The 70,196-nt window shown below is 36.7% G+C and overlaps 8 protein-coding genes across 10 annotated transcripts; 3 read left to right on the forward strand and 5 right to left on the reverse strand.

Annotated features, from left to right (window-relative positions):
* The first annotated feature begins 24,839 nt into the window (after nt 1-24,839).
* Nucleotides 24,840-25,476, forward strand: LOC149685272 (uncharacterized). The gene is made up of 4 exons (XM_089870989.1): nt 24,840-24,982; nt 25,047-25,138; nt 25,193-25,220; nt 25,320-25,476. The coding sequence occupies exons 1-4, from the start codon at nt 24,840-24,842 to the stop codon at nt 25,474-25,476; spliced, it is 420 nt and encodes a 139-aa protein (XP_089727115.1).
* Nucleotides 25,477-26,195: 719 nt separating this feature from the next.
* LOC149685273 (uncharacterized) lies at nt 26,196-27,775 on the reverse strand. Its single transcript, XM_089870990.1, has 5 exons — nt 27,599-27,775; nt 27,354-27,540; nt 27,149-27,287; nt 26,431-26,579; nt 26,196-26,377 (listed from the first exon to the last, which is right to left on the reverse strand). The coding sequence occupies exons 1-5, from the start codon at nt 27,773-27,775 to the stop codon at nt 26,196-26,198; spliced, it is 834 nt and encodes a 277-aa protein (XP_089727116.1).
* Nucleotides 27,776-48,735: 20,960 nt separating this feature from the next.
* LOC149685274 (uncharacterized protein F54H12.2-like) lies at nt 48,736-50,071 on the forward strand. Its single transcript, XM_089870991.1, has 3 exons — nt 48,736-48,939; nt 49,020-49,862; nt 49,937-50,071. Exons 1-3 carry the CDS (start codon nt 48,736-48,738, stop codon nt 50,069-50,071), a joined length of 1,182 nt encoding a protein of 393 aa, XP_089727117.1.
* A 489-nt stretch (nt 50,072-50,560) lies between these two features.
* LOC149685275 (uncharacterized) lies at nt 50,561-53,232 on the reverse strand. 2 transcript variants are annotated; one of them, XM_089870912.1, is made up of 8 exons: nt 53,110-53,232; nt 52,638-53,047; nt 52,371-52,574; nt 52,183-52,314; nt 51,610-52,105; nt 51,262-51,551; nt 51,025-51,192; nt 50,561-50,963 (listed from the first exon to the last, which is right to left on the reverse strand). In XM_089870912.1, exons 1-8 carry the CDS (start codon nt 53,154-53,156, stop codon nt 50,626-50,628), a joined length of 2,085 nt encoding a protein of 694 aa, XP_089727038.1. In that variant the 5' UTR covers nt 53,157-53,232; the 3' UTR covers nt 50,561-50,625. The 2 variants fall into 2 exon arrangements, with proteins under 2 accessions (XP_089727038.1, XP_089727037.1); XM_089870911.1 differs by having other exon boundaries at nt 50,561-50,972.
* A 318-nt stretch (nt 53,233-53,550) lies between these two features.
* Nucleotides 53,551-55,142, reverse strand: LOC149685276 (uncharacterized). The gene is made up of 2 exons (XM_089870913.1): nt 53,728-55,142; nt 53,551-53,671 (listed from the first exon to the last, which is right to left on the reverse strand). The coding sequence occupies exons 1-2, from the start codon at nt 55,066-55,068 to the stop codon at nt 53,618-53,620; spliced, it is 1,395 nt and encodes a 464-aa protein (XP_089727039.1). The 5' UTR covers nt 55,069-55,142; the 3' UTR covers nt 53,551-53,617.
* A 331-nt stretch (nt 55,143-55,473) lies between these two features.
* LOC149685277 (uncharacterized) lies at nt 55,474-57,121 on the reverse strand. The gene is made up of 3 exons (XM_089871113.1): nt 56,822-57,121; nt 56,002-56,750; nt 55,474-55,931 (listed from the first exon to the last, which is right to left on the reverse strand). Exons 2-3 carry the CDS (start codon nt 56,242-56,244, stop codon nt 55,542-55,544), a joined length of 633 nt encoding a protein of 210 aa, XP_089727239.1. The 5' UTR covers nt 56,245-56,750; nt 56,822-57,121; the 3' UTR covers nt 55,474-55,541.
* A 1,480-nt stretch (nt 57,122-58,601) lies between these two features.
* LOC149685278 (uncharacterized) lies at nt 58,602-59,739 on the reverse strand. The gene is made up of 4 exons (XM_089871114.1): nt 59,536-59,739; nt 59,342-59,471; nt 58,920-59,277; nt 58,602-58,839 (listed from the first exon to the last, which is right to left on the reverse strand). The coding sequence occupies exons 1-4, from the start codon at nt 59,722-59,724 to the stop codon at nt 58,737-58,739; spliced, it is 780 nt and encodes a 259-aa protein (XP_089727240.1). The 5' UTR covers nt 59,725-59,739; the 3' UTR covers nt 58,602-58,736.
* Nucleotides 59,740-65,741: 6,002 nt separating this feature from the next.
* On the forward strand, nt 65,742-67,570 carry LOC149685279 (uncharacterized). 2 transcript variants are annotated; one of them, XM_089871115.1, is made up of 3 exons: nt 65,742-66,296; nt 67,063-67,161; nt 67,237-67,570. In XM_089871115.1, the coding sequence occupies exons 1-3, from the start codon at nt 66,043-66,045 to the stop codon at nt 67,328-67,330; spliced, it is 447 nt and encodes a 148-aa protein (XP_089727241.1). In that variant the 5' UTR covers nt 65,742-66,042; the 3' UTR covers nt 67,331-67,570. The 2 variants fall into 2 exon arrangements, with proteins under 2 accessions (XP_089727241.1, XP_089727242.1); XM_089871116.1 differs by having other exon boundaries at nt 67,063-67,157; nt 67,237-67,312.
* The last annotated feature ends 2,626 nt before the right edge of the window (nt 67,571-70,196 follow it).

A 70,196-nucleotide genomic window follows, 5' to 3' on the forward strand; every position in this document is an offset into this window, starting at 1 on the left:
CCAAACCACCGGCGTTACCTTTCTCTGGACGCCAGGACTCCCTCCTCATGGAGCGTTAACCACGACCGTACCTCCTGAACTGCAAAACAGTATCTTACCCAATGTTTAATTACTATTAGTTAATTATTTATATTTTATCAAGTGTATTATTCTTTACATGCTTGTTCGTGAATTGCATGCCTTTAACGGTTTATACCCGTATAGTTCAACTAACTAATGTTTAGTTGCCTTCCATGGAAGTTTATTGTTTCAAGTAGGTTAAGAGTGTATTATTAATTAGTGTCATGAATAATAGTCTAAAAGTAAAATCACATTATTTGACAACCTCAATACCTGCGTCAAAGTTAATATACCCCTAGACATATTATTTACGTACCAATCGCTCGCCCCAATAGTGAAAGTGATGCGAGATACCCGGATTACTACTAATTACTACTGAAAAGCGTGACAATAGCTAATATTTTAGACGTTTTGTCAAACTATACTATTAAATGAAGTGGGAAGAGGCAAATGCTAACTTCCTCATCGTAAAAATACACTAACTAGAAAACCTGCTAAATGTATTGACTAATCGAGAAATGTCGAAGTAAATTTAATTTCAATCAAGGTTTCGATTTATTTTTGGTAATTCACGGATATTGGAGCAAAACCGCCCTATAATGGGACAATATCGCCACGATGGTGGGCCAAATCTCCCCATATCAGATTAGCGAAACAAAAATCTGCAGAACCAAATGATTAAACAAGTGTCAGTTATCAAAGGTTTTGTATAGAGATCACAATTTCTTTCGATACATTTGGCCAACACATTTTCTGCGTGATATCATTTTATTCTTTTATCTTATACATTAAATGCTATTTAGCGGTAACATCTTTGGAAAAACGTGGAATGAAGAGATTTTTGCGTTCAGTTTGGATTTTTGGAGCGTTGGTTCTGACCTGGGCGTGGTCGGGCAATTTGACTGGCACTCTTTTGACTGGTCATTCATCAAAAATTGATACCATTGAAGATTTGATTTCAACGTCTAACGTTCTCGCTATGATGAAACCGGATTGTAAAATCTACCTGTTAATGAGCGTAAGTTAAGTCTATTGGCTGATTAGCTTTGTCTTTCATAAAACAAAGACATGACCTAGGCACGAAGCTGATAATTTTTAAATTTTTAGTCTCTAATTTATATTAGAGTTTAAATAAGTTTCAAATCCGTTTGAAAGTTGGAAAAAAGATTGATCTCAATCAAACGCTTAAAATTAAGAAAAGATTTGAGCGAGCCAAATAATTTTTCTAAAGCAACAGATTATGAAATGTTTATTTGATGCAAGGCGGGGCAGTTCAAAATAGTTCAACCAGGGAGTAAGGAACGTTTGAGGGAGTGTTGATCTAATGCTAAAAAAACCGTCATACAGGGGCAAATGGGAAAGAAAGTGGGAGGTAGGAATTTTTATCTCCGTTCCTCAATTTTTGCTAACGCGCAGGCGCGAGTGACGTCGTTTACTACCTACAGCAGAGAGAATTTAAAAATTCTCTCTGCCGCCAGCTTCCGCTTCTATCGACTGTTGCCCCACTCACTCTGTTCAACCAACAATCAACGTCTGTTGGGAAGAAACCGAGGCTTAATAAAAAAGCCAAAATGTTTTAGTAACGGTTGTAGGAAGGATTCAAGGTATGCGCTTAAAAATATATGAAAGAAATATCCTTCCACGCGTTTCCAAAGCCAAAATCCCAGATAGAAAAATGTAAAAGATGGATATTAGCTTGTGGAAGACCGATTTCCACTAGCTTCTATTCACTTTCAATAAATTTCAAGCTTTGTTTTTGGTTTGGGAAATGGTTTGAAAACGATATTTACCATGTCGGGTCTTTTTAAATACTTAGGGTTACTTGAACAATTAAAAAACAACACTTCATATAGTTAACCATGGCAGAAATTCAAACACGACCTTCCCCTTCTAGTTCAAAGCCGGTTTTTAAATTTGACGCATGCGCGCGGACACCGCGATGAGTCCCCGAGTCAGCGCCAGAGAGAGACGAGTTTAGCCAGGATAGCGAACGAACGCGCCTATTCACTTTAACACTCCCTCTCAAGTCACTCCTCCCTGGTTCAACTGAAAATTTGTGAGGTGGTGGGTAACGAGGTTCAAAAGAAACCAGAATCCCAAGATATTTTAAAAATATTGAAATTCAAAACATTCATTACACTTAATCAGGGATAATCCAAAGGATCTTCGTTAAGCCTTGGTTATTTCCAACAATTTCTTTCAAAGCACGCCCAAAGTTAGAACTCTTAAATAAGGAAAATGCTCCAGTTCGCGCTTTATTTTTATCCAGTAAAGTGATTAATTCTGGTATAACTAGAAATCGATGGCATGAAAAGAAATCGATTATAGACATCATTATCTCTGCCGAAGTTATTAATGGTCTGCATTTTAAATTTTAGAAAAATGATTCTGCGTATTCAGCTTTGTCGAAAAAAGGAGGGGAAACATTTCAATTCCTTAATGATCCCAATGTTATAAAACGATTGGCGTATGGCAGAGCTGCTATTATTGAACAAACACAAATGTTTTGGGACTCTGGTCCAGGACATTTGTTTCAATTAAAGAAAGAACTGGATCATCAACAAAGACGGATTTATGTGGGAAAGAAAACCTACGAGCCTGCATTCGCCCACATGTTTTTCAACAAAAATATTCCTCGAAAAATCTTGGAAAATATCGACTACACGTAAATACTTATAGAAATAATGAGATTTCGATCAGATTTTACTTCATAGTCTTTCATTTAAGTTCATAGTTATTTAACATGGATAAACTCCTTGTTCCGAATATTACTTAAGAGAATATGCAGCCAGTATGGAGTAATTCAAGATGGCGGCCAATTAACATGGATAAACTCCTTGTTCCGAATATTACTTGAGAGAATATGCAGCCAGTATGGAGTAATTCAAGATGGCGGCCACTCAAGGGGGAGGAGTCGGGTTTTCCCGATCTCCACTCTTTACCTGTCAATATTTGATTGATTGATTGTATATGCTTATAACAAGGGATGGTTTTGTAGGAATAAAAAAATAATGGCAATTTTTATTTTAATTACTAATCACAATTAATAATAAAAAAGTCTGCAGACAAAATCCCAAATTAATTAAAATACAAAAATTATATATACAAATTAATTTTACAAATTTACTTAAGATACCCGTAAGGGGTCGTGGTGTAATCGGGGAAAACTCTGACTTTGTCGACGACTACCTGATATGTTTTAGTTTGATCAATAGTAATTAAAGTGTGATTAGGTAATCGTCGAATTTGGGGGCCAATTGGTACTTGTACAGACTGTTAAAGAAGTCTTTGCGCGTTGCGTTTTTCGCACATATTTTACTATATTTCAAAAACTATTAGAGCTAGCGCTCTGGAATAAAGTGCGTTATAAAAGTTTTGCATTCCTCTTTCATATTTTACCCGTTCCACAGTTTTCCTTTGCATATTTATACCGGAAACCGGAAATGTCAAAATTATCAACTTTGAAAATATTGGATTCTCGAGGATATAAATGCGATTTTCGGATTCCTTGGGGTCGATTCATATTTTAAAAGTTTTCACCAAATTCAATTCGGATGAATAGGTCACGAGTAATCAGCCTTTATTCAAAATCTGGCAAACTTGGTTATAGTGGCGATAATTCATAATCGAGTATCCAATCTTTGTCGTAATAATGCTTGTTAGATGTTATGGCACCTTATGCGTATATATATGATTGGTCTTGTGGCGTAATTCTTTGAAACAAATCAGACGTTCATTAAAGGGATGGTGAAGTGAAAAATAAAGTAATTTTTTATTGCTTTTTCCATAAGACAGTGAAACATCCAGGAAATAACACTTAAAGATTTTTAAACTACGATTAGTTTGAAATTTCATGAATGATTTTAAATAAGGACCTCCGACCAATCGCGTAGCGCCCTGCCTTTTTATCAACAATTTTCTCTTGGCACGCTTTGTGTTGAATAAATTTATCGCGAGACTTGAAAAAATTTGAGCGATGTGACAATTGTGGTGCGAGACATGGAGCGTGCTACGAGAATTTTGTTAACAAAAACGCACGGTGTTACGCGATTGGTCGGAGTTCTTTTTTTGAAATTATTCTTAAAATCTTAACCTAATTTGAATATTAAAATCAATGGGAGGTATTTTCTGAATTTTTCACTATGCATACTGGTCTCATGATAAGTAGAAGAATCAATAAAAAATCACTTTAATTTCCACTTCCCCCTCCCTTTAAGAGAAAACTCGCGTCTTTTGAAGATGATAAGCGGTTTGAAAATATTGTTATTTGGGCCATGATATCATAATATTTAGAACTCACATTAATTACGTTTCGGTCTTCAGCCCGATTAATTGCAGCCCAGTGAAAATCTCATTCATGATGGCATATGCGCTGCACGAGATCCCTTCAAATAGACAAATTCGCCTATTCTATACATGAAACAACTTCAGAGGAGATGGCTTCTATGCTAGGAATGTTCGCTACGCGATTGAGCTTCTCTAAACGGAGCCTGACGTTGGGCTATAGCCTCCCGCGTTTAGCGCAAATGTGAGGCCAGGGATAGATTTATTTTAGAAGTGGGAATAGAGAATAGAGTAATCTAGGAACGCGTCAAATTCCCGGACCCTCTTCCACGGAAAGGAGGGGTTTGAAAGTAGAGGCGTGTCAAAGCGACAAAGGTAAAAAGTAATAACGTATTTTTGTCGATCCCGTCAGCAACGTCAGCAAAACGTAGTTTAAGTGAGCAATACGAAAACTTAAACTTTTCATCACACGTTAGAGGGAGGGCTCTATACGGACTGAATTAAACACTAACCGTTCTCCAATCCTACTTCTAAATTTAAATCTATCTCTATTGAGGCTTAATAATAGAGCCGACCGCAACCAAAAATGGGCAAAGGCGTATTTCACAACTGACGTTCAAAGCTACAGATGTAAAAGCCTAACAATTAAATGAAAAAAAAATTAAAGCCGGTAACAATGATCACAACGGAAAATAACAGCTTACAGCTAAAACGAACCCGAACGGTAAACACTTGAAGTTGGTCTCTCTGCGCTGCTGTTCTGCTACTCCTTTCGTTTATTTTCTATGGCAAAAATACTAACTTTGGGAGGTATTGGGATATAAGGCCATTTTGTGTTTTAAGACTTATTGTGTAGGAAAGAAAACTAGCCTTTATAAAGAAGTTTTGGATGACTATTAATATAATTATTGATAACTAGTTAAAAGTTGAAAAATATTTATAAAATTTGGACGATAAGTTTCAAAAAACAAGACTTCCTTCGAGTTTCAAATTGAAGAATGCTGGTGTGCTTTATTGAACTATTTTTTACAATCAAGACAGTCACCTTCAGTTTTAGTTGTTGCTTGATATTTTATTGGACATCCCCTAGCCCTTAAAGGGAGGATGAAGAGGACAATAAAGTGATTTTTTTATCGATTCTTCTTCTAATTATAAGACCATTTTGCATAGTGAAACTTCCTGGAAATAAAGTCTCCGAATGATTTTAAAATTCAAATTAGGCTCAGATTTTATAGATAATTTGAAGTAAGCAAGTCTGACCAATAGCTTAACGCCCTGCCTTCCTTCTAACAAAATTACCGTTGCCCGCTCTATATCACGCACCACGATTGTCACATCGTGAGAAACTTTTATTAAATCTCGCGATAAATTCCATTGGGCATGGAGAATTTTGTCAATAGGAAGGCAGGGCGTTACGCGATCGGTCGGAGGTTATTACTTTAAATTTTCCATAAAACCTAAACCGAATTTGAATTTTAAAATCATTCTGAGATATTTCCTGGATGTTTCACTATGCAGAATAGTCTCATAATTAGTAGAAGAATCGATAAAAACACATTTTTTCACTTCACCCTCCCTTCAAAAACATTCTTAGTCTTATTCTTAAAGACAGACATAAAGTCTAGTTAATAAAGCAAACGAACTATCTTTAATTTAAAACTCGAAGGAAGTATTGTTATTTGAAAATTTTCCTCCAAATTTTATTAATATTTGTCAGCTTTTAACTAATTATTAACAAAGATAATAAAAGTTTTCGAAAAATTCTTCAAAAAAGGCATGTCTTCTTTCCCTCATAATAAAAAACTTAAAACACAAAATTCCCTAATATCCCCATTACTCCCTAACTGCATTTTTCACGCCCGAAGTAATATATTTATATAAATGATCGAGCAAGTAACTGCATTGATGTTTTTTTTTCACTACCCTTCGATGCCCAAAAATAGTGTTTTTGCCATAGAAAATAAACAAAAGGAGTAGCAGACCAGCAGCGCAGAGACTAACTTCAAGTTTTTACCGTTCGGGTTCATTTTAGCTGTTAGCTGTTATTTTCAGTTGTGATCATTCTTACTGGCATTCATTTTTTTTCATTTAATTTTTAGGCTTTTCCATCGGTAGCTTTGAACGTCAGTTGTGAAATACGCCTTTGCCCATGCTTTGGTTGTGGTCGGCTTTATTATTAAGCCTCACCAGAGATATATTTAATTTTAGAAGTAGGAATAGAGAACGGTTAGTGTTTAATTCAGTCCAACTCATAGCCCAGTATAGAGCCCCTCCTTCCAACACGTAATAAAAAGTTTAAAAATTCAGATTGGCTCACTTAAACTAGGTTTTTATGACGTTACTGACTGGGGCGGCAAAAAATACGTAATTATTTTTTACCTCTGTCGCTATGAGCCGCCTCTTCTTTCATATCCCACCGTCCCGAGGAAGGGCTCCGGGACTTTGACGCGCGCCTAGATTACTCTGTTCCCTATTCCTACCTCTAAAATAAAATCTTTCAATGGCCTGGCATTTGCTCTATACGCATGAGGCTATAGGCAACCCCAGGCTCCGTTTAGCGAAGCTCAATCGCATAGCGAACCTTCCTAGCATAGAAGCCATCTCCTCTAAAGTTGGAATAGTCGAATATGTCTATTTGAAGGGATCTCGTGAAGCGCATATGCTATCATGAGTGAGATTTTCACTAGGCTGCAATGAGTCGGGCTGAAGACCTAGACGTAATTAATATGAGTTCTAAATATTATGATATCATGGCCCAAATAACAATATTTTCAAACCGCTTATCCTCTTCAAAAGACGCGAGTTTTCTCTTAAAGGGAGGGGGAAGTGGAAATTAAAGTGATTTTTTATCGGTTCTTATAAGACCATTCAGCATAATGAAAAATTTAGGAAATACCTCCCATTGATTTTAATATTCAAATTAGTCTAAGATTTTAAGAATAATTTTAAATAAGGACCTCCGACCAATCGCGTAACGCCGTGCCTTTTTGTTAACAAAATTCTCGTGGCACGCTTCATGTCTCGCGCCACAATTGTCACATCGCGCAAATTTTTTCAAATCTTGCGATAAATTGATTCAACACGGAACGTGCCACGTTAAAATTGTTTATATAAGGACAGGGCTCTACGCGATTGGTCGGAGATCCTTATTTAAAATCATCCATGAAATTTCAAACTAAATGACGTATAAAAATCGTTCGGTGTTATTTCCTGGATAATTCACTATGCACTGTATACAGATTGGTCTTATAGAAGAATCAATAAAAAATTACTTAATTTTCCACTTCACCATCCCTTTAATGAGCGTCTGAATTGTTTCAAAGTATCGCGCCACAAGACCAATCATTTATATATGCATAAAGTGCCATAACATCTAACAAGCATTATTACGACAAAGATTCGATACTCGATTATGAATTATCGCCATTTAAATCGAAGTTGCCAGATTTTGAATAAAGGCTGATTACTCGTGACCTATTCATCCGAATTGAATTTGGTTAACACTTTTCAAATATGAATCGACCCCAAGGAATCCGAAAATCGCTTTTATATCCTCGAGAATGCAATATTTTCAAAGTTGATAATTTTGACATTTCTGGTTTCCGGTGTAAGTATGCAAAGGACAACTGTGAAACGGGTAAAATATGAAAGAGAAATGCAAAACTTTTATAACGCACTTTATTCCAGAGCGCTAGCTTGAATAGTTTTTGAAATATAGTAAAATATGTGCGAAAACTACAACGCGCAAAGACTTTTTTAACAGTCTGTACGGAGTTCATTTCTGGTTTACCATCGTTGTTTACACCTAATAGTTTCTTCATAATATCAAAATTTACGTGGTTTTCCGTTGATGAATTTAAATAGAAACCTTTACCTTTAATTATGATAGTGGTTTTTTTTGTTGCGGGATCATAAATGTTCATGGAGTAATTTTTTGCCCCCGCGCTTCCAAACTCACAAATGTAAGCGTCTTTGCCGTATGGCTCTAGCTCATTCTTTAGCTCACCAAGATAATCTCCTGTGGGTAGTATAGGGACTCCATCTGGCGAGAGGTAGATAAGGCTGTCCGTATCCATATATAACCATACGTCTCCCACCATCTCGAGATGTTTTAAGAGGTGAAGGCGTGCCATAGTTGTAGTATATCATGCTATAACTACATTTGTATGCTTGTGAGCTATCTCGTTTTCCAAAATATCTTCTGATTTGACTAGAATAGTGTTGTCATTTAATGTCAATAGAGTTTTGACCTCTTTGTCTGGGTTAAGTAGTAACTCGTATAGAGTCTTGGCGTCTTTTATTATATCTGTTGAGACGTGCCTTGTGCTTTGTCCAAACTTCCCCCAAAAAGAGTTAAGCATGAGCTTACTAAGGCATCGCAACCCTTCATTTTTTTCTATTTTATCGATGTCTAAGTCGATCCCCTCGACTTTTTTGTAATTTTTGACGTAGTTTTCTTTGTCTTCCTCAACTCATCGGTTACCCAAGTACCCCGCAGCTCTCTTTGATCAGGTGTGTGGGTGCAGTCCCCCTGGAATTGAGTTTTGCAACAGGTGTAACACAAGGGGAATGTGAGCTTACCGTTTATACGAGCTGGCAAAACAGGATGTATTAGATTTTGAGCCGGGAGTACATCGCATTTGAGGAGTCCATCAAAAGAGAAGATGTCGGGGAAATTATCTAGAATAATTTGAGTATGGCCAATAGGAATTTTTCCCGTTTTGTTGACGAATGGGTATAGGCTAGTGAAGTCAACGTAGTGCATTTTTTCTGTACCCGTTGTTTTATGGTAGAGCTTGTTAGCGCAACACCTGCCTCCAAAAAAGGCGTCGCGAGGGTTTAACCTTTTGGATGTTTTAACGCGGATGTAGTTCCGATTCAAAAAGTCGTTTATTTCGGTGTTATTTATTTTGTCTTGTTGCCACTCACATTCCCATTTGACATTGACTTTATATTTCAGTGACTCTAGTTTGCTAATTTTTTTCTCAGTTTATGTGTATCTTGTCTTTAACGTTTCAGTAGGGTCACCATGTAACATCTTGTTTCTATTGTGGGGGAAGTGAATTTTACATCCCTGATAATAGCAGCCCATGTATTCAAACACTTCTTTGTTGACTGGACAATAACCGTCTACCTTTAGGGTCTGGATTTTAACTTCCTTACCCCTAAAAGAGGATTGAATGGGGATATTTCTGTCATGCGAAGTCCATTCAAGCCATTCAATGGCGCCTAAAGATTGGTTCTCACCAAGTCTGTAATAGTTTGATGGGATGATGCCAATGGTGTTCGATTTGAGATAATTTTTCCGATACACATAGGAACAGACCCCTGGGAGGGTAACAGAGCCGCAATTAAAAGGATCTACGTTAGTAACTTTAAGTAGAAGGGACCGAAAGGTTAAACAACCTAAAAATAGGAGTAGAGTGTCGTTTTCGCAATAATAATAAAGCTCATTTAAAAAATTAAAGCCTTTACCCTTACAGACTTCTGAAGTGTGCCATTTCATGAAGGTGTCCAAGTTTTTCCTAGTGAAATACTGGCACCCGTAAGCCTCTGTGGGGGGTAAAGTATTTTCTAACACGTAGTTTGTCTCTTCCTGTCTATCAATATCGAACTCATGTTCGACTACGTTGAAAAGGAAATGTGGAAAGTACCCTTTAGCAGCATTAGGGAGGCCAAAAGTGGCGGGGAACTTAGATAAAGCTACGGGGATAAAATTGCACGAATCGAGGAATAATAGATTAGAGACTTTCATTTCTAAAATGCGCGTACCGTTAATTTTCAGAGTTTCGGGGACAAATTTCTCGTCCCGATTGATAATTTCCCTAATTAATAATTGATTGTCATAGTTGCTGCCAAAATGAGATAATACAATAACCTTCTTTACGTCGAATAAGTTGACTAAGTAGTCTAGGAACGCAGCTATGGGTTTTCCACCAGTGAAACGTTGTTTGCGAGGTCCAAATTGGTTGCATTTGATACAATTAAAATCTGGGGATTTTTCGTCTATACAATCTTCGCAAACTGAGATACTGACGCATAAGATGGCTTGATGTTCGTAAGCGCCCAACTTTTCCTGACATATTTTTGTCCGTATGCATTCTACATCAAAGAAAACATACATTACTTCCGGTATATTACGACGAGGTTTTTTCGAGGGGATAACGCTGAGGTTTTTAAACTTTTTATCCTTAATCACTTGAATGCAACATAAATGATCGCTGGGTTGATGTTTTCCACATACTTGACAAAACATCTCCCCACAAGTGTGGTTAGTCTTGCGGTTTCCGAAATCAATTGTTCTAAAACAATTTTTATAAAGATAGAGCCTCTCACAAAGAGGTTTTTTGTTACCAGTTGGAACCAAGTGACTGTTATAACAGTCTTCGCCCCAGAATTTTCGCAAACATGACCCGCATGTTTTTCGCTACCGTGACAAACTGTTGGACGCATACATTTGAAACAAAAGTCGTTGCATTTATGAGATTGAATACGCCAGTAGGGAGTAAGACACTTCTCGCAAAAGTACTCGTGACTAAAAAGAGGCTTTAAATTGGTAATAACGTTGTAGTGATTATTTTCGTTAAGTAGAAAGAGTCGGAGTCTGGTATCACTAGGGTCGTTTTCGCCTAATATTAAAATGGGTACCCTATTTTCGAATTTATAGACAAAGATGGAGTAAGCCGATAAATATAGTTTAAATTTCTGGAACGAATCGGGGGGTCCCGCATTCGTCTAGGGCGACTCCTGCCTTACGACTAGCTCTAAAGCGGCTGTTTTTTGCATTTTGTTGTGCGGGCCTATTCTGGATATGCTCTTGTAATGAGCTTTTAATTCTTCGTTGTTTTTGTTGTTCATGTAGTCACGATGAGAAATAGCTACACAGAGACCTCGAGTTAGGCACAGATTATCGGTACTCGTAATCCGACGTATTCCACGCCTATCTTTAGAGAAAATATTGAAGGGTTTAAGCTGACGACGATTAGATCGACCGTATCCTTCGGGAATTCTAACTATATGGAAAATAATTTTTACGGGACCTTGAAAAAAATGCTCAACTTCATTGTCATAAAGTAGATCGGCTAGTTGGTCAAAGAGAATAGAGAGATCTACTTGGTCTAGTCTTTTAAATGACAACTCTAATTCTGGCCTGCAATTTATACCTAGACTTCTCAATGTTATTTGGACATAATCAGAGGGTCGATATTCACTTAATACGTGATCCGTAATAGTACTTATACTATCTACGGGGTCGTCAGTAATGTTTAGAACTAATTCTCTACCGTACATATTAAATTGTTTATAGAATTTTTCGCTCTGTTCCAAGATTTCGCAATAAGGGACATCCTGAATAGGTGAAGGTGGGCACCCGCCACCCCATTTATCGTACGCATCGGCCGCGGCTTCTTCTGAGTCCACAAGAGATTCTTGTTCACTGGGTAGGTAGTCGGAGAAGTTTAGAGATAGATACTCAAAAGGATCGTTTTGTTGACATTCCTGATTCAAAAATGCCGCCATCTCTATATCGTTGTTGAATTCGGCGATTAATGTTTTTTCATGGTTAGTGGGTAGTAATTCATACCGACGTCTTTCTATGCGATCGGCGTATGAAATATTTAGAGGTCTAGGAATTAAATTACTTAGGTGGTTTAGTTCGTCTGTTGTATGGCAGTCTTCCTGTGTTCTAGGGATGGATCTCATGTACGTGATAATATCCAGGAAAGTTTCGATTATATTTAAACCTCCATTCATAATAAAAGTGGGTAAAGTTGATGGTACATTAGCAGGGTTGATGTGTAAATAGGCACATAGGAAAAAATAAAACTTGTATAGTGAAGTTAGGGGCCAAGGCCTTTTTACAGCAAATTCCATCGAAGTGATTCAGGATCCATCTTGATGTTACGAGGTCTAAAATTCGAATGTGATATTCTGTTGTTCTCTCTCGTTATTTTATACTAAATTTCTCTAGGCTTATTAGCAGGGGAGGAGGGGGGAGGAGGGTTACCTAAGCTTCTATTGACCAAAGGTACGTTGACCTTTCGAACGTGTTTAAACACGTCTACTATTGTTTTTCAATCAACAATAGGTGACATAAGATTGACATCCGATTGATTTTAAAAGGTGTCAAATGGTAACAAAAGGATGAGTCATCAATAGATTTTATAATTCAACATAAGGATTTTAACAAAAGAGATGATGCGTCATTCCATTAGCGGGGTTTTTACGACATTACATGAAGATCTATTGTTAAGAAAGTGTTTCTTCAATCAATCAAATATTGACAGGTTAGAGATGTCTCTATTAATAGATATATAGGTCAAGCAGTCAAACCATTCAGCAGTGAGAAAAAATAGGCATTTCAACGTTTCTTATTGTATTGTGTATTTTATTACAATTGTGTATACTAGATTTAGCCAAGGTTTCTAAAACTGACATAAAAATACGCCTACAATCAAACCATACAATTCAACAAAAGGATTAATTATAACGAAGGAGCTGATGCGTCATTCCATTAGTGGGTTTTACGACAGTAAACTTTGGTCTCTGAAGATGCATTGTTAAGAAAAAATTTCTTCAATCAATCAAATATTGACAGGTCTATTGAAGGAATATTAGGAGTAATAGATAATTCCTCAATCAAATATTGACTATTTTTCAAAAAAGCGGTGTAAGCCGGGGGCTGGTATGTATTGGATAAAAAAGATAATTATATAGTTGTTCAATCTAGCTATCCATAGGTCACTGGGTAGAGGTAAAGCTTCCTAAAATGAGGGACTAAAGGGTGAAGAAGCCTGGGGAGATATAATCAGCGTGGGGAGGAGGGAGGGGGATATTTAGGATAAAGAAGTTAATTACAGTTGTTAAATGTATCTAACCATAGATCAATCGGTAGTACGGTAGAATGACAACACAAAATATTTTTAGGTGTCGAAGACACTTCTTTACATTTTATCTATAAGATAGCAACACTGTGTTTAATGCATGTGGTAAAAGACAGAATAGAGTAATTGTCTTGATATTCAGTTTATTGACTCATAAACCGAAATAAATGCAAGAGATGTTAGAATAGGGCTTGCCCCCATCCCACAAATACTATGTAATATAATAAGGAACATATAGTCATTTATAAAATGAATTTCAGTTATAATAAAATACTAAAATATTTTTAAGCTTTTTTTAAAAAATTTTAATTTAAATTTTTAGTATTTTAACATTTTTTTTCTTAACTTAATTTAAACTTTTTTTTTAAATTTTTTTTAACAAAATACTTTGAGAACATTTCTGAGGAAATTTTTGAAATTTTTGAAGTATTTTCGTGAGGAAAAAATAGTGCGCAAGGTCCGATGTGGCTAAAAACGTGTATCAGCTGAGGTTAAAATGGTACCAATTCACCGTGTATTTGCCCGTTATTGGCTTGCGCATTCCATTGAAGAGTTACTAAATTATGGATCTCTATGATGTTACTTTTAAGACGCAATAGTGAGCTTGTAGCACAGAAATATAATGTAACGAGAATTTTAGATTTTAAGTTTTTAATTTGAGGTAAATGCTTCCAATTTTTTGGAGTATCCTATATACTATTACACGTTACGCTTTAAAGCAGTGACGGTTAGCTTAGCTAGTATTTCTTACATAGTAATATGGCGTATCCCCATTCCCTTAATCAAGCGTCGATATTTTCATTATTTAATCTTTGTTTTGCCCACAGTGTCGAAAGAATCTTTGAAACTAGTCTACTTTCCACACATTTCTTTAACGCTAAATTTAAAGCTCAGAATTACCTGCTCGAGTCTGACAGTTTGATATTGGACGAACCCATGGACTTGATCTTTCTCTGTTCCGTGTTTCGAGTCTTTGTTGTTGGAAACACTTTGGCTGCGTTGGTGTTCATCTTTGAAGTGGTACTGTATGTAGTAAAATTTTGCACAACCGTTCCAAAATAGGTACATAGCTATTTAAGTCTTATTTAAATTTAGAATGGGAATAAATACAGCCATTTCTTTTTCAACTACAGGGTTATAAGAAATTTTACGTAAAATCGTCCTTATCAATCTTTGAAAGATTTTTATTTAAATGATATTCAGCTTGGATAGAATTAAAGAAATTGCGTTCAGCTATCGAAAATTATGCTCTTGTATTAATGGTAACCAAAGCACATTAATTTTCGACAACATAATGCTGCTCCTAAATTTCGGGCTGCAACTAGTGCAACCAAGGATTTTTTTTCCAATTAATTAAACCGTAAATGTTAGTTTACTAATTTATTCATTATAAACCACTATAAATATAATTTGCCCATAATGTAATATTGTATAACTGCTTGACCACTTTTTTTACTGCCACCGCGAAAAGGAGTTTTATACTCGTTAATGACGAACGAATACGTGAGCCTGGTGTAATATTGTTTTTTTAATTCCCTTGAATAACACACGAAGTTGTTTCCAATAAGAATGTAAATTTTCTACTGAGTAAAACCAAATTACAATGTCTTTTCAGAATTTTTTTCTATCAACGATTGAAAAATTGTCTTACCTAAATTAGCGTATGAAGATACTAAGTTTTCGGCCATCACCCTTACTACACAGTCTAGTTTCTAAATTTTGTGATGTATTTGTAATAGATGAATGTAAGATATATTTCGAAAAATCTAAACATTTCTACTAGTAAAATTTTAACATTAAATTGTCACGTTAGAAAAAATTTTGCAGCGGATTTTTCCTTACAAAGTATGATATAGGTCATAATGACGGTCGAAATCCAAATTCCTATACTCTAAGTAACGCGAATGAATTCATGATAAAATTAGATGAGGTTGTGTTAATTATTTTTGCATATCTATCTAGATGTGTTCACCTACATTGGCATAATGCTCACTCATTTTGACGAATTTTTATTCAATTTTCTTCATCAGTTAAATCACTTCTAAATTAGCTAAGATATTAAACCGTTGCAATTGGTATTATTTCTTATTAGTCGGTAAAGTTGAAGAATACAATACTTATAAATAGACGGAATGGAATATCGAATTTAAAATAACTTATTATATATGTATCTTTAAATATAATCTCACGTATAACTTCATTTTGCACCCAAGAAAACGTCCATATTTTAACAAGAAACTTTTTTTCAAGATGATTTTTGGGGCAGATAGTTCTTTAATCGTAATAGTTATCTGGTTACAAATTGTGCCCATTTCTACTTAATAATATAATAAAGAACATGTAGCTATTTATAAAATAAATTTCAGTTTTAAAAGTGTACAAGAATATTTTTTGAACATTATTAATGGGAATATACCTATTTAAACAAATCTAGCCGACCTGTTGGAAATGTTGTTCTATTATGAAAGCCTAGAAAGCTTATTTATTCTTCATGTCGAACCATCACTATAAACGTATATTTTGCTCAAGAGTCAAGGAAATCCTTTTCGCAATATAAAATGAAAGCCATTGTGGCTTACATTATGAATATAGCCACAAGGTGTTAGATTATTCACCTTGTGGTAAAATATACCTTCACTTTTTAATTGTTTTTCAAAAATATTATAACTCTTCATAAAATAAAGATTTAAAAAATTTAAGCTATATACCAACGTAATAAAAACATGTAACATTAAATAACACCTGCTACGCGTTGATGTTTAGCTTATGTTAAGATTATTCTGCGTTTACCTCTTAAACGAGATAAAATAAGAAGTGTTCCTATTTGGAACACATTTTAAGGATCCTTAGAGAAACAGAGATGTAATTAGACATCAACATTGAAGCAATAAACATTACCTCATACCATAAGTTAATAATATGTTAGCTCCCTAGGGAGCTAACATATTATTAACTCATGCTCACACCAATGTTTAACTTCAAAACATATTTAGATGTTGAAAACATAAACACCCTTTTTTCTGTGTTGCATAATAAAAGCGGGCCTTTTTTAAGATTCTGGAAAATAAACGCTACATTTATTAAGGTTCTTGAACAATAAATATATACCTGTTCCAAAATATTGATTGTTTTGATAAAGGGGAATCAGGGAAACTGTTTTGGGGGAAATGGGGGAGAATCATAATTCAATGCTGGAAAAATGTTCAACATCATTCAACGTTTGCAAATTAAGCTTGCTTTGGAGTGGGAATCGATTGGCTTGCGGAGATAATGAAAGTTTAGCCCGAGAGGGAGTTACAAAATACCATCAGGAAAGAAGAGAATTTCACTTTCGACAAGACGAAGCTCTGAACAATAACAAGCTCTTGCACCCAAACGCTTTTGAACTTCTCTCCAGAGAATTCCGAATTCTTGCATTCTCAATTTCTGATGTTTAACTCTACAATGAATCAGATTATTTGAAGTAATTACTGTATGGGAAAATTTATGCGAACATCATTGGTTGGGAATCACATAAAAGCAACATTGATGAACTCTTCTTGAACCATTTTATTTGCCTCGCCGTTCAGAGATTAAATATAAATCAAACTTATCGATTACAAAGGTCATCGGACAAGAAATTCGTGGCAAGGCAAAATACATATCTGTACCGATTAAAAATTCCAAATGCTACAAGATTGCAAGTACATTTTTGGCAGCGCTGAAGTATATTTGCCACCCTGGGTTTTAAAGAGACATAGACTGCAGGATATAATTGGCTATTTTGGTCCATTTGGTTGTATCAATGTCATTTGTACGTTAAAAAACCTACCATATCCTGGAGTCACATCAACAATTTCAGAAGTGGAGATAATTATGCATTGCAATTTAAGGAGGAAATTAAAAAATATTGAAGGCAAAGCCTTATGTGAAGGACGTCATGATCCGCAAGAAGCCACCCTAAATTTTACATGAAGGTTTTTTCATCTTAAAATGTATTGTGCCAAATGCGTTTAGGTGTCAAAATTACATGACTAAAGTTTCAAACCCATCCGGCGAAGGTAGTTAAAAGGTATTAGCATCATCGTAGCATTTGCATGATACTATGTGGCTAAGAACTGGTCACATTGTCTATGTGTCTCACTTATACCAAACAGTATTCGTAAACTTTGTTAAATTTAAAATTAGTAAAATACGATTAAAAGATAAAACCAATAACGAATATTAAAATGAAAATATAAAATATAATAAAGCCACGAAATTCCACTGAAAATAGCTTGAAAAGATAGAAATCTAAAGGTAAAAACGCATGAACTGGTAAACATAAAAATAAATCAAAATAGACAGTTGTTAAACCCCAAAAATATGAAAAGCTGGGTTTTTCTGTAGTATTGGAAGAGTAAGGAGACAATTTTAAGAGATTCTCTCTCACCTTTAAAATCAAGTTCACTCCTAAAATCGGACGGTATCGGAGAGGAGTCAAAAAGTAGGCACCCTAACGGAGCGTAAGAAAAAAATATAAGTAGACTCTCTAAAAGAGTATTAGTTCGGCTCAATAATGGAGCATTATATTAAAAATAGTTCGGCTCACTAATGGAGCATTATAACAAAACAATAACAATTTGTAGATAGATTTCGTAAAATTTCATTAAAGTTTGTTCATTCGTTACATCCGGAATTGTCTCATAAACAAAAGGATAATCCTAAAATTATCAAACTTATGGTTAAAAGTGTTTAACAGTTTCTGAAAATATTTATACATGTTGTACGACTTGAAATTGTTTCTTTTAATGATGCGAATAAATATTGAAACACTCATTTAAAATATGAAAACACAAGTAGGATGTCAAAATAAAACAAACCAAGTAATGAAGAATGGTTATAGTTTCTAAAATATTTATACAGCTTTTACGACTTGAAATTGTTTCTCATAATGATAGGAATAAATATTAAAAAAACTCATTTAAAATATGAAAATACAAGTAAGATGTCAGAACAAAACAAACCAAGTAATGAAGCTTGGCAATAGTTTCTAAAAGTCCATTATCTTTTGTTTGATGTTTTTGTTTTAATAATTCCTTCTGCTAAGCTAAGCTATATTTGTTTCGAAATATATTTTAGGATTGGATAAAGTGATATCCACACGCATGAATATGGTTAAACATGCTTGAACCTGATATCCATGTTCACCAGAACATGGACATAATCCATCTCGCTCCATAACTATTGTAAAATTTTCAATTTGATTAATCTGAAGGAATAAACGACAAACGTTATCGTTACCCATTTATTTATTTCTAGCAGTTCTTCGCGACTTAAAGTAACTTGTTAAATTAGTCTACTATGTATTCAGCGAATAAAACGTTTGTGAATTCTGAGTACTTCCAGTATTTGCATCTTGCGAGATGTATATTATGTCGACCTGCCTTGAACGTACCCCACAGATAGTTTACTACCCCGTTCCTTTCTATCGAAATGGTCACGAAAGGAGAGATATAACAATATTTAAAGGCAAGGACGAAACTAGTGGCGTCCCTTGATGATTGCTTTTCTTCTGCCAATCTCTGTATAAAGATCCGTTTTACCTCCCCCCTTCTCCAACAATTTATTTGGTTCCTGCTGTTGGCAGGGTCAAATGTGTGAGTGGGAGATTGGCCGGAATGCTGAGGACTCCAATCAGCCGCCTCTTGTTCTAGCAACTACTTTTGTCTCTGCAGAGAAATTTTATATATCATCTTCTTTTGTTTATCGTTTCATTGGCATAAAGTATAAACCATGAAATGACTTTCCATATTATAGAAATGTTATTCCTTGTAGTAATAGTTGCGAAGAGTAGCCTGATTAGAAGCTACAAGTCGATTTTAGTTCTGAAGCGGCGAAATTCTTGAGACCCAACTTGAGTTTATCCCATAGGAGGGACGCGAAAATTTTAAACTTTACGATTTTCGTTGATTTTTGGTCCCTTGAGGAAAAACTTCTAAAGAAAAAAATTAAATTTTCCCTAAAAAATCGAATGGAAGAAATATTTAACTCAACCAATCGCTACAATTTAACTTTGGCATTTTCGGATGAGGTAAAATTTAAGCACTTTACCTAAAAATTAAGCGTAGCATTTATTACGAAATTACACATTTAAATTTTTTCACTACGTTTAATTTACCCAGAATATTTTCACCAATATTTTCGAGATTTTAGTTTAATATCACTATTTCTTATAATTAAGTAACCAAGATTAAACTTTTATTCGTCGCACATCAATTTGGAAAATCATTCTAACTGACTTATTAAAGGGAGAAGAAAGAACAAGAAAGTTTTAAATATCGTAAATTTTTTTTATAAAAGCTTCGTGTCAGGAAAAATTTCAAAGATATAAAATTAGTATATTTATTTTAAGTATATTTACTGTGAAGGATAGATTTACAGCAATGATAAAATCTTACGAGTGAATGTTGACGCCGTAAAACATATGACGCTCCACTTAACTATTTTTTTGGGTCATCGGAAAACATATCAGGGCCGATAATTTAAAGTGAATAAATACATTAAATAGGTGCTGGATAGTTGGGACAAGGACTACAAATTTTCTTTCTTTTTTTAACATTTTTAAAAATATGCATTAAATTTCATGAACATGAGAGAAGTAGTACCTGATACAAAACATCTTGTATGCTTTTACGAAAAATTCACTTGTTTGTAATAGCCGCTTTCAAAAACAATGGCCGAATATTTTTTTAATAAAATCAATTAAATTTTCTTTAAGATTCTAGACACCGTTATACAACAATATATGGCATTTGAGAGTGATGCGTTGGCAGTTCATGTAGCTCCAATTACTTACTTCGATTCCTACTCAATATTTTCAAGCGAGCCCATTAGAAATGGGCGTTCGCAAAAGATGCTCTCCATCAAGGGACTCGAGAACACAGTATGGATCTGCAACCTTTTGTCACTGATAGTAGTTTCGCTTGTGTCCCTTGTGGCTGCAAGAAAAAGAATGAAATTCAGGGAGTCCAATTCGGGAATCTTCAGGAAATTCATCTGGATTTATATTTCGGATTTTCTGCGGAATCGTACGTATCAAATACCGATTTAATTAAGGCACAAGTCCAATTTAAAAGGGAAGTAAAAAGTTTGATGTACAAAACGTGGTCTAAATAGCTAATCTTTTAGACTTGTCTCTTAAAATATACCTTTAAATGAAGTGGGAAATGGCAAATGCTAACTTACTTCATCGAATAAACACATAAACTAGAAAACCAGCTAAATGTGTTGACTAATCGATGCGAGGTTCTCTGCGAGTATGGCGAGTAAAATCGCTTTTAATTTTAATTTCAATCAAGGTTTCGACTTATTGCCGGTAAATGACGGATATTATAGCTTTTTACTTATTAATAAAAACTGTCTTTGCAGGCATAGGCGAGAAAAAGTAAGAGATAAGATTATAAATTAATTGCCTGAAGTACCAGATATTCAAATTTTGACTTTTGAAGACATGATTATAAAACATTAAATATTTGAAAAAAAATCTTATCTTAGTTTTTTTCATCAAAATACCTTTAGTAAAAATATTTTATTATGAAATATCTGCTATGTTTTAAAAACAATACGCATGTGCATTTTACTTTCTATTAAAAATATACAGGTTTGAGTATTCGACTCTATAAGGAGAAGAAAATATACTGAAAATCGTTGATAGCTGATAAATAAAATTAGTATTGACACCTAACAAGACATGTTAGATAATTTTAAGTTTTCGAAGTTTCAGTATTGCGACCTCACAAAACGTGTTAGATAATTTTAAGTTTTCGAAGTTTCAAACATGAACGTGTTTTATAGCTCTCAAAAGATCACGATCAAAGTACAGATCTTTTCGACTCTAATAACTATATCACAGTCAAACGGCCTATGTAATTTTCCGCTTCGCATTATTTTCAATATTAAAATATCAAAATTTAAATTCATCAAGTTCAATTTTTCAGATATCGCAATATTTGAACTTCTTAAATGCACTTGTTAGTTTAAAAAACACTGGTTCAAGTTAGTATCCCATAAAATATTCTTGGAAATGCCATTTTTTCTAGAATTATTATTAAAAGCAAAATACTTGTTTAAATAATGCTGAAAAATATTTTCGGCAAATTAAATTTTGGTGAAAAAAACTAAGATAAGAATTTTTTTAAAATATTTAATGTTTCTTAATCATGTCTTCAAAAGTTAAAATTTGAATATCTGTACTTCAGGCAGTTAATTTATAAAACTTATCTCTTACTTTTTCTCGCCTTTGCCTGCAAAGACAGTCTTTATTAATATCTGGTACTTCAATATTAATATTAATTAAAGTTGTTCAGAAACTAGCGTTTTAAACCTTAGGAGAGAAAAGCAGGCGCTCCTTTTAAGTCTAAGCGGAGCCTCCGAAATGAATTAGGCCCATGCGTGTCGATTTTTACGTGGGAAAATATCCAGTTTCAAAGAGGAAATATTTTTACGCTTTGTGTGTACGAGGTGGCGCTTTTATGATCGTTGCGACCGGGGTCTTCTATTAATTATCGTTCATATTTTAGGGGCCAACTATAAAACTTTTATGAATGAGAAAGGTTTCACCTTTAAATTAACGTAATTTTTAGGGGCTATTCACTTTTTATGGAATCTATTGGTTAGGTTCTATGGACAAAAAAATTAATTATGAGATTTAAACATCGTTGTTTTTTTAGTAAAACAAAACTTCATGAAGTTGCTAATTCATAGTTTTCATATACCATTAGAGGATTTTTTTACAATTCATAAGCTTTCATTATTTTAACCTTAACTTTTTTATCCTTTACTTCTTTTTTGATTGTTTAATAAAGGTCTTCGGAAATTATCTAAAACATTTTTTAACTATCCGCGACCTCGGCTTCACCACTCTGCGTCTATACCTTGCCCTAATATTGTAGCACTCGACGGGGTCATGAGGCTGAACTTATATTTATTTTACGGTACTAAAAGCGCCACCAAGCGGGAAAATACGGCGAACAAAATTAGTTAAAAAAATATTCTCGCTTCGCTACACGCATGGGCCTAATTCATTTCGGAGGCTCCGGTCTAAGGGCTTTTCAAGTCCTATATTTAAAGTCTCAATCGCTAACCTATTTCAATTACCCCTGATCGCTAACCTATTTCAATTACCCCTGATCGCTAACCTATTTCAATTACCCCTGATCGCTAACCTATTTCAATTACCCCCGATCGCTAACCTATTTCAATTACCCCCGATCGCTAACCTATTTCAATTACCCCCGATCGCTAACCTATTCCAATTACCCTTGATCGCTAACCTATTCCAATTACCCTTGATCGCTAACCTAGTTCAATTACCCTTGATCGCTAACCTAGTTCAATTACCCTTGATCGCTAACCAAGTTTAATTACCCCTGATCGCTTTCCTAGTTCAATTACCCTTGATCGCTAACCTAGTATGTTTATCTTTAATCGCTACCTAGCTTAATTACCTTTGATCGCTTACCTAGTGTAATTGTCTATAAATTCGCTATAGTCGCGGTAAAACGACTACCTAACCCGTACAACTAAAAAGTCGTATGTTCCACAGTTTCAGGGTATTCAACGCAATTCAGAGTATGTAATTAAAACTATGAAAAACAATACTTAAACTTAATTGTTTTTAATGAAGGTACAAAAGGCATCAGTTTAATGTTCAGCCTTTAACTTAAAACAGTTTTCAGATCTATCGAACAAATAGTCTTCAAAAATGGTCGAGAAACTTTGGCTGTCACTGCAAATTTTTCCCATGTTATTCCTTTGGAAACATTTCCAGTTTTTCGTCAAAATCTGTGAATAATTTTAACTAAAAGAAAACCACACTTATCAAATTTATTTTTTATAAAATAAACTAATTAGTTTATCTCTTTGAAATTTTAACCACATATTCAGGGCCTAGATTGTAGATCCGTGGAATTTTTTTCAAAACAGTAAACATAATACGAAAAATGTTACAAGAATTAAAAAACCACCCTTATACATTTAAGTCAGTATGAAGTCTTATCTAAGAGAGCTACCGCTCTCATAGAATAAAATGAAATAATGAAATTCAAATTCAAAGATACAAACTTTATTCAAATGCCTCGGTGTATTTCTAACCTTACTAGCGGTAATGCTTCTTAGACAACCGTTGAGCTGGCGATCATAATTTGAGGGAAATAGTTGAAAAAGACGTCACCATGGATGCGTATAATTAGTATGTTTGACATTCTTCCCACCTTCAGACAAAATCCACTTGGTGCTGAGACAAGACCGCCCTATGATGTGACAATATTCCCACGATGGTGGGCCAAATGTCCCTATAAAGGTTTAGAGAAACAAAAATACGCAGAACCAAATGTTAAACCATTAATGTCAGTTATCAAAGGTTTCATATGAAATCACAATTTCTTTGGATACATTAGGCCAACACATTTTCTACGAGATATCATTTTCTTCTTTTATCGGAAGCCCACCTTTCTTATACATTAAATGCTATTTAGCGGTAACATCTTTGGAAAAACGTGGAGTGAAGAGATTTCTGCCTTCTGTTTGGATTTTTGGGACGTTGGTTCTGACCTGGGCGTGGTCGGGCAATTTGACTGGAACACTTTTGACTGGCCATTCATCAAAAATTGATACCATTGAAGATTTAATTTCAGTTTCTAACGTTTTCCCTACGATGGATGCGGCAAGCAAAATTTTCCTGTTGATGAGCGTAAGTTAAGTCTATTCGTTGAACAGCTTAGTCTGTCATAAATCAAAGACATGACCAAGGGATGGGGCTGATAATAATTTAATTTTTAGTCTCTAATCCGTTTGAAAGTTAAAGGTACCTTCGCAAACGAGCGTAAAGTGAAAACTGAAAGCGCTATCTGAAGCAGATTGAAGAATTCAGTTTCAGCGTGGCCTTTCGCATACTAGACTAACGCGGATTTGTTTAAGCGGTTGTGCAAGCAGGCGCTGAATCCCATTTTCAGCTAATATCTGTTTCAATTAGATTTTCCAGTTTCCTCTTGGGGCCTTGTAATATATTTTGACCAATTAAGAGTTAATTTAGGGAAAACACTTTCGATTTACATCATTTTTTTATCTTGTCGTCCTGTTATTCTTCAATTTAGTTAGTAGAGCTAGCTTTCTGGTATAGTCCCATTGGACAGAATCCCATTGGACCGAAACGACTCTTTGGTTTTATATGGAGAATATATTTAAATTTCCAGCCCAAAGGCGGGTTTCTGCTGAATGGGAATTTATTTGAAAGAATAAGTTAAAGTCTACCTGCACACAAAAATGTTTTGAAAGAATAAGTTAAAGTCTACCTGCACACAAAAATTTAACTTTACCTATTGCTAGATCCAACATTAAAAGACACACAAAAATTTTTTTTTTTCCAAAAAATATTCGCCAATTTTTAATTAAAATCAAAAATTAGAAATAATTATAGCAGACGACAGATTGCTTGTTTTGCGCGCGAAAACTGGATCCAGCCACAACCAGGTCGCGTGACGTAGACGAAGACAAACACGGCGATTTTTTTGATAGCGAGGAGGCTCTAACCCGGTTCATTCCGTTAATATTTAAGAAGCTACAGCGTAGTTTAAGTGTTTATAATTAATAATTATGGCTAATAATGTTGAGCCGTATCAATTTGAACCTGAAACCGACTCATCAAGTGATGAAGAAATGATAAATAGATATTCGGGCGAAGAATCAGATGAGAGTGATATGGATTTAGAAGATAGAATGATGAATGTCAGAACATGGTAATTTGTTTTATTTTTATTTCGATTGAAGGAATTTTGCCTTAATGTTGTGTTTATTAATAAGGTGTACCTGTGAAAATTGTACAATTTTGGAAACCGCAGATGAATGCATTTGCTGTAGTGAACAAGCTGCAGTTAAAAGAAAATCAAATGAAGGTAGGCACACATGTATAACACAACATGTGGGGTTTTCATTGAATTGTCTTGAAGTAGAAGTTTTAAAGACCGCTTACAATGCGTATGTTAGAGCGGACATGAGGAGATTTTGTGTTAATGATAGGAACATGATTCCTGCCGAGTATGTTGATTAATTATTTTACCCTTTAATAATTTTTAGGAGACATCGGTACACAGCTTACCGGCAATTCATCCGGTTTGTTTACCAACACTTGGGTAAACGTCAGAGGGTAATTATACCAGCCTGTGTTGTTACTAAGATAAGGGAAAGATTCCCAGCTGCCAACTTGATATACAAAGGATTTATATATATTTAAATCAAAACTAAAATATGTGATATATCTTAAAGAAAAACTAAAATTTGTGATATATCTTAAAGAAAAACTAAAATTTGTGATATATCTTAAAGAAAAACTAAAATTTGTGATATATCTTAAAGAAAAACTAAAATTTGTGATATATCTTAAAGAAAAACTAAAATTTGTGATAAGTCTATCCAAACATTTCAAAACCAAAATGTGTGATAAATGTAAATCTAAACCAAAATGTGTGGCAAATCATTTGAAATCAAGACCAAATATGTGATAAATGTTACTGCTTTAATAAAGTTCCTTTTTTATCATTTTCCTTGAATGATTTGAAAATTACAATGAAAACAACTTTAATTCTCACAAAAAACTAGTTTTCGCTCCACTCTGAAAATATCTTCAGATCTCATTTTGTCGTACAATTCAAATATCATTTATAGCTTCCTGTGTTTGTACTTATTTATTTCCTTCACATAACCAAAGTTCAGCTAAAAACTGATGAGACCTTCATCCCTATTTTCTTTAGGCTAGGATTTAACTTGCCTATTTTTACATTTGAAAAGAAGCCCTAATATTTAGTTTATGTAAGATTACTCAAGTCTTTCGAACATTTTTAGAGTTAATGGGATTTATTCATTTTATTTAGTTATATGAAAGTGCATTAAATAAAACATATAGCCGTTTGGTAATAATTAAAGTATAAATCATAAAATCTAAAGTCATTAGCCCTAATTTTGGAATCTTGAAACATGGTTATTAATTAATTCAGCTTTAGGTGGTTGGATGTAAGTGTTTGACATAGGTGGTGGCACTAGGTTTGGATGTAATTCTAGAATAAGTCCAGCTTCTTCGTAAGTTGGATATTCATTTCTTCTTTCAAAAACTAATTCAATTAACTGATCGACGTAATCTGTGTAAAATTAAAATTAGAAGTGTTAATTGACTTAATGACCAATGTTTTACCAAATGTTGGCTCTTCTTTGACGGCAGCTACAATACACTTCCCTTTCTTTGCTTTGGTAAATTTTGTTTTGTAACGCAGTTCTCCATTGGCATTTTCTTTTTGACGTCTGAAACAGTTCTCATTGTTGTGCAAAGCCGCCAGAGCTAACCTTTAATGAACATTTAAAAGCTCAATGAGATATGCATTTGCAATTAAAATAAAATCCATTACCTAGACTGCTTGCCTTCATAAAAGAAGTGGGTATTTTTTGGAGCCATTTTTAACAATTGTGAATGGTACCCTTCAAGACTACTTGTTTGACCATCGCTGGATATCATTTTGATATCATTGCAGAGTCTAGTGTTTTTTACAATTTTTGACACTTGAATGTGGGCCATTGTGCCTAAATATTAGTCATTAAAAAATTGAATTGTCATTGTAATTTGGAAAGGGTAAACTGTTACGATATTCGATAAGATAAGGGGGCATAGTTTTTTACTCGGGGCCAGCTGATTGTGTATGATTAGTGTCAGTCTCGATTGTGATCTCGTAATGATAAGATGTAAAGCAAGTAATATAATCTTAATATATATAATTAATAGTACCCTCTCTAATCCATTTTTTCTTTTTCATCCCTTTCTCTCTCATTTCTTCATTCATTGGTGGGTGAACGCAATTTTTAAAATATTCCAAATAATGGTTTCATGTTTATTTGAAATATGGTTAAGTAAGCTCAACCACTTATCCTTTTTCTCCAAAGGTCTTCCTGGACTGCTACAAGCACACCAATGAAGATGATTTGTCAAATTTTGAGTCCATCTTTCAATGATTTGGCAATCATTTAGCTTAGCAGCTTGGTTAAATCTTTTGCCAACAGCTATAAAAAGTTAAACAAAAACCATGGTCATGGACCAATACGTTAGTTTCAGCCAGAAAGTGGTACCTTTAGAAATATGCCAAGCGTCAAATTGATGGCAAACTTCAGGGTAATGTTCTCTCAAATATTTTCGGACTTGGATGTGACGATCAGTAATAAGGGTCTTCAAATAAACTTCATTTGAGTCGAGAACTTTCAAGCAACGCTTTAAACCCTCTAACTCCATGGCGGTGGAAGATGTAACTTCGTTACACTAAACAATCAATTCAAGTTTTGAACAAGCCACTGTTTTAGAAAATGTACTATTATACCTGTACAAGTTGGAACGTTACTATTTCTCCTGTTTCAAGATCCATGAGGGTATAGGAGCCATATTTAGCACTGTGGCCAGGACTGTCACAACGACCATCCCCTCCAAAGGTGTACCTTTCAGCTCTTGTTTTATAATAGTCAATGAGAGCTTTTTCTTCTTTTTGCCAGCGAATCATAATCGTAGGATGCAAATAGTATTTCTGGATTTTGAAATATGTCCGAGAGGAAATAAAAGGGATTTGGAGGAAGTTGAACATTCTTATAATGTTTGTTGAGTGACCACCAGAAAACAAGATTACTGCTGCTGAGATTAGATTTCCGAGTGGCATCTTTCCGTGAGTTGGCTGGCTATACGAAGTTCTTATATGACGATTGACACACTCAATTTCTATGGCGACCATGGTACCCACAATATGTTTAACTTTCGCTATTGTTGAACTTGAACAAACCAAGCATGTTGCAAAAAGGCTCATTAGACAGCTCTCAAAAACTATGAACTTTCGTTCATTTTTCATGTTATGGCTGGTTATAAGAAGGGTCCTCTTTTTCATTATCCATAAATTCCTCATCGCTGCTATTATCGTCATCACCAGTTAAAGGGATTTCGTTTTGAATACCTGCTCTTGGGTCATTAGTTGTGTAAAGATTGCACTGTGTCGCAACATCACTCATTTTCTTAATCTCAATTATATTATCAGTTTGTACAGCTTGGAAAGAAAATGTCATTTTGAAAATGTTCTTAATTAAAACAAAAACTGTTACCAAGATTTACCTTTCGTATTTATAGGAAATTTTGATTGGGTTTGTTTTGAACGATAAATTGTTTTGGGTGTTTGACAACTCGAATTTTGGTTTCTATTTTTTTGTGACACAGAATCACATTCTGTATATATTTAAATATAATGTATACACTTAAACCAAATCATGCTTTTTATAATTAAACTTAAAATCATAATACACAATAATACCTTATTTGAAGAAGAAAAGTCACTGGTTGAGGGCATATTAAGTTCATCAATAATAGGTTCATTGGTGTCAATCACCATTTTCTCATTAATTGTTTCTAAATTAGAAATCCTTGAACTGGATTGACCTTCAATTAATTCATTTATGACCTAGATGTAAAAGAAAAAAATAAGAGAAACAAAAACATACACTTAATTCAAAGTTATAATACCTCTTTCCTACGCCGCTTTAACACAGCCATCCTTTTAGGCGCCAACTTTGGTTCATTAAACGAGAATATTGTCGGTACAGCATCGGGTTTTAATTTAGAATTTCGATTACCATTGTAACCAATTGAGAACAAAAAGTCTTTACTTCCACTTAATTCAAAACAATCGCGTTCAAAGTGCAAATGACACACTCGCGAAGCCTTTGTAGGCGTAAACGATTTCCTCTTAATTTAAGCGAGCCACTGCTTTAAAAGCTCTTTATTATCCAAAGGAAAACGATAAAAACTATTACCGGGGCTTGCGCTTGACGAATTACATGAATATGCGCAACAATAAACCATTTTTGTGGCAAAATATGTAAATAAATAACCACAACAGCGAAACCTAAACCCGTCCTAGACTACGGTTTACACGTTAGTAAACACTGTTATCACCAATCGCACCAACACCGTCTGTCGTCAACTACGTCACGGATCTTTCTCGCTCGCGCACGCTGGCATAAGCGGCTTTAAGGTCCGCCCTCGTGTTGACTTCTAGTTGGTTTCTGACTTTGGTATTGAAAAATTGCTGGGTAGAATATTAGGCACCGTGTTAGGGCAGGCAATGGAACTGTTTAGCTTTAGAATTAAGCATTGGAAATAACTATTTATTTATACTTATGAAATGAATCGTGAAATTATGTGTTGTCAGCTATTTAGGTCTTGAGTACAGTAATTTAATAACTATAAAAATTATGGTCAATAATTTTATTCAAGAAAAGAGTTATTTAATGAATAATTATAACATTATCTGGAATTTTGAACTTAACTTTTGTTTAATAATTCCTCGTGAATCATAAAAGAATTAAATAACATTATGAATATTTAGTTTTTTGAGTATTTTAAAAGCTTTAAACACGTATGATGATGTTCTGTTAATGCACAAAAGATTTATTTTATGTACACTTTTGGTTTGGTAAAGCTGCATTTATTTACAGCATTTAATTTGGGCTTCAATTCCCATGGTTGATTTGTTATTATAAATTGTATAATTAAATTTTTTTAGTAATATTTTTTGTTTTCCATGTTTAAGCTAATAGTTGCGTATTTTATAAGGTTTTATTCGTAGCTTCCGAAAGAAAATTTTATTTTTGTCTCCAGAATGGTTTTTAAAATAATTAGTGATTTGTTCTCGTAAAATTTTCAATTCAGTGGTAAATGTAAGTTTCACTATGGAATCATTGAAGAGATAAATGAAATTTTCAAAGACAATCATACGTGAAGGATGGACTTAAAAGTCCAACATTAATGTTGAATGCCTATAATAATTTTGATGATCTCTCAAGTGAAAGATTCCATTTTTAAAAAATGTTTATATACATTTAATCCAAGGACTCTCAAATTGGGAATTTATAATAGCCTAGTTGCCAGGAAAACAGTAATTTTTTTGTCTCCTATAAAGGGGGGGAGGGATGTCTTTGTTAAATCACCTTTAACATTTTTAAAGATGCTTTTTAAAAGCGTACTGATATGTTGATGTAAAATATGAGTTGTTCAGATGCCCTTTAATTGTTAGTGATAATTCTAATTCATTTCACAAACATTTTTCGAATTCATTATTATTGCATGATAGCGTTAGTGGTTAATGAGCGAGTGTCATTAATTGACATCTTTAATTACCGATTTCATCGAGCTTCTTTTGTTTGTCAAACCTTCATTGCGAAGCTTCAATGCAAATTGAATTGCGATGGTTTTAATTATGAAGTTTCAATGCAAATTGAATTGATAGTCCACGGTGATGAAAGATTAACGAGTGAAGTAGGGGGGATTTGGGGTGTTTCACCACCCTCGGACACGGGGTAGTCAGTTCCTGTAGGGTAGGCATTCTGACAAGTCCCTTATTCCCTCAAAACTTTGTCGCCCAGAATCTAGGCTTACAGAAGTGAGCTAAACTTCCGACAGTACATATACAGCCGTTATTAGGCAACCTTTGTTTGAAGAAGTTATTTTGCGAATCCTTTTACGAGCTTCTATTTTGTTTGTGGACCAATTGCCAAGCCGTACAGGAGTTACGTAGCGAAGTTGAAGCATTGGGATATATTTTTTGGAATTGGTATAGTTGAAGCCAACACAAAGGTTGTTTCTTTGTACATCTTTTTTGTTCTTAATCCAAAGTCACTTTCACTCTTTGAACGTGCCAATCCAAAGCGTCTGAATATCAGTAGAGAAATTGAATATGGATATTTCTTGATATGTCGTCTCTGTCGTAGGTCTTGTTGGTTTTTTTTTCCAAAATGATAGTTCGGGAAGTTCTATTGGTCATCGTATTTTTTAACTGTACATTTTCAGTATTTTATATTACTCGTGTTGGCTATGATGAAATATCTTTCTGTTGGCGCATGTTGATACGATAGGAAATTACTGATTTGTCGAAAGAATGTTGTACTTGGTTATATTAGTTGTGTAAATGGGGGGGGGCGGGTTGAAGTAAAACTTTACCATTTACTGGCTATTATATGTTCATTTAAATATAAAATTTTAGGCTATGTTTTTAAAATTTTGTCACGCAACTATTAGCTTAAACTTAAAGAACACAGCTGTTTTATAATCATTATTTTGTGCATGGGTTACCAAAAATACAATGAGATGGTTATTAAACTTAAATTTTTTTTTTAATTTTCCAGAAAATTTTTGCAAATTCTACCCCTGTTGATTTATAAGAAACTTCACCTGTCACGCAGATAGATTACCCTAGCTGTTTAGAAACACTAAGAGAATATGCAAAACTTCCTGGAATATTTTGATTGAAAAAAATAGTTTAGTTATTTTTTATTTATGGGGGCAATGTCTATATTTTTTTGGTGACGACAATAGTGAAAAGTTCTATAACACTTTAAAATCAATTTCTAGACAAAGTGTAGAGTGTTAGTTAATCAGACAATTAAATTAGTTCATATTTTTCTTAGCCAAAATACTATTACTGGTATATTATACAAATATTATACAAAGAAAAGGATACAATAAAAGATATTATTTAAATATAAAATTTAAGCTATTTGGGTGTTCTAGTTGTAATTACTTAAAATTAGTTTAGAGTTTTTTAACTTTTTAAAATGAGTAATGTATAAATTTAAAGAGTGTCTTAACGTTAAAAAATATAGAGCGTTGGCAATGAAGTTGTGAAACTGATATTTAGTGAACCCTTGGAAAAAATTAATTGGAATTGATATTGGTTTAAAATTTGGATACTAGTGTCTAAATTGCAGTTCAACAAGTCTGTTGAGTTTTAAGTAGCCTTTTTACGAGCTTATTAAGAAATTAAATTTCATTGCAACGCTTTACTAACAGGGGTTACGCTTTTAGTTTTTTTACCTCTTGGAAATTCTATAATTAAGGCAAGATTCGTGGTTTTTTTTTTCTCTCGTAGCAATAGCTAGGCCCTACAACCCTCCCTCCGCTCCCATTTTAACAGCTATTGCCAAGACAACTCCGAAATGAACCTTGAACCAACGTAAACCTTAAACTTTCTCGAGGTCCGATAATTTTACCTAGTCATGAATTACTCTAAGGTAATATGAAACTATTCGTACATCTCTGGCAGGATGTATCGTAAAGATATCCATATAACGGTTCACACGGAACATTTTGGAATCACAAAGATATCCAATAGAGCGATTGACACGGAACACTTTGGAATCACAAAGATATCAAATAGAGCGATTGACACGGAACACTTTGGAATCACAAAGATATCCAATAGAGCGATTGACACGGAACACTTTGGAATCACAAAGATATCCAATAGAGTGATTCACACAGAGCACTTTGGAATCACAAAGATATCCAATAGAGCGATTGACACAGAACACTTTGGAATCACAAAGATATCCAATAGAGTGATTCACACAGAACACTTTGGAATCACAAAGATATCCAATAGAGTGATTCACACAGAACACTTTGGAATCACAAAGATATCCAATAGAGTGATTCTCACAGAACACTTTGGAATCACAAAGATATCCAATAGAGTGGTTCACAAAGAACACTTTGTACCTGCAAAAGATTCAAAATAAATGGGTACACGCTTCACACCCAGAACTGTGAATCCAAAATACACTCAGATTTAGATAATGTACTACAAAACTTAAAAAAAATTACGTTTTAATTTCGAGGCGAACGATAATCTTTCTTAAAAAAAAGTTACATTTTTTATCCTATTTAGCTTTTTCTTCCGTATAACACTGGCCCAACAACCCTCTATCCGCTCCCTTTTCACAGCTATTGCCAAGACAACTCCGAAATGAACCTTGAACCAACGTAAACCTTAAACTTTCTCGAGGGCCGATAATTTTACTTAGTCATGAATTACTCTTAAGGTAATATGAAACTATTGGTACATCTCTGGCAGGACGTGAAACCATCTGATACGGCTCATTAATTTTAGGGTTTACTACAGGTTCATTTTTTTATGAATCCGGGCGTTTAACATTCCCTTTAAAATGTCTATACTCTTTCCAAAAGCAGAACAGTGACGTCAGTCAAGTTACTGACGAATCTCTCTCTTTTTCTAATCATAGTATCGCTGACCTCGTACCAGCCGTTGTCGTTTCTCACAAAGTTCACATAATGTCCCTCGGCTAACGATTCACCTTTATGTATAATCACCCCTTTAATTTTAAAAAGCATCTTGTTTATTGTGACTTTTTGATTTTCGAAACTTGATATTTTGGTCGAAATCTTAATTGGTCGACCATCTTTGTAATCGCCACGTAGAAGACTCAGAAATACGTACTTTCCGCTGGATATCAATACATCACGCTCTTGTATTGTAGGATTATCACAACATACGCATCGCATTTCTGTTAATTTCATCCTATTTTCTAAAGATTTCCAATCAATTTTATCTCGGTTTTCTAGTGGAAGATTGAAAATGTTGCTTTGAACAATGTTTTCCGAATTTTGTTCAACTTGACATTTGGGGCATTTGGTAACGTTTCGAGACTGACCAAAAAAGATCTTTTAGAGCCTTAGAGTAATCGGCTTCCATTTCTTGGCTTAGTGTCGTCAAGAGGACCATCAAAAATTCACTGGCATCTTGTTGCTCGTTTAGCGAAAAGTGATTACCAACAGCTATTCTCAGTTCCAAGCCTTTATGGCTAAAACTACCTTGAGAACTCTCGATGTCGTTTATTGCGTTATGGAGGCAGCGTAAAACTGGTTTTTCTCCGTTGTAAGATTTGACCAATTCTCTTTATTCGGGCACTAATAACAGTAGTTGCAAAACGCTATTTGAATAGCATGTTACTTGATCATCGTTATTTAAACCTTTCACGGGAAAACCATCCAAACTCTGTTGCTCCTTCCTTTTCTTCTTTGGCATTTCCTGCGCCGTATCGTCACATCTCTCTTCCTCGCCTTCTAAAAGGCTTTTAGATAGAGTAGGTGCATTTCTTTTTCTACCTTGGCTTTGTTTTGACTCCGTTATTTTCAATAGAGGCAGATCTGGCCTATATTTTTTGCGAAGCCTGTTGTACTCCATAATGGCTCGTCCATCCGCCTTAATTTTAGTCGGATCGAACTGTAATAGATGGAGTCCGGCTATAGACGTCATTCTTGATAAAGCGACGTACGCCATGCCGGTTCCGAATAAATTCGGACCTAAATCCATAATGGCGCATTTTAAACTCATGCCTTGGCTTTTGTGTATCGTAATAGCGTACGCCAGGATGACGGGAAACTGGGAGCGCTTAATGTAAATTTTTGCCATGAGCAAAAATTTAACGCTAATTTTCTCAACTAAAAAAATCGGAGTTATCGTCGTCGTTATTCGGTTCGCGATCTACTCTGAGAAAAATACCAGTAACGTTTCCTTGTTCGTCCTTCTTGAATCCAGTTACGAAACCCATCGTACCATTTACAACGCCTTTTTCAAAACTGATATTCCTTCTGACCATTATTCGGCAGCCAACGCAAAGAAGTAACTTGCTCTCCAAACCGCCCGTTTTGGACGGTTCGTTTTGTAGCCATTGCAGCCTCCCGAGAATGTTTTTATTCATTTTTTTGTCACAGTCTGCCATTCTATCCTGACAAGGAATGCTTTCAACTTTCTCGCCGCTTTTTCGCAGCATTTCAAAGTTGAACTTTTCGCACATGGCTAATTTAGGCATCAACCAAGTTGGTTGAAACCCTTCATTGGACAGCTTAATGAAAGGCTCCATAGCCACCTCGATGTTTTTTCCTCCCTCAACCAATCTAGTTTCTAAGGTTGCTACATCAGCTTCGGAAATATTTCCAATTCTAACTCTGCTTAGAATGTCGCCGTAACTTTGGTCGTTGGCTTGTCTAACATTTTGCGTTAGTTCATCGTATTTAAAAAACTTCCAAGATCACTTCTTCCGATGCAATTGAATCTAAGTCTGGCTTCTTCGGAAGTGATTTTGATAAACGCGGGATTTCCTTGAACCGGAGGCAATTGGAAAAAGTCTCCCAAAACAAGGATAAATACAACTCCACCAAATGGTTGGTTCATTTCCCAAAATTCGTTCAGCCTCAAGTGAACGTGAGTCAGTAAAACCGACGAGACCATGGAAATTTCATCAATAATTAACAGTTTTAAATTTCCCAAAGTTTCTTTCATAATGCTCATATTGTCAGAACTCAGTGAATGGTATTCGGCGATACGCCCATGATCTACCGGCAACATTAGTAATCTGTGTAATGTTACGCCATTAACATTCAATGCTGCCAAACCCGTTGGCGCGGCAATGGCCGCGCTAGCAGGATTTTGAAAGCGTCGCCTTACGGCGTTGGCGAGAGTGTCTATAAGAAACGATTTGCCAGTGCCACCAGGTCCCGACACAAAAAGGCACTTGTTTCCAGATTTTTCTCCCTCTTGGGAGAAGTGATCCATGATGTGATCATAAATTCTCCTTTGATCCGAGTTTAGTAACGCCACATTGTCAACAACAGTCTCGAAATTCATTTTCATGGCAGCTTCCACATCAGCCATCGAATGTTCGGTTTCGATAACGATTTCCTTCCCTTGCAGTGCACTTTCATCGTCGTCACTTTCAATCTCCGAGACTATGGTTTCTGGCTCTTGCGCCTTTTTAGAAGCCTTCTGTTTCTTTTCAACTTCTTTGGAAACCGAGACTTTTTCTTCTTTCAACACTGAAAGCGAGTTTTCAAAAGCATCCGCGAAGGTTTCAAACTCGCCCAATAGCTCATTTTCGTCACGCCAAGGTTTTAAGAGGATCAGTAGAGCGTGACAATACTTTTCTTTCTCCTCTATCGGGTCGTGAATTTAGTGCTCTACTATGTAGGGCTTAATTATCTTTCTCATGAAACCCAGATTGTTTTTCAACTCTATTACATTCGCATTTTTCTCGACACCATCAGAGTGCTTCGCATAATCGTAAAACCGTCCAAATTCCCGCAAACTAAGATTTTCCAAGCTGTCGGGACGATTTGGATACTTGTCGTCGACGAACCCTTTTTGGCAAGTGTCCTTGCTTTCGGGGTCAGTTTCCCTCAAACGTTCGAGTTCCTTGTAACCTTTCAAAATTCTCGATCGGTTTTCTTTCAAGTTAGTGTTTATAAATTTAGTGCTGTCGGATTTGTTGTAAAGATCTTGGCCCAACATAAGATCCATAGCTTCGTATATGCCTACTGACTTAGAAGTCAGTGATTTCAATCTATAGGCAAATAATCTTTTGGACAAACTTTCGTGCCCTAACTCGGCAAAAGTTTGGTCCATGTCAGCCCGGTCTCCCTGTGTTACGTACGACGTGACATAGTTTGCCACTATTTCCGATTTATCAGCGACAAGTTGCAAATCCATGTTGGCTTTGGAAGCCAAAAGTAGCGCGGGATTGTAATCATTGATTAAAACTTCGTGCTGTTTTCTCGGCAAGTCGTACAGTCGTTTCTGCACCTTTTTCATTTTACGGTGACGAGTAACTGATCTAACGGAATTCATAGTGGCAACGTTTGTTACGTTTCGAGGGAAACCGTAACGACACACTTTCAATCCCTTTTTAGAATTTTTCACCTTCTTATAACAACTGGAGGTGCATTTGTGATTTTGGAATTTTTTTACCAGCCGGTGCAGTTCCGGACTTACGGATGCGCTTGGCATCGAACACGTGACGTGTTTTTGAACGTAATCCAAAATAGTCTCGGTCGAAGAAGTTCCGATCTTTGGAGCGTCCTTGGCCCAGAATAGCATGTGATAGTGAGGTAAACCGCGAGATTGGTATTCAACCCTCCAAAAGTGATGTTCTATCATGCCAAGAACTGGATTTTGCTTACACAAAACAAAGTTGTTTAGCAGCCTACGAACTTTGTTGTGAAAGTGCAAATTAACGCTAAGTGGGTCGAAATTCAACAATTCAGCAACCGTCATCGACTCTACTCCTGGGTCGTCTGAATTCACTTTTCTCAAGTGATCGTGCAGTTTCATATCATCGTACTCGGCCGGATTAAAAGTTAGAAGCCAGGTGGGAGGACCAAACTGGCGAATCATCGCTAAAACGTTTCTAAGAACTTTATACCAGTAGTCCTTCGTTCCTCGAATATGGCCCAAGAAAGTGGCTAAATTACTCTCAAGTTCTTTATAGCCAGATTCAACGCGACTGAGCAAGTTTTCAGCCCCAATTGCCATGGGTTTTTTAACACGAAGAACGTAGTTCAAACTGCTAGAGATCGCCTTCATTTCGCATTCTTGATAAGAATGAAACATATAGGCGTAATCTCGTCTGAAAATTGGACTTTTGTTCAAAATACGAGATAAACGATACTCTGTTTCAGTTAATTTCCCAAATGGTCTATCATCGTGCTTGCCGTAGCGACCCTGGGGGAACAAATGAACGAAGCTCAAGTACTCCAAGTTTTTGTCCCAAGTATTATTCGGCGCGGCTTCGACGCGCTTCATTTGGTAAGCGGCCAATAAATCTTTCGGTGGTTGGACGTTCACCGGATGAATAGAGTAGTGATCGTACAGATCATTGGCTTCTCCCTCAGAAAGTTTCCGCAGCAAAGCCTCGGGCTGTGTTAAAATTTTGTAGACGTTGCCTGGTGCAAGGCTAGACTGATTTTCATCCTGCTCCTGCATGTTAGAAGCGTTTTGGTCACCTTCACTGTCGTGAGGACTATCCGGTGGTTCTTCTGTTGGAACCGCAGCGGAAGCGCGTGTCACCGCACCAGATCCATCGTTAAGCAACGCAAGTGGATCTGTTACGATCAGTAATTCATGGGGAGTCAATGAATTTTCATTTCCATCAATATCTTGCGTTCCACAAATATATTCCTCGCTCATTGCCGAAATATCAATGTCCTTATACAAAGGATTATTTTTTTTCAGCACAGTGAACGCTTTCAACACTTTTTCGAGGCAAACAACCTGTTGCCAAACCTTTTTGTCCGCAGTCGGAACGCCATTCACTAGGATATGCAATTCGTGATTTTTGGGCAATGTCTTGGGAATCATCTTCAAATTTTTCTCCACTGGTATTGGAAGATAAATTACTCTTCCCTTTAAAGCTTTAACCGTACCTAACTGCATGTTGGAATTGGTTTTAGTACCTAACCGCACCACAGTGTGGAAGGGCTTCACAAGCTGAATTAAAACTTTCTCAAACATGTTTAAATCAGTGCCATCTGTCGGAGGATTGTCAACCAACAAGTTGTTCAGGAAGCATCTGATGGGAACTTTTCCCTTTCGTAAATCCGTAGAGCAGTAACGACATAAAAGCTTGTCTGCCTCTCTTGTTTCTGAATTGTTTATTATCCAGCCATCTCTTAAAATCAGATAGGCCTCGTTATCGAAAACAGCACTGTCTACCATTTTTTCTATTGATCTCAAATCCGATTTTTTGTACAATCTTAAGCAGCAGTCACAGGGAGTGTCGTGAAATTCTTTATTATTTAGTGCCGCTCGAACGAATTGAGTTTCGTAAAGATTCAAGATTTCGCTTTCATCGAGACTCGGTCTTGGAGCGTTTTCGCTCCCTGTGGACGCGTTGTTTTGCTCGTTATTTAAATTTTTTCCTCGTGAGGCAAGGATTTTTCTCAATTCCCCCATGATTTTGGTGAGAAAATCGTAATCACCACTTTCAATTTCATTCGAAATCTTTGTTAACGGGTTAAGCAACGCCTTCACGTGATAAATATTATTCAAAATAGTTCTTATTCCCGAATAATGAGGAGCCAGTTCAGCAAAAGAACGTAAATAGCTTTGGCAATCTTCACTATCAGCGCAATGAGCCGTTTCCCAGGAAAGGAACTATTCTCACCACGATCTCAGCACCATCTGGTGTAATAGACACGTTGGATTTAGAGCAAAATTTATTTCTAAAATCGCAAAGGTCCAAACCCGACTCAAAAATTTTAGTCACTGATTTTTCATTCGCATTTAAAACCGTGTTTATGAAAGTTAGCACTTTCGCAATGGCTCGAACTCGAACATTACAAATATCACTGCACTCCCAATAAACGGTTTTGGGTTTAGTTTCAATAAGACCACTTTCATTGATCACGAAATTTCTTTTCGGATTCTTCTCCTCAGTTTCAACAATGTTGAAAAGATTCGTAACCACTCCCGAATTATTTACTTGAAAGACTCTCTCAACATCATTAGGTTAGTTGTTATTTTTAATGTCAACGAAATTGCCCATATTGTCAACGAACAATTCTTTATTGCCATTGATAACGCGGTCTCTCAGCACTTTACGTACATGACCATCAGCATCCAATTGGATAACTTTGGCATAGCGTAATTCGTGGTCATTTTTCAATATTTTTCCATTATTTCCAATTGGGTAATAGGTGGTTTCATGGAAATAGGCCTCTTTGAGACCACTGTGAAGCCTTTTACCACCCACAACATCCGTTAAATTGTCTTGATTAACAGACCCAATTTCTTGGACTTTCTCGGCAATATCTTTAAATTCACTAATAGTCCTTGTAAGATGGTAGTTGTATGCCGAATATAAATGCCTTTTCAAATGCAAAATTCTACCTGCTAACAATTGGCATTTTAGGTTTCAAGAGAGTAACTTTGAATTCCCCTCTCTAGTCAAGCTGTTCAAAGATTTTGCCGCTGACAATCTTTCAGTGAGCCTTGTCACTAAAAATCGTTTGAAACTTTCAGCTATGACTTTCTTGTTTCTTGTCTTACAAATTCCTTTATTGAGTTTCTTTTTCGCCAAACCCATTTTGCCCACCAGAAAAGGTTTCTTACTGGTTTTTATGTTTTTTGTCAGAACATTTGTGGCGCCACTTGGTGGCATAGTTCTCTTATTTCTCTTAGCTCTCTCAATTGGAGATTTGCGGGTCTGATTGGTTTTTGAATTTCTTTTCTGATAATACTCCTTGTTTTTCAAGTAGTAATTCTTATCCTCAAGTTGTTTAGCTTGGTTTTTTTAGAAGCTTTATTCTGTTTTAACCAACCTCGTAGGTTTTTTGTCTCTTAGCTCTTTCTCGAGAAACCATTTTAAATATTGAAACTAATTAAAGAGTTCACACAAAAGACTTTGGTATCGTAATGATCCAATTAATTTGTTCACACAGAAGGCTTTGGTATCGTAAAGATATCCAATATAACGGTTCACACAGAACACTTTGGAATCACAAGTATATCCAATAAAGTGTTTCACACAAAACACTTTGGAATCACAAAGATATCCAATAGAGTGATTCTCACAGAACACTTTGGAATCACAAAGATATCCAATAGAGTGGTTCACAAAGAACACTTTGTACCTGCAAAAGATTCAAAATAAATGGGTACACGCTTCACACCCAGAACTGTGAATCCAAAATACACTCAGATTTAGATAATGTACTACAAAACTTAAAAAAAATTACGTTTTAATTTCGAGGCGAACGATAATCTTTCTTAAAAAAAAGTTACATTTTTTATCCTATTTAGCTTTTTAACAGCTATTGCCAAGACAACTCCGAAATGAACCTTGAACCAACGTAAACCTTAAACTTTCTCGAGGTCCGATAATTTTACCTAGTCATGAATTACTCTAAGGTAATATGAAACTATTCGTACATCTCTGGCAGGATGTATCGTAAAGATATCCATATAACGGTTCACACGGAACATTTTGGAATCACAAAGATATCCAATAGAGCGATTGACACGGAACACTTTGGAATCACAAAGATATCAAATAGAGCGATTGACACGGAACACTTTGGAATCACAAAGATATCCAATAGAGCGATTGACACGGAACACTTTGGAATCACAAAGATATCCAATAGAGTGATTCACACAGAGCACTTTGGAATCACAAAGATATCCAATAGAGCGATTGACACAGAACACTTTGGAATCACAAAGATATCCAATAGAGTGATTCACACAGAACACTTTGGAATCACAAAGATATCCAATGGAGTGATTCACACAGAACACTATGGAATCACAAAGATAACCAATAGAGTGGTTCACAAAGAACACTTTGGAATCACAAAGATATCCAATAGAGTGGTTCACAAAGAACACTTTGTACCTGCAAGAGATTTAAAATAAATGGGTACACGCTTCACACCCAGAACTGTGAATCCAAAGTACACTCAGATTTAGATGATGTACTACAAAACATAAAAAAAGTACGTATTGATATCGTAATACAATGTAAAAAACTTGATAAATAGAATACACTTGAGTGCAATGATAAACACTCGAATGAAATACTCAAATGGAAGAACAACACTTGAGTTAAAGTCAATTTAATTAGTACAATTAATGTACCAAAAAAAGATAATGAAAGCCTAAATACGTTTCTAAAGTTTAAACAAAAGATTATTTATACTTACTGTGAGAATGCCTTTTAACAACGCAAACCCCTTGACGAAACATACGGCACAAAAATAGGCTTAAAAGTTGGGTGAACTACGCGGCCACGTGTTTCAGCCTCATTCAGGGCCAATGTTGTCTCGCGCAAATTTTTCTGCGGTATTTGGTTTTTTTGACTTGGATCCGGGGAAAATGATATCTGAACTGAACTGATTGGCCATCAACATTCGCCGAATCGCCTCTGAATATAGGGGCGTCGCCATAGACAGACATACACCAGCCGCAGTGTTTTCGAAATGGCCGCTACAACGGGGTACGATGTTGTGAAGAAATAAGAATTTTAAATGTTGACAAGTTTATGGTAACACAGTTTGGAATTTATAATACGCGGATTACAACTAAGAAGACCGAAAACGATGTCTAATAGAATGAGAACAGGTTTACAAGTGTAAGGACGTCATATTTTACGGCATACAAAGTAGAGACTACAAAGGCTTAACATTCATTGAGATAGCTTCAGTAATGCTAAACCAAAATTGCTCTCCTAAGCAAACTTGTAAATAGGGGGTACCAGGGAGCCTGTGACACCCAAGAAAATTCACAGGACACCCTGAAAAAATATTTTATGGGGGGGTCGGGTACCACCGGATACCCTGAAAAATTCGGTGCGATGAGAACTCTCCCCCAGAACAGACCAAAACAGCTCTCAAAAAAGGGAAAAAATAAATTGGCGAATATTTCCCCTCAAATTTGTAGCCGGAATGCATTTTTCCCTCCCTCACATTATGTTTTGGGCTTGCTTCCTTACTCCCTAGCCTCTGTTCCCTTCCCTAGGTGAGTGTGACGCAGTTTCTAGGATCAAGAGTTCAAGGCTCAGTTGTCCACTAGGGAGCCCCGGGTACCCAAGAAAATTGGGCTTTGGGGGGTCGGAAGCCCGCAGGGCTCCCGAAGAAATGATCACTATTTACAAGTCTGATCCTAAAACCAAAGTCCTCCAAACCCAAAGCACCCATCGTAAATATATTAACATTTTTCTTGTTATGCAGAAATTTACAACTGTCTAACCAGTACACTGAAAACAATGATGAACTAAAATTTTTTACTGATTTCTCCAATAACATAAAGGGGGGGAATCCACATTTCTGTGACAAAAGAACTTGCCAAGAGTCTATGCTCTGAAAGAATTAAGCAAGGGAAAGAAGGAAAAGATCATAAGAAGATGCTCGAGAGATGGGAAAGATTCTCCTGGTCAATGTGCTATGCAATATATACATGCAGTACAATGTTATGGAAATAAGGTGTCCCATGAAAGGAGCCACCCTTTCAATCGCTGGGTTAAACAAAAAGTGGAAGGAGAAAATTATGATTTGAAGAAAAAACATAAATATTACGGACAGATTCAGCCAGGGATGGCAGTTTTAAATTTTGAACAATGTCACTTGGCCACTTTTAGAAAAAAACCCGACATACTAGTCACTGTAGTAAAAAAGGACAAAGATTTTGTTTTGAAATTAGTTAAAACAATTTTATTTTATTTTATTGATACCGAAATTAGTGGGATAAAATTGTAAAACTGTTCATAATTAAAATAATTTTTTTAAGGTCAAATGTCCATTTAATTAAAATCTAACTTCATCAAATATTTGTGATGACAAGTTTACAATGCAAGCTGCGATTAAAAACATAGGGTTGATGAAAGACATCATCTCCCAATCCAGTTTTTCATTAAAGATTGAAAAAAGTTTTAATCTTTGTATTGCTCTCTCTACGTCTACTCTTGGTTTTGCTATTTTCAAGTTTTCGAGTGATTTTGTTTTCGTAAACTGTTTAGATTTTTTCAAAAATGTTGGGATAAAAAATTCGATTCCTTTTTCTAAACATTCGGTCTCTATTCTGAATCCGTCCATTGGGATTTGAGCTTTGAAATTTATTAACATTGTCATAGATTCCACAACGGAGTAAAATAATTTGAAAGTGGAGATACCAGTCATACGGCTTAAATCCTTCTCAGTTTTAACTGAATTTATAATACTGAAGGATTCATAAAAGTAGATGTTTCCTTGCACTGAAACATCTCTTCTTTCTTGATGTAAGGGCTCACAGACCTCAGTTTCGGGAGCATTCAAACCAAATTCAATATTTGCATGTTTGTCAGTGGATTCTGGGGCACCTTCTAGTTCTCTTTCTGAACTCGACTCCCTATAAGTTGAAGGTTTTGCATCATTTTTAAATTGTATTTGTCGATTATCAGCCCTTATCTTTCTTCCAATAACTTTCTTTCTGGTATCTTCGGAAATAATTTCGTCATCGGTCAATATAGGCAAACATTGTGAAGGGTAAGTTCCAAGCTTTAGTTTCCTTTTCCCTGTTTGCAAATCTGAAGTAACAAGTATATTAAATCCTGGTCTTAAATTCTTATTACTTAAAAAACCAAATTACCTGGAAAAAAGTAATCAGTCTTCTTGAAATGAAAATTGCATACAACCATGTGATTTGAAATATCTTTTCCAATTTTTAGGACGCGTTGCCATTCTTTACGCCACTTGATTTCTTTTGGGAAACTATGCATACTTAGGCAAAATTAGCCCATACTTAACCTTGGGATATTTAGTTTTAACCTAGAATTACGTTGTGGGACACAACAATACTTTTTGCTAGGCACCATGTTATGATCCTCCTATGATAACTTAAGCCTCGCCACTCGCCCAGGAGCCTGAGGAAAACTTACTCCGTTAGAACAGTTACCAAAATTACCACTAGGTGGCGCGTCACTTTTTCGCGATAGCCAATAGGATCTCATTGGCGATAGCCAATAGCTAAAGGTCATTTTAAGCCTAATTTTCAAACTGTTCAACTGAAAGTAAGTTCTTAAATATAATAATTAAATATGTCATAATTTGCTATTTTTTAAGCTTTGGCGTAAAATTAGAATTTGCAACACTTAATTTTGTTGCCAAGTTTAAAAATATATGGAAAATAATGATATTTTTATGTTGTTTAAAATAAATAATTTATGGTTTATTGATTTAGGCTTAGAAAATGGAAAACATTGTAAACCATTTTAACAAGGGATGCCTTGTTAGTTTTTATGGTGGAGGACGTGGAGGAAGAGGGGGACGTGGATGAGGACGGGGTGGTGGAGGAGGAAGGGGAGGAGGTGGGCTTAGAGGCGGAATTACCGGTGGAAAAAAAGGAAAAAGAATATGCTATATCTGCAGAAAACCGGGGCATATTGCCAAAAATTGCCGAAATAAGGATGGTAGGACAAGAAAATAATTTTATAAATTTACCTGGGTCTTTTAATGAACAAAAACATCCTTATAAGTTATAGTTTAAAACTATTTATAGAAAAAGTTGCCATAAATTTTCAAATTCAAACTGCCGGAATGTATTTTACTATTTTTCGACATTTTGGTATATTATTTCCTTGCGTTTCTAGGCACTGAACTTATCTTTTACTATTTCGCGTCTTTCCCTACAATTACAATTGTTATTTTTATTGGTTTAAGCATGGATAAAGAATGCGCGTGAGGAAATCTGTTTTCACGCTATAGGATAGGCAACTCCCTATCTCGGACGACAGCTTATTCTGTATATACTCTGTTACAACATCGGTTGTCAGCACGCTCAAACCTAGGTGTCTATGCAACCTAGCTTTGTACGTGCTGTCAAGAGTCGTCGAGCTAAAAAACTCGCGGATAATTTAAATCCTGAATATCCTTTCCTTTTTCTCTTGTCAGCACGCACAAACCTAGGTTACATAGAGAGCTAGCTTTGCGCGTGTTGATAACCGACGCTGGAACAGAGTATATACAGAATAAGCGGTCGTTTGATATAGGAGTTGCCTACCCTATGGCGTGAAAACAAATAGTAGTTTTCACAAATCTCATATACTGGGCTTTAATAAAGTAATCTAAGGTCATGTTAATTAAGTTATATTGTTTAAAAAGTAGACCAAAAAAAGCCAGAGGTGACAGAGGTCGAAAAAATGGATGAAACCTCAGCCGAGGAGAAAACCTCTGTTGAGGAAAATTAAAATAATTAAAAAAAATTTAATGTAAGTCACGTTTAATTTTTTTACTTTTTCAGTTTTATTTCAAGAATAATAATATTGAGATTGTGTTTTACGTAGGTTCAAAAATATTGTTTCCTGGATTTTTTTTAAAATTTTTTTGTCCATTCTTATCTTTTTTTTCTCCTTCTTTTTATCTACTTTAAAAATACATTAAAAATAAAAGAAATTAAAAAACATTACTTTGAATTTTATTGAATTTCAAACTCTAAAAGCTGTCTCTATTTACATCAGTTCTTTGAAACATTATTTGAACATGGATAAAGGATAAGCGTCAAAAAATTGATTTTCACGCTATAAATTCGGCTAGGCTAGGGCCCTGTTATCAATGACATCGACCTATATGAGCCCGTTCAATCGGCCAAAAAGTGCGACTTTTGGATTCTTGGCGGGAAGTTCGAAGGAACCGAAAATGAACATTAAGTTCTAAGGGAGGAGGTAGGCTTTTCGGCCAGATCAATTGTCCAATTAATCCAAATGACCTGAAATTTTAATGAGACGTGTAGTTCGACGATTTTTATTATTCTAAGAAAGATTGAAGCTTCTACAGTGGATAGTTTTTTTTATAAAAATTATTTTCCAAAGTCAAAATGATGGGTTTAGTGCTAAGACTGGATATATCTTCGGATCTAGTGGTCGAAATGTCCTGAATTTTTAATAAGAGGTGTGTTACAATATAATCTATTATACTGAAAAGGATTCAAGCTTTTAGAGTGGATAATTAGTTTAATACAATTTAATTTTTGATGCCAAAATTTGAACGTTGTGACGCGCGTGATCGAGTGGGCTATGCGTCGACCAAAGGATAGATGCATATAATAAGGAATGGCCAACGTTGATGTGTAAGATACAGCCTGGCAACCCGGTATTTGTTTACCTCTGCGCCAAGTCAGCTGTCAAATGTTTATTACTTCTTCTACACGACTTAGTTTATTTATTTATTGAACACTGTTCGTGAAGCCAGCAGAGTGGCTTATGTACGAACATCAGATACAAAGTGAGATGTAAAAAAAGATTAATTAATGAATATAGGGCTAAGAAACAGTGTAGTATAATGAATGAGATTAAGTTGACTAACAGTATAAAAATTATAGGAACATAAGGGAGTAGAATAAACATTAGTATGGGGGAATAATCAGAACAAAATAAAAAAATAAAAAAATAAAAATTGAACTAGTCGAGGAAAGATCGAAAATGGTTCGAGAGTGGCTTGTTACATATTTAACATATACCAAAATTAATACCATTTAATTAAACAAAATAGTGTTATAAACGTCTTTAAAAAATGCAACCTCAAACAAACAGAGCTTTGTTCGTATATCGAAAATCCCGTAACGTAAGTTTGAAACAATTTTTGGTAACGTATACTTCCGTCTAAGAAACATCATTTCCCAATAATTTCAAAAACTTTTGACTTCTTTGAGCAGAACCACTGAACAGTGTTTTACATATTTAACATAAACCAAAATTAACATCATATACTTAAACATCGTGTTATAAACGACTTTAAAAAAACTCAATTCAAATTGCCAGAGCTACGTTGGCATGTCGAAATTAAGAAAACATGTTTGAGATACAATGAACAGCAATGGGTTTACCTTTAATGTAGAATTTGAATTTAAATAAGGCGAATGTTAAATGTTATTAAATGAAAGAGTCTATACAGTTCTGTTTGTCATAATTTTCATTGAAAAGTTATGTTCAACGTTTAGTCAGCGGAGCGGAGCCGGAGGTTTCAACATTAAGGTGTAAAATTTACCTCTACAATGTGTCCCAGCTGTCACAAATAACACTGTAGTAATTGATTGATCTACAAGTAAGATTAATAATTAATTTGTTTATAATTTATTCGAACCTACCGACAGTAATCGTAATGTCTGGCTTTTGAAATTACCAAAGTTGATGTTGCCCAATGCCTATACATTATTGCCTAACTATAACACTATTTTGACCGAGGCTTAGCGAAATTCCTTAATAATAAAAATACTCTGGTGATTTTAAAGTTTAAAAATAATTATAGTAAATTTCAATGAGGTTTTTGTTACGAAAATAATTAAAATCAGACCTATTTAGCCTCCATTTTAATTCCAATTAAAAAACTTTGGTTTTAAGCGCTTAAAGGCGCGGGTGATCTAACGCCATGTTTTTCTTGCTTAAGTCCCCCTACCGGTGTGAATCACGACAAAAACGCCGTAAGTCCTGGTAAGTCCAACATAAAAAATTAGGAGTAAATTGCGTGTCTCTATCAGTGGTAAAACGCCGTAATTCCAATACCCAAAACAACGTAAGTCAAAGTATGTGTTAATAATGATAAAAATCAATACTTAAACTTAATTGATCTTTATAAAACTTGAAAAGTCGGTAGAATGAAGTGTTATCTTTCATTTAAGATGGTTTCCAAACGTAACGAATGAATAGTTTTCCTTATATGCCTTCTGCGAAAATGCTCTTTTTTTATAAAATCCCCATGTTATGTCTATGGAAAACTATAGTATCTTTCGCCAAATGTCGGATTCATTTTATGGATTCTAAAACCACCCATAGCAACTTTATTCTTTATAGAATTAACTATTTGATGGATCTTTTTGAAATTTTAACCACAAAATCAGGGCCCGAATTTTAGTTCACTGGCAAAATTTCAAACCAGCAAACACAATACGAAAAATGTTACGGCCAATCAAAGAACCCTCCTTTAGCATTAGAGGCAGTATCAAGTCTTATCTAAGAGAGCGACCGCTCTCCTAGAATATAGAGGTTTGGCCGTGCAACGTGGTTATGGTCTGGGGTCAATTATCTCCTCGGCGTTCAGATCAGCCATGCCATTACTTAAAAGGGGTGCCACGTTCCTAGGTCGAAAGTTTTTAAACACTGGCGCGAAAATTGCGACGGATTATACAAGCGGTGTACCCATTAAACAATCATTGAGAACTAGGGGTAAAGAAGCGGGTAGGGAAACATTGTGAAGGGCGGCCGAAGAAGTGAACAAGCTAACTGGAAACGGACGTAAAAGGAAACGCAAAGTGTCACCCATCATCAGTTCTGGTCGAACTAAGAAGAAGAGAAGGTTGTCATCTTTACACCCGGATATGTTTTTATAATGTCGCTCGCACACCCAAACTCTATGAACAGCGTCAGCTCGGAACTAAATGTTTTTCACGTACCCTATACCCAAACTGGGATAATAGGAAGTCAATGGGTGGAGTATAACTCTACCTCCAACGTAGATGAAAATCAGGCTATTATATTTCCCGTCACCGGGAACTCCGACTCATACTTGGATTTGAAAAACACTCTCCTGCAAGTACAAGTAAAAGTGGTTAAAGCTGATGGTCTCTACCTAAAGCCGCTGTGTACGATGCGAATGGTGATATAACTACTCAGGCGGATAAAGTTGGACCCGAAAACCTATTACTCTCCAGTCTTTTTAGTGAACTACACGTATCATTGAATGATAGATCAGTTACATTGTGTCCTCAACAATACGCATACAAGAGCATGATTCAAACGCTATTGACATTTGGTGGTCCAGCAAAAAAGAGTTTTTTGACCGGGGCACTATTCTACAAAGATACGGCGGGACATTTTGACGACTTTTCCGAAAATGAAGGGTTTTTGAAACGGAGTGAATTCGCCCAAAACGGGGTTATAGACTTAATTGGTGTCGTACACGCCGATATATGTCAGCAAAATCGCTTCATCCCCAATCTGGTCGACGCGAATTTTAAATTTATCAAAAGTCCCAACGAATTCTGCTTACATGCGGATGGAATTAAAGCGAAAGTTATATTTACCCACGCTTCGTTATTCATAAGAAGAGTTAAACTAACCCCTGAGATTATGATATCACACGCCAAAACCCTGGAATTGGCCACGATGAAATACCCCATAACACGTACGGAATGTAATACGTTTTCCATATCTCAAGGAAGTAAGATAGCAGTCAAAGACAATTTATTTAGCGGTCAACAACCGAATAAAGTTGTAATTGGATTTGTAGACCAGAACGCGTTTTTGGGCGATTATAAAAAGTCGCCTTTTAATTTTAAAAATAAAGCGCTGAGTCAAATCACATTATCCGTTGATGGGGTTAGCGTACCCCATAAACCCTTAAACCCCAACTTTAAGGATAACCTATGTATGAGATCGTACGCAATCTCTTTCTTCAAACCGGACAATGGAATATCGACGAGGGTAATTTCATTGACCGTGACGAGTTCGCCAATGGTAATGCTCTTTTCGTATTCTACTTGACCCCCGACCTGAATGGTAGTTCGACTGAGAGTTTCAACTTTATAAAGAACGGTAGTGTCCGATTGGAGTTAATATTTGCCGAAGCGCTACCGGCTACAATTGCCGTCGTTAACTATTCCGAATTCCAATCTTTGATTGAAATTGACAAAAACCGAGCCGTTTTATTCGATCAAAGCTCATAATGGACTCTCGACAACTTGAGAGAATATTAAGGCGTGACCCATACACTAGGAATTTGTTCCGGGGAATATTTCCGGCGGATAAACTACCACTAACTGTTAAAACATTTCCATCGCTATTTATTGTGAACACTGATACGTCTAAAGGGAGAGGAGAACATTGGACGGTTATATACATTTCGAGGAAAAAGAATACTGAATTCTTTGAAAGCTATGGAAATCCGCCCGATTTATTTAAATTTAACGATTTTGTGGAGCGAAACAGCCTAACTGTTACTTTCAATTCACGCCAACTACAGGGGGAATTAAGTCAAACTTGTGGTGGATATTGCATTTACTTTTCATTGTATCGGTGTAGGGGAGTTAAAATGTTTGATATAATAAAACGATTTTCTAAAAATAAAAATGTTAATGATCGTATGATTGCCGAATATATGTACAAGAATTACTCAATAAATCTATCTTAAAACATTTTATTTTCCATTTAAATTGCGTATGTTTTTCGATAGCTTTGGCTTGTCGCCATATTTTATACCATGTTTTTCAAAATATATTTTTCAAATTTCGTTTTCATCTTCCGACTCTAGAGCTCTACATTTTCTATTAAATGTGTCGATGAAATGGTGTCCGTAAGCGAGTGTTATAATTCCGTCTGGAAGGATGTATTTCTTGTTGTCACAAGCCGATAAGGCCTTCTTGGTTTGTCTGACGGTGTACAGATCATGATGAACGCTAACAATCCTTTTCATGACGCATGTTGTCTCCTTCGCACCGAATAAACATTCGCGATAATCTGAATGATGGATGTCCCGCTTCACAACGCGACGACAGACCCCCTTCGCCGTCTTCTTCTCTCCAGATCCAGAAAGAATGGAATAGAGCTTCGGTCTGAGCCCTACAAACTCTAGAGTGTAAAGGTTAATTTAAATTAACATCAGCAATGAACCTAATAGTACCCTTTATTGGAACTCCGTCCATTTCGTCTTTCATCTTGCCCAACACTTTTTTATTAGCATCACTGAAAAGGGGGTGTGATTTAGGGTATCCAGAGAAATCAAACTGATCCCCATGCTCCTTAAAGTCAGCGTACAGATCCTCGGTTTTGATATTGTACATGAGACTATCTGTGAATGAAAGTTTAAGTTAGCGTATGGGGGGGATAAAAACATGGATAGGGTGATAGATAAACAAACCGGTATCAGTGAATTGTAGTATGGCCTTATCTCCGTATTTCACTTTGATAAAATCATAGTGAAATCTATAGAGAAATAGCTTAGATAGATCCAATATAGAGAAGCCGGTGTATATGTGTCGATTTACGGTCAATGTCTTCTTCATCATCTGGATTCCAACCAAGTCATTATGATACATTATGAATTTCTCGAACGCTGGGGAGGAAGCTTTCTTAACCGCCATATCCTTGGTTTGCACGAGGTGGAAATCTATCCGATTTCGAAGGTTTTCCATTGTTTTCTCAAATACGCTGAAGAGATTTTAAATAAGTCGAAGAAAATTAAATACATGATTAGTAGATAGGTTACCTATTATTCATGAGTTTGAAAAAATCTTTCTGAAATGCATTGGTAGCCAACTTTCTCTTCTCTGTATTTAGGTCTATATACGGACTAAGCCAAGGACCCTGCCCAAAGCGTAAAACCTTATGTACTGTGACTAATTTCAACCCCTTGGAAATATAATATTTCAGGTTCCTATAATGGATGACGTAGTTGAGTTTGGTTTCTAGACTCGGAACTAGTTTAGGCAAAGTATCTTTTATAGGGAGTCCATTCTTCCCCATAAGGTTTTTGTAGTACGGGGAAAACATATCGGTGGTTATTCTCCTCGTCTCCGGCCCGAGTGGGAGGCAATTATGGGAGCGGTGTAATTCCCTCGGGTACTCTAAATCAACCTCGAGAATGTACCCGTTCGGAGAATCGTCTGGTGTGTTTAGAATAGTATTTTCGGTGTAAGTCAGAAGATCATTATCGTCAATCCATTGAAAGTTATTCATAGGCAGATAGTCCTTCATAACGGTACCTAGTTTTAAGGGTACGAAAATAATATATTGCTAGCTTATTAAGAATTTGTAGGGTTTTATATGAGTTAGAAAATACCATATAAATTATTCAGGTCTAGATAGTTGATGTAATTACTGGACTTGTTTGGATCATAGTCGGCTAAATACTTGTTATTAGCCTCGGCGAAACGATTGGAAATCAGACTTACACCGCCACGTATTCCCCTTTCTTGTTATTGAAATCGGTGAATATCGTAAAAATATTGTTTATGTTTATTTGATTACCGATGAACAGATGCATATCAGGGTCTAAAAGTAAACCCAATTTTACTTTTGTCATCAAGAGAGCTGCCTGCCAAGCCAAGCCAGATCCGGTATAGGAATGGGCGAGGTCTAATCGGTAGACATCCAGGCACATAGCCCTGAATTCCTCAAACACACACGCCAATTGTAGTGTGTCAATTTGCACGTACGTATCGTGTAGATCGCCTGTGAATTTCCATTAACTTATAATATAGGAAGTGGAACCCTCTCTTACAAAGTTAAAAGTACCTAGATTTTTAATTCCAAATTTTTCCCAGACATCGCGAGCGTGCTGATAGTTTTCATCGGTGATATGCTCGTCGCTTAGAGCGTTGTAAAATGCTTCCTTTGGCGGTAGTTTGGTCTCCTCGAAACGGTCCATCGAATCCATATAATCGTAAGGGAAAGACAACTTCTTGAGGGCTAACCCTACTTGTTCGGGGTTATACGACGCACTCAGGATTTTAAATTTGTCGATTCCGCATGCGGCTAAATTTTGAACTAGGGTGTCTAGGGACGCACTCATAAACCTCATTGAATCAATAAACTGTAATTTCCCTAGCCTGATACTGATGTAAGTTTCAGTATTATTCGGGATGACCGATATATTATCCTCCTTGAACAGACCGATTTTTTGGAGGATCAGATGTGAATCGTACCTACAAATAGAAAGGGTAATAGTTGTTTAAGTACCCCGCGTCTAGGTAGGATGTTTACTTACTTTGACAAATTGTGTAGAACCACGGGAATGTGCTTCCCTAACCGCATTTTTAGATTACAGGAGTTATGTGCACGACCACGATAACGGCTTAAAATAAAGGGAAATTAAATACCGAATAAAAGAAGTCTTGATAATATTTTTACACTCATCTGTTAGATGGCAATGATCATTCACGCCGTAGTCTTTGATAGTCAGAATTTGAGAGCAGAGGTAGCAATGAGTCGCGCTCTTACTAGCTGCCCATTCAGCGGGTGTTAGATCCATAGGGATGTTTTCTTGTAGAGCTTCGCCAATAGTTTCAGCCTCCATCAGTAAACTTTCAAGGAAAATTTCGACGGCGTCAGTCCCCCTATACGTTACGGGTGCCCGGGGCTCTCCTAGAGATTATCGTTAGAAAATAATTGATTAAAGATAAGAATTGTGTGACGTACCATTCATTCCAATCACGACGTAGCTGAATCCACAGGCGATGTGTTCAGAGAGTTTGGTAGTTGAGGAAAGAGTTTCGTTATTTGCACAGGTTTGATATACTCTCAAAATCAGCGTAAATTATGAATGGACACTATAAATGATATTAACTAAGATAAGGGAAATATTTTTAAATTGGAAAATATTTACCTTTTGCATCCATTCAAACTTGTCGAAAGATAGGATGGGTTTTTTATATGGCATTTTGATTCGCTGGGGTTTATGAATCGAGCAATTTTTAACGTGTTCGGTATGATTTCGTTTCGCGTTTAATCCCGAGAATCTATGTAGACATCGTCGACAGATATAGATTTTACCGTCATGTTTTGTGAAACGCGATAAAAGTCGACTGAGACTTCGAATTAGACAATAATGTTTTTTCTTGTTGTCGGTTAAAAGTAGAAGGTCAATTTCCCTATCCTCACTCGTCACCTCTTCACTCACGTATCGTGGAAAGATACCGTCCTCCCAAGCGAATATGTTAATCGAGAGGTTATTTCTCACTTCAAATTTCTTCATTGTGACGGAATCGAGGGTATAGGGAAAACTAATATCCGAGCAATTTAGTTCATTCTCATACGGCTTATATTTGGAAACTCGATGGGGGTTTTGAACAGTGGGTTGTAAGTGTGCCAAGCACGCCCACTTAAAACACATCATGTCGTTAGATTCGATGTTAAGTACACTTCCATTGTAAGCTAGCGCTTTCGGGGTGTTTATAAAGGAACCGGCGACTAGGGGTAAATACTTGATGACGTCTACTTGAAGATATAAAATCTTATCTATCACCCAATTACTCCCCAACTCTTGAAATTCCTCCATCAGAGTTGTAATTTGTTGGATACATTCTCCTATTTGATCTCGAAACTGGTCCGCCAATAGAGTCGTCCTCGTTGTGCTTCGGATGAAAGGGATGTGTTCAACTTCCGTACCGTCGTCCAGGACTTTAGTATAACGTACTCGAATCAATATATTCCACTTTATCCCCTTTCTTTTAAACATTTGATCGCTCAAATACTTAATTAAACTGAGGATTAGAGGGGTAATAAAGAGTTCGAAGTTGGTTTGAATATCTGGCGGGGTATATCTAGCGCTAAGAACGGCATCACCTAGAGCTAACATCTCGGCGTTGTTAGAGAAGAAATTATCAGCGGTGGGTTCCCCCGGAGATACCGCCATAGGATAATCCTCTGACGAGGAATCATCAGGTCGGGTAGAGATGTTAGTCCTTTGAGGTGATGGTAACGGATTTTGACTGTGTATCCGGGAGTGACGGTTAAGATGAGCTTTACGCGCAAAATTTCTCCTGCACGTAACACATGAAAACTTAGTATTGCCATGCTGTTCGAGGATGTGTCTTTCCAACGTATATTTTCTCATAAATTGCCGATCACAAATGCGGCATTTTTTATCGTCATGCCCCTTACATACGTGTTTTGACAGCGTGATTCTACTCTTATACCGCTTATCACAAGCGTTACACGGAAACATACTTATTTTTAGATATACTACTACGATTACGGAGGGTGTAACTCGAAGAAAAATAATTAATAATATTTCGGGGTTTATATACCGACTTCTCCTCGAACCACTTTGAGACTATTGAGATCTCGTCACGTATATCTTCGGAGTTAAAATGTATGCTTGATTGACAAATGGAAGGGCCAGGGGGGTATATTCCCCGAACCACTTGGAACTCTCGAGACTTTATTCCATCTTATCTCTGAAGTTTAAATGTATGCTTAGTCGAGAAATGAAAAAGGGAGGGTGAATATATTTTCCTATCTTTTTATTTCATTTATTATTATTATTATTATTATTATTATTATTATTATTATTATTATTATTATTATTATTATTATTATTATTATTATTATTATTATTATTATTATTATTATTATTATTATTATTATAATAAAAACATTTAATCCTCGTCAGGATCAGCCAATATCTGAGCCATAATCTCATCGAGGTTGATTTGTCTTTGTAATGCGTCCGTCTCGATGATGGGCTTCGTCCTCTTTTTTTTTTGGTCCATCCAACCCTGCAGACTGAGATCTTTTCCTCTGGCTGACGGAACTTAATTCGGGTACAAACGACGACTCGTTTAAAGTCTCCACACCCTGGATTTCACGAGTTGAGGGGGATGTTAGAGACGGCACGGTTGCGACAGTCGGGGTGTATGGGATGGGTTGGGAGAATGGTAGATCAGATGTTGAAATATCAGGTTGAAGAGAACTCTCCAATATTGGCGGGGGGACCACTGGTAATGGAAGGGCAACTTCAAACCCCAAGAAGTTGAGGATTTGGGCCATTTCCACCTCCCCTTCCACCGGCAAGGGAATTTTCTGCACCTTTAGAAAGAAAAAAAAATAAATACAAAATAGAGGCAGCAATAACATTTAGTAGTTTTGGGAAATTTACTGTAATGTAATCCTGACTCTTTTTCAGTCCATTTTTCTTGATGTTTTCTAAATTCGCGTGGTAAGGAAGATCAACCCTTATCTGTCCGGCTGGTTCATCGAGAAAAATTCCGTTGTGCCATGTTTGATGGTATTTCCGAATTATGGTTTCAAATATTTTAAATGTTAAAAGGAAATTAGGGGCTATTAACCCTAACGTCACTGTATAAACGATTCTAGAGATGGTAGGCTTTCCTGATTCCATAGTTATTTTCGTATTCACTTTTATAATGATGATACTTTTCGGCGGGTTAAGTTAGAATGATACTTCCTATCAGGAGCAGATGACAAAGGAGTCTTGGACGCTAGCTTCCACAATATAGAAGGCAATGGGACCCGCGTACGTCACAGCTGTAGCGGTATCGTTTGCCATAGAGGCGCTATCAGACATTATAACAGACGATGTTTTTGGTGGGTTATATCTGGCACCAAAGTCTGCTGGGAATTTTTTTAGTAATAACGGACTAACGGTGGCTACTGAGGTTCGTCTTACCCGATCGTGACAAAATATACACAATATAATTACTTTATTCAAACAGCTGTAACCGTTGGTATTAAGATAAAAGATAAGACTACATTTTGTGACTTTAAACCAACTAAATAGTTAAATTAAGTCCAAACTAGCAGAAAAACCCAGGTAAGCCAAGGCTTAATTAACAATTTGTGCCCACTGGAATGATTGGGATCGTGAGTGATTTCTTTTCCCAACCTCTTCATTTGAAGAAGAAATTTAGAGAAAATTGGCACTGAAACACATTTTAGTTTTTTAATAGTGTACATACGTTACTCGCTGGGCTTTTCATTATCAACTTTAGTCTAAAAAAAGATTAAAAAGCCGTTGAAATCCATTTTTCAACTCTAATACTCGTTAAGCCTAGGCTAATTATAAGCAGACGATACGTATTTTTGAAAGAGAGGCTCCAGACGCGATTTCCCAGATCTCCTTTCGAGACTTTGCAGCCACGCTATTGGTTGGAAAATTAAGCTCAAATTTCCTACGAGAGGTGGCACTGGCCTAATGATTTTGGTTAATAATCGTGACGTTCGCCGATCCCATTGCCCTCTACATTATGGAAGCTAGCGTCCGAGACTCCTTTGTCATCTGCTCCTGTTCCCATAAATCCAAAACGCTATTTATACTATTTCTATCCACTTAATAAAACACACAAGTTCGAATAAAATTTTTTATTTTGAAGTTAAATGCAAACAATCAAATTTTTTCAACGATAAATTTAATCTGAAAGCTTTTGAAAGGCAGCAATAGTGTGTATTTCTATGGTAAATACAGTTCGATGGTGGGGGCTCTTTTGAAGAACCACTTAATTTGGGGCAGCCGAGAGTCTCGGCATTTCCCACGGTGTCATCAATAGATTTCGAAAGAAAGATCGACTTCTCTAAGCCTTTCGTCCAAAAGATATCAGCTTTCCCCGATAACCCTCTTATAATGCTGATAAAGTCCTTGAATTCGTATTCCCCGTCGTTCCAATTGAGAGCGCAAATATTCCGCGAAACCCAACCATTTAATCGGCGGTCCTTCCAGCTGAGTTCACCATATGGGAATGGTGGCTTGAAAACAAACGTGCCCTTTTCGCCTGTTTCAACTATATAATACGCTAATTCTTTTATTACGAATTCGTTATTAGCCCGTAGAAAATTCACTTCTAAAACACATCTCCTTAGAATAGGGTTATCCATGTTACTTCAGGCGAGGGGCGATCGAATATCGGACAGTTTATTGATCGGTATACCACCACTTTTAAAGAAATAAAAAAAATTAGGATAAGTTTCAGTCTTACAAAGAAATTCTCCTATACTTACATATTTTGATCCCGTTTAAAGACCGCGAGAGAATGAATATAACCCGGAACTTTACGCTCCTTTTATACCTCTTGTTGCTAAGAATTTATACAAAATTCCGAAGTCCTCCCATTGATCCTCATGTTAACTTACTTTACACTCAAAGGGGTCAATAAGATTTTTCGCATAAGTCATCAATTTTACAGAGCCCCCATCGCAATATCTGAAAACCATTCTTCCACCCTTTACTGTATTAGTTCCATTTCAATAGATAAACAATCGATTCATAAACTCGAGAAATAAACTTTTCACGCTACCGCTTATGGTTACACCAAATTCCCGGGGAAATTTTCGCTCTCTTGGGTTCCTCGTTCGAATTGGGGGTGATTTTATGTCGCTGACTGATAAAGTGCTATCGGTATTTGCGAAGAATTATCACGGCGTTGAAATATTTGATTTTCCATATATAAAAGCAGGGTTCGAGGGTATCACCGTAAAAAGTTCATTATTTCTAAGGGATTTGCACACCCCGTTCACCCCATCTATCGAAATTCGACGGGAGGCGATATACCCTCACCCGCGCTTAGTTCCTCGCCTCGCGGCATAAATTGCCTCTGAAAAAGCCGTCGGGGTGTGCACCTTACGTGATTAACATGGGGTGCTGTGCACCCCGTGAATCGAAACTGTCATTATTACATTACTAGTACGTCCTTCAATTTATTCTTCTTGTTGACATTTTCAGAAAGTACCGAACTTTCAAAATACGGTTTCGCAATTTGGTCCATTATTTTGATAAAATTAAACCCTTGGCTTGTCAGCTGTATTAGACCACCCCTGCTCAGAATCTCTGTCCACGTTGCGCAACTACTTGAAGGTTCACCTTCTTTGGAAATACATTTTTCAAAAAGAGGCATTAATTCTTTTTCTTGATATCGTTTTGAGATTTTTTTCATAATGTATCCTCCGATATGATGAAGGACTTGATCCTCTTTTTCCTTTAGTTCTTTTAAAGAACAAAAACGTTTAGAAACGAGATGGGCATCGGGCTCTTTTGAAATACAGTCTGGCTTTAAAGAAACCCACTTTTGGAGAGTTTCTCCAAAAAAGCTTCTTATCCAATTAGGAAGTAATGAGTCCAGTTCATCTTCCGTTAGGTGACTAAACGAATCCATCCTTTTAAAAATGCGATGCAACTCAACAAGAAGCTGACAATCATTTCCTAAAAGCCGAGCTTGTACCATGAACGAGGCTTTATCTTTTATATGCCTTTCGTTGAGGACAGATAGTTTTTTAATGAGAGCATCGCTTAATTCAATTGAAGGTAAAGCTTCTTGAAATAAACTGCGTAACTTAAGAGGCAAAGATAAAGACTTGTGCATATTTTCACGTGTTTTTTCGACCAATTCTTTCCCGTTCATTTTAAAAAATTGTTCATCAAAATCTAGTAAATATTTTGTTTATTTTAACACCAATTCAATCCTATTTTTTTCAACCAGGTTTCTTACCTTCTGACCCAAAATTCTTGGCAAAATAGAGTTTAGTCCGTTCAACCTTTTTCTGGGCTACTGGTAATTCAACAGGCGATTTTTTTAGCGATAGATCTATCGGGTGGCTGAGTAACTTTTCATCATTACACTAAACATACACAAACTATATTAATACATTATACCTTGCCCTATTTAAAGATATAGATTCTAACCATCCAGTCGATAACACCATAATTTGCCAAAGGTACTAATCCGCCGTTAAAATGACACGAACATACATAATGTCGTTTAGAAATATTCTCGGGAGTTAAATCCGTCCTTCCAGTGGCAACTATCCATTTCTCACAAAGATCTAACTTAGTTTTAGGTTTTGGAAAAGGAAGGAATATGGCATTGGTCATTTCCAATCGATCCTTAAATTTGGTACTGTTTGGCAATTTAAATAGGAACATTTCTTCACGTACACCATAATAATTTGCAGAACTAACCTTAAAAGCCAGCTGGTTGCTAAGCCTAGGCTACTTTTGGAGAGTCTCTGTCTAGACTACAAACTCGGCCGAGTTCCGCATTTGCGCCGTAGAGAACCTACTAGCTCACCTCTCATTTTTCCCCCTCACCCCCAAGGACTTGAATTTGGAAACCCCCCCAGCATACTGTTTTCCTCTCCTTCCTATTCATGCTCCTAGATTTTTATCAGCACGAGCTCGAAGCTGATTGGCCTAGACAAGTATGCCAGGTCGGATACTTTATGTCAAGCGAAAAAGCACAAAAAATCTCTAAAAGTCTTAGCTCCACGTGGCAATAAATTCCTTTGAGAAAGCGTTCACCTCTCACATGACAATTTTTAAAATAACAGACTTACGACTACCTAGAGAAATCCCATAATTATGGGGAAGTTATATCAAGATAAAAGCAGAAAAAACCTAAAAGGCTTAGCTCCACGTGGTAAAAAATTGTATAGAGAAAGTTACCACCTCTCTCAATACAATCTTGAAAAAAAAAACGACTTATGACGACCTGGAGATAAGCCTAGGTGAAATCCCATAATTATGGGAAGCTATATCAAGATAAAAGCTGATAAACCTAAAAGGCTTAGCTCCACGTGGTAATAAATTCTTTGGAGAAAGTCACCACCTCTCTCAATACAATCTTAAAAAGAACAGACTTAAGACGACCTGGAGAAGAGCCTTATTGAAATTCCATAATTTAGGGGAAGTTATATCAGGAGGAAAAGCACAAAAAACCCTAAAAGGCTTAGCTTCACGTGGTTATAAATTCTTTTGAGAAAGCGTTCACCTCTCTCAGTACAATCTTTAAAATAACAGGCCTGGAGATAAGCCTTGTTGAAATCCCATAATTTAGGGGAAGTTATATCAAGAGAAAAAGCAAATAACCCTGAAAGGCTTAGCGCCACGTGGTAATAAATTCTATGGAGAAAACTACCGGCTCTCTCCTAAACAAAATATCGATCTCGTGGAATTAAGCCACTCTGAAATACACTATTTTTGGGGCAGTTATATAAAGAAAAATAAAACAAAAATCACAAAAAGACTTCGATCCAATAATAAATAAATAAATAAATTCATGGTACTAATTTTAAAAGAAAATGCACAAAAAATCCCTAAAAGGCTTAGCTCCACGTGGTAATAAATTATTTGGGGAAATCCACTAGCTCTCTCTCCAAATTCTTAAGATTATCAATTAAACGACCTCTTTTAAATAACATAATTTTGAGGCAAATAGATTAAGAAAAATAGCACACAAATCCCAACAAGACTTAGATCTACGTGGTGAAAAATTCTTTTGAGAAAACAACCCACTCTCTTTTTACATTCTTAAGATAAACAAACTAACGACAACGTCGAGCTCAGCTTCGATGAAATCCCATAAATTTGGGATACTAATAATTGATTCAAAAAATGCAAGAATTCTTCCGTTTTCAGGACTAATTTTAACAATTAAATTGACTGGTTTATTTATTCTTCCGTTTTCAGGACTAATTTTAACAATTAAATTGACTGGTTTATTTAAACTCAAGTAATCTAGCGGGTACAAGACGTTGCTACCTATTTGGATGTGTTTTTTTAATGTCAATTTGACTCTTCGTTCTTAAGAAACCAAGTTTCAGATCCGAAACATTTTAGTTAAACACTTAAAAACTGCCTTAATAACTATAAAATAAATATATATTATTAATTAACCGATATATCTATACTTATAGCAAGCGTCAAAATAGTTTTTAAACGATAATAACTAGTTTTCGAAGAAATAACTTTTTTTTTGTTACTTAGAATATTTTTTCAATGTAGGGTTAAATTCCACAGAATTTTTGAAGATGTTCGCAAAATTGAAAAATATAACTATTTCTTAGAAAAACTTAAATTTCTCTTTTAAAATAGATTAAATCTATAGCTAAGACAATAAAGAATGATCGCTCCTAGGAAAGAACACTTGAAAATAAGATTTTATGGCGTTTTTAGGGTTTCATGTTTCGGATCCGAAACTTTGTTCAACGGTTAATAACTCAAACATTAATTGTGTAATTCGAACTGTAAAACCAACCCCTAATAACCAAGAGACATGGGTACCAGCCTAATATTTATTTTGATTTAACGTTAATATTATGAGTCACATACGAAACGTCATTTCAGTATTAAAATAAAAAAATGTTTCGGAATCGAAACAGTTTCTCATCAGAAACATTGTTTCGTATAAGTCACCCATAAGATTAGCATTATGAGTCACATACGAAACTTTTTTAATTTTTATTTAATCATAAATTACTAAATTGCACGATGTTTCTAAACGTTAATTAACTTATTTTTAATAATAAAAAAAATTGTTTCGGTTTCGAAACATTTGACGGTTGAGTGAAGCTCAACAGGGTCTTCTTTCCCCGCTGTTTTTGCCAAGCCCGTTCCCTTGGCTGTGGTTTCGCTAGATAGTAGATAGGGACATCAGTTGTAATTTCTTTATTCCCCCATATCGTTTGCACATGACGGGGGATGAGCCTGCCTCATCATCGTCCCAGCTAAATAGCTAGACCACGACAAAGGAAACAGAAAGCTTCAAACAGCGAGAGCGGAGTAGTACTCGCATAGGGAATTTATTAAGTTCCTGATGGGAAGTTTGACTGCAGGTAAATCAAATTTATATTATTCCGCGTTAGACGATTGGGTATTCGAGTACCGAATAAGGGACATTCACACAAATAGTGAAGGGTATCAGCCTTTTCCTGACCACAGACGCAAAGATCGTCTTCGCGCAAATTAAATTTATTCAAATAATTTGGAAACTGCCCATGACCACTCATAACCTGACTTATGAAATGGTCAGGGACAGATACTTTCTCCCTAACTTCCTTTCTAAAGCCAAAAAAGATTCGTCCCTTTTCAGAGTAGGTCCAATCTTCCTGCCACCTGTCAAGACAGAAGGCATGAAGATTTGCTTTAATAGCCTCTTTCGTGATACCCACTTCGTAAGTAATTTCTGCGTGATTACACGCATCCTTAGCAAGACGGTCCGCGCGCTCATTTCCGGGGACGCCGTTATGTGCCTTAATCCAGGAAAGGTTAATGCTTATATTTCTATTCTGAATGGTAGTCATTAAGTCTCTTATGTCCCTCGTCAATTTTAATTTATTTTTACTGCCCATAATAGAGTACACAGCTGACCTGCTATCCGAGAAGATGCTCACAGGACTCCCCGGGTTTACATTTACTCTTACCCATTCTGACGCTAGTTTTACTGCTACTAATTCTGCCTCAAATATATTAGCCCAATCACTAATCTTTTCTTTCTTATTAAAGGTTTCCACACCATCGAACAGGACACAGAATGCAGAACCCACTCCGCGATCGGACTTGGATGCATCCGTAAAGATTTCTACGTTTATACCTATAGGCTCAATATCTGAGGTGGGGACCTCATAATTCACCACAGGATGCAAGTCCCATACGTCAACTCTTTCCACTAGGTTTGGAAACTCAAACGCCACTTATAATGCCCTTTTCTTTACAGCTAAAAATTCTATACAGAGCGGATTCTTCGGCAATGGTGTACGCAATAGGCATTACGCCCGCCATCACGCACAACGCGTCATTCGAGACAGTACGGTACCCTGAAACGTTGCCTACGGGATGAGAATCAAGGCCAGTTCAAGCTTGGCTGAAGGTGGGGGACTTTAACCTATCGGGAAGAATCGTTCATTGATATATTTCCTCGCGTGCTGGCGTTCTTTGCTATCCTTCTTTAAAGGGGTCATTCATAAATTTAAATTTGCTTTGGTTCATTGAGGTTTTAAGAATTTTATTATTGATCTTAGATTTTATCTTGCAGAAGTATATTGCAGACATGTAGATGTATTCTGATTTAAATAACACGAAATTTTAATATAATAATTTTACTAGTAAATCGACAATCGTACACAGCGCGAGAACAAAAGCCGAATAGCTTTCTAGGAAACGAACGCCAACCGAAATTTCTTTTTGAAAGACCCCCCCCCCACCTTTTATAAAACCGTTTTACCAGAGAGGTTTTATATTCTATTCGTCTCTTAATAGTTAACACAGATATGTTGGGGAAAGCAGTCAAAACGGGTGAGAAGAGGATAGGAAAGAAATTCACCCCTTCAGCTTCGGGCGTGTTGCTTCAAGTCAGTCTGCCTGTAGCGCGTCGGCTCGGCGGGAAAAAAATTCAAATCGTAGCGTCGCGTCAATGAAGGGATAGCTAAGAGCGCGCCTAGCGGATATTAAAGGCGAACTAAAATGTCAGAAATACAGTCTGAAAACCCTACGGAGAACTGGCCTTAATTCTCATCCCGTAGGCAACGCCTGAAATTATTCTTAGAAAGGGGATACGTTGTACGGACTGCAGTTTCCTTCGCAGTCAACCGTTCTCAGTCTAACGCCACCATGCCCCACATGCGTACGTATTCGACCTTTCTATGCCCCTTTTATAGATACTTTTTAAATCCTGCCCTTTTATTCCCCAGGACGCTTTTGCCACTCGTGCAAATTTGGCAACAATTATGGCGATTTTATCCTTCAGGTAAGTAACGTGCGGTAGGAAGTTCAGCCTATCATCCAGCACAACCCCTTAGTAAACCATTGTACTAACATTTCTAATAGTTACCCCGTTTATTTTAAAAATAGGTTTTCTCTCCATACGGCTTTTGCAGGCGATTGTCAGAGCACTCATTTTGCTCTCGGCAAAGGTAAGTTTAAAGTTTTTTCTCCATGTTTCTAGTGGTAATAACGCGTTATTTACCGATTTCTCTAACTGCCTTCTGGATTTGCCCCAGGAAATAACAACAAGATCGTCTGCAAAAGCCTGCAGATGACACCTATCCTCTAAATTTAGCTCCAACGCTTTATCCGCTATTAAATTCCTGAGAATGGGCCCACTAAATGAGCCCTGGGGGCAACCTTTAGTAGCTATTCTCTCGATATGGGTAGAGGGGGTATCAAATATCACAAGGCGCTCGCTAAAATAATTAGCAAAGATTGAAAACAAATTTCTAGGACAGTCAACCTCCTGCAGCCTGGCAAGCACAGATGGCCACCATACATTGTCAAACGCCACCTGAATGTCAATGGAAATTATAGCCACATGGTTTCCTTCCCTCCGTTTTTCCCCGACTAAGTCCAAGATATTTTTAATGTGTCTGTTGTTGACATCCCATGTCTAAACCCATACTGGGATTTGTTAAGATGACCTCTACTAGACAGATTCTAGTAGAGCCTATTTGTTAAAAGCTTGTCATAGACCTTTCCTACAGTGGACAACAAGCAAATGGGACGGTACGCTTTGGGATCACTACCGTCTCTACCTTTTTTCGACAAAAGGATCACTTTAGAGATCTTCCAACATTTTGGAAAGAGACCAAGCCTCAGACAGGCCTTAAAGATATCGGTAACTAACTCAGGTACAGCCTCAAAAACCCTTTGGAAGATCTCGATGGTGATACCATCTAAGCCCGGGACCTTGCCCTTACTAAAACTTGAATTACGTTCTCAATCTCAGGTTTTTCGAAACAAGAGTCATCTGGCGTGAGTGGTGGGATTATAGAATTTAATCTTACTTGGGTATGCTCAACGCTGTCCTCACATATATTATCATCCTGAAAAAAGTTCTCTAATAATGTGTTGATTGTTTCCTCAAAGGACGAAGTTAAACTCCCATCCCTTTTCCTTACAGATAGGATTTCCGTTGGTTTTATACACTTCCCAGAAACAATCTTATAGGGGGCACTAAAAGGGTTATTGTCCTGTTTAGAACAAAAATCTTTCCATGATTTCCGTTTTCATTCATTCATTAATCTTTTGTACTGCGCATGCGCCCTATTATATCTAACTTTTCTCTCCTGTCTTAATTCCCTAGACCTAGTCTTTTGCATAAGACGCCGTAAGGCCCTAACTTTTTTCCGCGTTATTGAAATTTCCCTGTTCCACCAGGGAACAGCCCTGAGTTGAAGCGGTCGCACTTGTTTTACGGTAGCTTGACACATTCGCGAGAGAATGCCCATAAATTTTGTTATTGTGGCTTCCATCCCTAAGATGTTGGCCATATTTAACTCAAAATCCCAGAAACTCCTACCCACGGCAGTAATAAAGGCGGTCCAGTCGACGTTCCGTAGGGAGTATCTATAGGAGATTGCTCGTGAAACCCTATGCCCTATTGTGCTAAATATTATGTAGGGACGATCGCTACAGGTAACTATGTCAGGTATTTCCCAGTTTTCTAAAAAATTTAGCAGTGCGTTGGAAACCAACGTCAGGTCTATCCAGCTTTCTTCGTTACTTGAAGAAAAGGATGCTAAGGAATCGTTATCATTACAAATATGCAGATTTAGGGTGTTACTAAAGTCTACAACTGCGTCACCTCTATCATCTGCACGGGGTGAGCCCCATAGCGCATGCTTTGCGTTAAAGTCCCCGCAGATTAAAATATTTGGAGAATCGATACTTTCGAGGTAAGTCTGCATTTCCCATAAAAGTGGGGCGATATCCTGAGAGGGTGGAGCGTACATTGAAACTATAACATAATCTTTGTCACAGTACTTTACATTAAGAGCAACGTAGAGTTCTGTAATCCTAAGTGCTATAACGTCCATGTCCCTATTTGCACAAACGCACGCGGCTTTCCCAATTCCTGTAGCACAAATGGTCCTTACTCCTAACGAGAACCCTGCGATAGTGCCAAAAAGCCGGTAAGCTTCTTGAATAAACACTAAATCTATATTATCGGATAAAAATTGCTGCTGCAATTGTGCTGTTTCGGCTTTTGACCTGTTCAAATTGATTTGGAGGCTATTAAAGGGCGCGGAACTGCTTATACCTATGTTAGTGCTTACATCACGGGGATCTGGACTACCCATAATCAACCCGAGCTTTCCTATACTCAAACGCGAAACGATAACTAGGACAATGTATATCCAGCGCCCCATGATTTGTACGATATTCTGTCCCTCTCGTCGCGTAGCTTTCTGAGCAGTTTCTACAGTGCTTAGTTTCGGATTTACAAACTATGAAGCCATGTACTCCCCCGCAAGATGTACATAACTGCACCGTACTCTTACATTGTTTGGTCGTGTGTCCAATCCCGCAACACATAAAGCACATCTGAACTCTAAAATATTCTTTTATAGGGCAGATCTCCCACCCCAATTTGACTTTCCCCAGTTCAATTAGACCTTTAAAGTTATGTAGACTAACCTCGAAAACAAAATTCATGTTTAGATTCCTTGATGCGAAACTAAAAAGCAACTTTAGGTCAGCTTCTACCAATGCACCGTTACTTTGCGCGACGAGAGCTCCAGCGACTTCCTTTTCTAGTAAGTCAGTGCTAACTTCTCTAATTATTATTTTTGGATTATAAATACTAGAACTATAAACTGTTAATTTACTATTTAGGACATCCGAGGATTCAATGGTGGCCTTGAGTGTTTCCAAGCTATCAGGGCCTCTAAATGAATCACTACCCCGTTCTTCCTACATACCCTCATAATCTTTACCGAGATGCCTAGACTGCCGGGATTTAGATTAGCCTTCAGCAACTTAATTATATCCTCGGAGGTAGACGTATTGCTACTTGTCCCTTGTTCTGGTTCTACAGTCACTGGGGTCGCGGCGCTACTAGTCCCTTGTACTTCACACGCATTCGTTGTAATAGCTAAGGGTTTCTCTTTTGGGTAAACTATTAGAGTGAAGTCCTCTAACACGACCATGGGCTTCTTAGTTTTACCTTTGTTTGTTACTGCGGTGGTAGATAGGGACAGTGGGAATCTCGTTAATCCATTCATGCGCGTCACTAATTAGATGACGAGGCATTTGGCTATAGAATCATTTTATTTATCCGTTTTTACGTCTCGGATAGACAGAAAAATACATCAGCAGCGACTCCTCAATTACAGAAATACTGAATGGAAATGGTTCAGTCTCGCCAACATCGATATATAAAAATAACAACAATAACAGAAATGGCCAGCAAAGAAGACAATGAGAATTTTGAACACTGTTGTAAACCAAAAGGTATTCTAAGATAAGTAAGTAATCCAAGGAACGAGAGACTAATTGTTTGAATTCAAGTTAAAGCTATACAAATATAGAGATGGTTTAACCGAAAGTATTATTTTTCCCTATTCAAAAAGGGAAGTAGAAAATTATTGTTTTTTTTGTCTCTTTTCTTATTTATTTTTTTACGTCGCGAATGGTTTAAGATTAAGGATGAAGAGCACCTCATCAATTAACGTTTTAAGGTAAGTGTAGGTAAGCATTAGCCGGAAGTGTTGTCGCTCAAAACGGCAAAGACAAATTGAAAGGGTTACGGGTCAATCTAACCTTGACTTAGGAAGGTATCATGTAGGGGACTCAAATCAGTTTCATAAACTGCGTATACACCCGTAATGTGCCCTCGATCACAATGAGGCTAAACAATTGTTGTTGATGATGTGAGAGGCCTAAAAGGGTCGAGACTGTAGTATTTGCACAGCAAAACTCACCCCTTGCCGACACGGCAAAAGCTTCAGTCCGTATAATTCGATGGTTAGGGTAGTTTAAGTGCAATTGCTGAAGCACAGCGGGTTGCGAATAATACCGTTGCTTTTGCTGGTAATGCCATTCTAGAGGCCGTTGCGTCTCCCAAGGAACAGTAACGTCCACCACAACTAGTTCGTTATCGCGAAGGAAGATTAAGTCCGGTTTCCGAACGTTACCGTCAGTGCAGACCAGGCGGGGTTCTCTATGGACCGTAAAGCCCCTCTTGCGGCCATGAATACAAAGGTAAGAAACGAGTTTGTCGTGACGGGCGATTCGAGCCGTGTGGGAACGAGGGCATTGTTGCGAAATGTGCGAAAGAGTCTCTATACGACCACAGCCACTGCGTTATAGACGCTCACCGCAATTTGATGGAGCACCGCGACACGGTAAGAGGTTTACCTTCGTCTTGATCAGTTTTTGAAACATAAACCCCTTCGAAACTAGTTCAGGACGTGAACCCACGCGTGAGATACTCGTTGGTGACCGGAATTCAGCCCAGCCCCGTAGACGGTAGCCTCTAATGAGGCTCGCCAATAATCAGAAACAGCCGATTTTTGTGGCTCCATTGGTGACATTAGTGTAGTGAGGCGTTGCAATGTTTTGGCGTAAGACGGGAGCTGGCAGTACGCTTTAACCGCTGGGGTAGCGCTTGTCTGTAGCTTGAGTAGGCGGTTAAAGGAATGTAGCGGTATCGAGTATCTTGCTGACATGAGGCCGAGGCCACCATCTTTAGCCGAAGCAAAAAAGAAAGCCACGGGTGAGTAGTGCGGGAGGGCCAAGGTACGCCTCACGAAAGACTTCGTCAAACGATCAAACGCCGTCAGTGACCCGACAGTGAAGTGGCTCATGGTCAACAGATGTATAAATCGTGGTAGTAGGTAAAACCGCAACATGTGTAGCTTTTGGCTGGGTTTCGGGCCAGAGCGTCCAAGGGCATCCAGACCCCTTTGGTATTGCGAGAAATCGGCAAATCCAACGCCATGTGGGGTGATGACAAGGCCCAGATAAGTCAGTAAATGGTCGAAGGTCACCGTGGGGATCATCGTGTTTTCTATAGAATAAATGGGGTCCATGACCAATATAAGCTTCTCCCGTTTGCCATCCTTGCGCCATATTAGAGATCGGGACTTGGACGCATTGAGATGTAGCGATCGACAGGCAAAAAAGGAGGTCGTGATTTTCAGTAACTCCCGCATACCATTCTCTGAGCTTGCTATAAGCGTGGTGTCTTCCGCAAAACCCAGAGCATTGACTAGACTTCGCCCAATAGACGCACCAATACAGTCGGGAAGCATGTCGAAAGGCTCGTCCATGACGGCATTGAAGAGAATTGGAGCCATGGGGTTGCCCTGCTTGACACCCCGGGTGACAGGGATGTCGGCCACCCTTAAAGGACCGCAAGAAATCGTCGTTGAGCACGCCTCGTAGCTACTGATGATGTAGGTTAGTTATCATGCGCGGTTCGAGGCCCAGGCGTTGAAGAGCTCGTCTTAGGTAGTTATGGGATACCCCATCGTAGGCTTTCGCCACATCTAGGGAGACAAGAGACAGACCCTTGATTTTTTTTCCTACAGCCCTTCACGACATGGTCCAGAATAGCCGTATTAGCACGAAGACCGTCGACAGGTAGAAAACCATGTTGCGCTGGATTTAGAGGTAGAGCGTCCATGAGACGTTTCGAGAGGATGAGATGGAATAGCCTCTGTACCAGGCTGGAGACGGTTATCTGGCGCCAATTGGTTGCTAAAGATAGATCTCCTTTCTTCGGAATAAGGGTTGTTCGCGAAACCCTAAAGACGGTCTGAGTTACTCCCAAAAACAGCGCAACGTTAAAG

This window comes from Phalangium opilio, unplaced genomic scaffold (genome assembly GCF_054372755.1).
Source record: "Phalangium opilio isolate 3A_F unplaced genomic scaffold, DU_Popi_V2 ptg000032l_1, whole genome shotgun sequence".
Lineage (NCBI taxonomy): Eukaryota > Metazoa > Arthropoda > Arachnida > Opiliones > Phalangiidae > Phalangium > Phalangium opilio.

Coding starts and splice junctions, on each gene's coding strand:
- LOC149685272 (XM_089870989.1), top strand. CDS start 24,840: ATGGCTAATAATGTTGAGCCGTATCAATTTGAACCTGAAACCGACTCA. Junction 24,983..25,046: donor ATGATGAATGTCAGAACATG/GTAATTTGTTTT, acceptor TTTATTAATAAG/GTGTACCTGTGAAAATTGTA. Junction 25,221..25,319: donor TTAAAGACCGCTTACAATGC/GTATGTTAGAGC, acceptor AATAATTTTTAG/GAGACATCGGTACACAGCTT.
- LOC149685273 (XM_089870990.1), bottom strand. CDS start 27,775: ATGATTCGCTGGCAAAAAGAAGAAAAAGCTCTCATTGACTATTATAAA. Junction 27,541..27,598: donor TAACGTTCCAACTTGTACAG/GTATAATAGTAC, acceptor TTGATTGTTTAG/TGTAACGAAGTTACATCTTC. Junction 27,288..27,353: donor CGCTTGGCATATTTCTAAAG/GTACCACTTTCT, acceptor AACTTTTTATAG/CTGTTGGCAAAAGATTTAAC.
- LOC149685274 (XM_089870991.1), top strand. CDS start 48,736: ATGTCGCTCGCACACCCAAACTCTATGAACAGCGTCAGCTCGGAACTA. Junction 48,940..49,019: donor TGAAAAACACTCTCCTGCAA/GTACAAGTAAAA, acceptor ATAACTACTCAG/GCGGATAAAGTTGGACCCGA. Junction 49,863..49,936: donor CCGTGACGAGTTCGCCAATG/GTAATGCTCTTT, acceptor AACTTTATAAAG/AACGGTAGTGTCCGATTGGA.
- LOC149685275 (XM_089870911.1), bottom strand. CDS start 53,156: ATGCGGTTAGGGAAGCACATTCCCGTGGTTCTACACAATTTGTCAAA. Junction 53,048..53,109: donor GTTCTACACAATTTGTCAAA/GTAAGTAAACAT, acceptor TTCTATTTGTAG/GTACGATTCACATCTGATCC. Junction 51,193..51,261: donor ACTACAATTCACTGATACCG/GTTTGTTTATCT, acceptor TTTCATTCACAG/ATAGTCTCATGTACAATATC.
- LOC149685276 (XM_089870913.1), bottom strand. CDS start 55,068: ATGTTTCCGTGTAACGCTTGTGATAAGCGGTATAAGAGTAGAATCACG. Junction 53,672..53,727: donor AGTTTGAATGGATGCAAAAG/GTAAATATTTTC, acceptor TATCATTTATAG/TGTCCATTCATAATTTACGC.
- LOC149685277 (XM_089871113.1), bottom strand. CDS start 56,244: ATGGAATCAGGAAAGCCTACCATCTCTAGAATCGTTTATACAGTGACG. Junction 55,932..56,001: donor AGAGTCAGGATTACATTACA/GTAAATTTCCCA, acceptor TTCTTTCTAAAG/GTGCAGAAAATTCCCTTGCC.
- LOC149685278 (XM_089871114.1), bottom strand. CDS start 59,724: ATGACCAATGCCATATTCCTTCCTTTTCCAAAACCTAAAACTAAGTTA. Junction 59,472..59,535: donor ATGGTGTTATCGACTGGATG/GTTAGAATCTAT, acceptor GTGTATGTTTAG/TGTAATGATGAAAAGTTACT. Junction 59,278..59,341: donor CAAGAATTTTGGGTCAGAAG/GTAAGAAACCTG, acceptor AATATTTACTAG/ATTTTGATGAACAATTTTTT.
- LOC149685279 (XM_089871115.1), top strand. CDS start 66,043: ATGTCAGGTATTTCCCAGTTTTCTAAAAAATTTAGCAGTGCGTTGGAA. Junction 66,297..67,062: donor GGAGAATCGATACTTTCGAG/GTAAGTCTGCAT, acceptor ATTCATGTTTAG/ATTCCTTGATGCGAAACTAA. Junction 67,162..67,236: donor GCGACTTCCTTTTCTAGTAA/GTCAGTGCTAAC, acceptor TTTACTATTTAG/GACATCCGAGGATTCAATGG.